The sequence below is a fragment of the Physella acuta genome, unplaced genomic scaffold (assembly GCF_028476545.2).
Source record: "Physella acuta isolate Inbredline_101_S28 unplaced genomic scaffold, ASM2847654v3 ptg000801l, whole genome shotgun sequence".
In the NCBI taxonomy this organism is placed as follows: Eukaryota; Metazoa; Mollusca; class Gastropoda; family Physidae; genus Physella; species Physella acuta.
The window spans coordinates 151,582-212,529 of NW_026732319.1; the positions used below are offsets into that span (position 1 = coordinate 151,582).

Below are 60,948 nucleotides of genomic sequence, written 5' to 3' on the forward strand. Positions count from 1 at the left end.
TCGTTACTGCTTCGATTACCACCTATAGACACCTGATTTATTACAGAGATATATAGAGAGAAAATACATTGTTTGTGTCATTCGTTTTTAATAATACAACAAAGTAAACAAAAATTGCATTTATTGTTTTTTATTTTTATTTTTATTTCCAAGCCATGTTATAGTTTAACAGAATGCTTTTTTACAGCTACCGATGTATTAATGTTGTAATTGCAAATGATATTTTGTTTCAGACAATACAGCAGATACGATAGATTTTTTAGTTGCCAGAAGTTGTTAAAGATGGAACACCAGCGCCTGGTACTTCATCGCGACAACAAGGTTCATCCATCGATTGACAAGTCTGGTAATCTGATATCTAAAGTTCGCCTTTCGCGGGACTATTCCGGTAGTCGGATATCTTTGACCTACCCGTCTGACGAAAATGGTTGTATGAAACCCATACCCCAACCATTACTTGACCATTCCGGTAGTCGGAAATCTAAAGATCGACTTTCACAGGACTATTCCGGTAGTCGGATATCTTTGACCTACCCGTCTGACGAAAATGGTTGTATGAAACCCATACCCCAATCATTACTTGACTATTCCAGTAGTCGGAAATCTAAAATTTGCCTTTCAAATGATAATTCCGGTAGTCGGATATCTTTGGCCTACCCGTCACAGGACAAAACTGGCAACATGAAACCTAAAGCCCACAATTCTGCTAATGAGAAATCTAGCACCGGTGTCCAGTCAAACAACAGGAAGTCTGAAGGCAACACCTCCCTCATGCGGGCAGTCCTGAAGGGCAAGGACCGCGAGGTCAAATCCATGTTGAAGAACGGCGCCCCAGTCAACCGGACAAACGGCCACGGTCAAACCCCTCTCATGGCGGCTGTGTCCGCCAAACGACTGGACACGGTCAAGCTGCTGCTGGCCACAGGAGCTGATGTCAACCTCCGCGATGACATCGGCCAGTCTGCTGTCATGTACGCAGCGTCCATTGGCGACGAGCCGATTGTCTACGTGTTGTGTGACGGTGAGGCGGATTTAGCGCTGAAGGACACACTCGGAAAAACGGCTCTTTTCCACGCTGTAGAATCCGGCTTTACCGACGTCATCAAACTATTGCTGAAATACGGCGCGGATATAAACGCGAAAACGCCGAACGGAATGAACGCCTTGCTCATCGCGGCGAGTACAGGAAATACAAATGTCATCCAGACTGTTTGCAAGTATAAGATTGATTTTAATTATGCTGATGGTAAAGGTCAGAATGCGTTAATGATTGCGGCGTTTTGTAACCACGTTGATGCGGTGGAGTTGATGTGTTCTTTGGGGTTTGGTGTCAATGCTGTAGACAAGGAAGGATGGAGTCCGCTGATGCTGGCGTCCTATGCCAATAATGATGATGTCATCAACCTGCTTTGTAAATATAAAGCTGATAAAAACGCCTCCAACAGAGAAGGGAGAACGGCGTTTATGTTAGCTGCGGAGCGGGGTCACCTCAACGCTTTGAGAACCCTCCATCGACTGGGTTGTGACGTGCACGCCGTAGACAGAGAAGGGTGGAACGCACTGATGTTAGCCACGCACGAAGGCAATGCTGAAGCGGTAGAGCTCTTGTGTAGCTACGGGGCGTACGTGGACTCATCCGACCACAGGGGGCGGACAAGTCTGATGATTGCTGCCAAAAAAGGTTACGTTAAAATTCTCCAGGCCTTGTTGTATCACGGAAGTGACGTCAACAAGTACGACAAGAAGAGATGGGACGCTATGATGTTTGCTGCTCAAGCCGGCAACACGGCCGTCGTGAAACTCCTCCTTCAGAATAAATCATCTCTGAAACACGTCAACGACAAGCAGTTCTCAAGCCTGATGCTCGCTGCGTGGTATGGTCATGGAGAAGTTGTTGAAGTTCTTAGCCAGAGCATCAGAAAACTCGAAACTTCCATACAAGAACGGTCCATGCATTCAAGACAGGACCTGATGAACGCTGCAAATGTTGATGGGTACACAGCTTTGATGATAGCATGCAAGAAAGGTTTTACTGACATAATCGACATTTTACATAAATACAATGCGAATTTACATGCCGTAAACAATGAAGGAAGAACAAGTTTAATGGTGGCTTGCAAGAACGGCCATCTCAACGTTGTGAAGCTGCTGAGTGATAAAGGTTGTGATATAAACGCGGTTGATAAAAAAAATATCAACGGTTTAATGCTCGCATCCCAGCATGGGTTTGTAGAAATTGTCAAGTTTTTATGCGGGCGTGGAGGTGACGTCAATAGCGTGGACAAAGATGGATGGAATGCTCTAATGCTGGCAACATGTGAAGGACATCTCGGCGTTGTTGAAGCTCTGTACAGTTGTGGATCCAAGGTCATATTCCAACACGAGGAACATCTCAACGCCCTGCATGTTGCTGCCATCAAGGGCCACAGGGAACTAGTCAGCTTCTTCCTCCGTAAATGTGTCATTGTTGATCAGACAAAGAAGGAGAAACTTCATAAGAAACTTTCTAGAAGTAAATCAAACAATACTGAAGAAACGCCGGAAAAATTATTCCAGATTGATATTGACAGCAAAGACAAGTACGGGAACACGTCTCTAGATTTGGCTACCAGAAAAGGACACGTTCTGATTGTGGAGATGTTGAAAGCCGCAGGGGCGACATGTGAGGGTGTGGCTGGGGACTCGGCCACCCCCACGCTGTTTAGGACCACCTCCGCCTATGATGTGGAGGTTGTGGTGGAGCCGGGGTACCACCACAAGACGGACAGGCGCCTGCTGGTACTGGACTGGGATTGTGGGGCCAATGAGACGGATGTTGACCTGTTGACCTTGAACTGTGATAACCTAAGCAGCCACCAAGGTGGGTACCAAATATTTAATTTAATGCTACTGACACAATCAATTACAGCCACATTTGACGATATTATAGAATAATATTTTAGCATTGACTTCTATATTGATAAATACGTGATACGTTGTTTCGACAACATCTGTAGATTTTGGGTCTCCAGTACCAGTTGACTGATATAATCTACTGATCACTGTTATATTCAAGACATTGACATTTTGATCAGTGATGCCTAAAACGACACATCTTCATTCTTTAAATACGCACAACTAAGACTTCCTTCTATAAAATGACATAAAGCAATGCACAGTACTTCATAGACTAAGCTAGTCCATTGTAGCTTCTGTTCATTATTTTTTTACTAGTATGATATGCTTATTTAGAATAATATTTTTGGGTTAAATATATAGTAGCTTTTCACTAACGCTCCAGTACGTCTATGGTATTTCTTCTTGTTTTTAATTTATTGTATTGTGGTTGTTTTTAGGACCCAAGTTCAACCACAACTCACGTGACTGTGATCGGTATCCACGTGACCTGCCCGTGACGTCAGAAGTCATCTACCAGACGGCGTATGACATACCTGGCAGTGTGAGATTTGACTAGAGCCGACACACTGAACTCAGGTGGGGATACTCTGTTTACTCTGTTCATGTATCTTTGTGTGGTAAATAAGGTTTAGAGGAAACTCAAACTGTTCCAGTGCAGCACGTCTATGAGGGAAAATGTGCTAAGTAATGTCCTAAGCTTATACTGGTAAGCTAGAAAAAAAAGCGAAATTTAGCATAACGACTACAGACTAATCATTAGCTGACCAAAAAAAAACGAGAAATATAGCATAATGATCACAGACTAATCACCAACTGGCCAAAAAGATAGAAAAACCCTCAAACTTTATCCCAATTACCACAGACTAAATACCGCAATCTGCCATTCGGATATTTTACGCCAAATTTAGTATGTTACCGCGATAACTAAACTACTTATTTATGAGTGTAGCGTGTGATCGTGTTATAGCTTGTTTACCGAGTAAACAAACTGCAAAGAGGGTCATTTAAACGTGTCGGTGTAAGAATGCGAAATACGATATGTCTGTTTCAGGTGTGTATGTTTAAGGTGTATGTGTGAGTATGTGTGTGTGTGTGTGGTGTGTCTGTGTGCGAGAGAGAGAGAGAGAGAGAGAGAGAGAGAGAGAGAGAGAGAGAGAGAGAGAGAGAGAGAGAGAAAAATGTAAATACGACGTCACTGTAACTTAGATATGTCACGCTTAAGCATTCACGTTTAATATTTACCTGTTTAAGCAATGCATGTACCTGTATTATATGTGTATGTAAGGTGTACCTGTCTTATGTTATTCTGCTAAACGTATGCATATTAGGCGTGCTAAACTCTTTCTTAAGCAGATGTTTTAAAAAATTAGATTTTTAAATAATACGTGCCCTTTGTTATGTGATCCGTCAAATCTACACTGAGTAGCTAGACTTGTTTAACAGAGAAAGTAAACAGCTCAGGGAAAGGGGGGGGGGGGGAAGTTGAGGTCAACTGAGTCTAGTGCTGGACTTCCTGTACAAATGTCTGACTTCCTGTTCCGGCCAACTCCCCCACCCCTACTCCCCCTCCCTCCTGACTTTCCAGGTCGTTAGCGTCCCATTCTGTAGCTTTACTTGATTATATAGCTACTCTCTTCTGAAGTCAAGCGTGTATTTTGTTCTACTTTATTTCATGAGCGCTTTTATCTGCGGTATTTACTAGTGGGGAATGTGCTATTTTCATTAAAAACACAACAACAAAGGCGTGTTCAAATAAAATTTATACTAGCGTGATAGCTAACAAGTTTAATCAATTCAATATTTAAGCACTGGTGTAAAAATTTAAATACATTTTACGATTTCTTCACGTTGAGTGATCTCCCTTTGCGCTAAAAATAGAATGCAATCAATTTTTATTCATAAGATCCCCACGCGTACATCTCATAATTCTATGTGTAAACACGAGTCTTCAAAGCAAACATACGTCTTTGTTGTACCATTTTACTCCTCAGTAGCGCCCCTCCCATGTGTGGCTGTACAAATATCACACACGTAAATTTTGAATGTAAGTGAAATTGTTTTTTTTTCTCTGACAGTGAATCGTGTGAGATAACAAGCCAGGATGGATTCAAAGTCACGTGACCGTGTGCAGAATTTTACCAAGGGGAGAAAATCAATGGAGAAAAGATTATATTTTTTGAGGACAGATTTTAAATAATGTGTTGTTTCCCTTGACGTCATCCAGTTGTTGCCCCTTAAACCTATTGTGTTCGGACACAAGGGAGACGATTTATAACAGCTGTCAAATAGGTTTAAGTTCAATCTATGTTGTCGTCAGAGTCGACATGAACGTGTTTCATACAAATATGAAACAATTTGATATTTGTGGGGGTTAGCCTACTTGCATTCTATCTAAACAATATAACTTGAAATAAATGAGAGGGATCCTATCCTTAAATGTATCTAAACATTATTACATGAAATATGCAAGGGTTACATGAATCATATCTGAACATTAATTTATGAAAACTGGAGGAGATTAATAATCCGCATCTGAAGATTGAAATGTGGATTTGCATTCATTTAAAAAAAAAAACAAATGAATATGAACTTAGCATACATAAGTTAATTATTAACTTTTCACTTAAAACTGTGTAGATATATTAATAGTTATCAAGCCATCATGGTGTAGACATTTTTTAGAGCTTAAACGTGTTGTACATGGCTAGACACACTACTAAAGATTTGATCATATGTGTGTAATGGCTAAACGGTATTCAATCAATGTTATTTGGCGGCATCGATACGAGAGAATGAGGAGGGGGGGGGGGTATTTCACACCGCTTGCAAAACATACTCACCTTGACAAAAAGGGCCAGTATAAGTCAGGATTAACATGGAAATATAATCATATGTAATCTAATTTTCAAAGGAGAATCGTTGTTAATATTACATTCCTACGCAATGTATTGGGTGTATAAGAAATTGATCATTACCTACATTAAAAAAAAAATCTAATTTGTAATAGTTTTATTTTTGATACATTTTGTTTTCTTATTTTTTCTGTTTTCCAATGCCTTTATTGTTTTCACCAATGTTTTTATACCGGTAATAAAGTGGTTTCTTTAACTTCTTTGAGTTATATATAATTCAAACAGTGATAATATATGATGATAAGATTAAAAAAAATATGATGATAAAATTTAAGACAATTTATGTTATGTTTTACTTGAGTGACTTCCACAATAATAAGTGTAGGGTACCTATTAGGTCTAGGTGGTATGATCATCATAATAATTCATGTAGCCCCCTTGCAGGGGGTTGGGGGGGTGGAAGGGTAAACAACACCCCTTTTTTGTCTTCGGTTTCTGGCGATTCATCCAAAATGGGCACACGATATTCGGGCTGCTTCTGCTGCATTGAAAAGTGATCTTTTTATTTGGTGTTATTTTTTCGGTTTTTTTGGGTAGGGGTGGGGGGTTTTAATTTACTTTATGCAACAACTATTTTTAAAATCACGTCACTGATAAAATCGAATAAAAAACAAACCCTAAAAGCTCTTTTAAAATGACGAGTTCGCGGCCAATTTTTAAGATCATAAAATGTGTTACTTTAAAGACATTTAAAAATAATTAGAAAAAAAAATTATCACACATGTATGCAAAATAAAACAGGAAAAATATCGACGCTGTAACAGGTGCTCAGCGACAAAAATCTTCACCAGATGGTTAGTAATAACAGAGGTAAAAAGGAAACAGGTGTGATTATTATAACTATTATATCCAAAACAATGTTTATACATCAAAATATACAGTAATTAAACTTGCTGTAAACCTTTAACAAGTGTGATTAATATAATTATTTTATTCAAAACAAGGTTTACAGAGCAAAATTTAAATTGATTAAACGTGCTTTTGAGCTTTAACACGTGTGATTAATATAATTAGTATATTAAAAACAATGTTTACAGAGCAAAATGTACAATGTTTAGACAAGCTGTTAAACTTTAACACGACTACGATGCAGGAGCGTGTATTAAAGAGACCATACATAACAGCAACAATGGGGCGGCAAATAATGAGTCAAATTAGCACATGGTGGAGTTGCATAAATATATATATATATATATATATATATATATATATATATATATATATATATATATATATATATATATACTTAGTGTAAGCGAAGGTCACAGAATGAGGTGTCTGTTGCCTGTATCCTGTCTTGTGTCATGGTTTATGTCATGTCTTTTGTTTTCTTCTGTGCCCTTCTTGTGAAATAATGTGTGCCCTGTCTTATGAAATGTCTTGTGAAATGTTTTATGCCCTGTCTTATGCTCTGTCTTGTTCTGTGCTACAGGTAACACGTGCAGGTTAGTATACAAACATCGCTCACAAGGTGGCGCTGTCTTAAACACTAATCAATATCTGGGGTCGAGGCTATCTGTCATCGATACAAATCAATGTCACCGGATCAGATTATATCTTGAGATTTAGTGTTGTTGTTTCGCCAATAGAAAGAGGCGGGGTAGGAGTGAGGATAATGATAAGGAAAGAAATTAAAACGCGTGTGTTAAACAGTGCAACACTACAACAGTAGCGCATGTTTCTTATGGTAATCAAATCACTGTTTGATAGTTTGATAATAGACGTGTATAGAGATATAACTGTAATGCTATATGGTGGTAAACCGTATCACATATATGGTACGTATAATTAGTTGAACATGATGTTATATTAAAATGAATTATTACAAAAGCTCTTCATTGTCTTATACATTCGATATGCTAATGTCATGATGTAAAAATTATACTTTGAAAGTACATTGTGACCACCCCGCAGTTACATAAACGTATATAGTGTTACTGCTAAGACACATTTTGTGGTGTAGATTGGGTTCGAACCCACGACTTCAGATCTGCACCATCTTCATTAACCACCAGTATAGGAGATACGTTAAACCGTATTAAAACGTTGCAATATCAGTAGAATAAAATGCATGTAAGTTTAAAAACAAAACTTACACTGTGTTTCTTAAACATGTACTTGAAAGTTACAGACCAGATCTATTTGTTATTCTACTTTTTACGCTCACTATTTTTGCTTTCCTACGTACTATTTGTTAATGATATGTAGCATGCCATCCCAAGTAGACTCAGGCAGGATAAAAAGAGATACAGTTCGTTAACATAGTCGTCTACTATCTCTAACATTCCTCAATGGAAGCCCCTATCGCTGATAGCAATATAGCCTACTCTCTACGATTTTCTATTCATCTCAGTCTCTCGCCACTAATCTCTATCGAATCAATGAACGGAATTAACCCCACGTATTAATAACAAATTATGCGAGTGGTGTATCAAAACACAGTGACAGCTTCGTGTAATCCTCAGCTGTTATACGTCGCGTTAGTGACAGGAAGAAATAGAGTCAATACAAAAATATGCCCCACCCCCCATACCCTTACTTAGTGTTTATAACTCTCACATCCACTAATAGTCAATTGCCCCCTTCCCCACCCTCAGACAAGTAGTCAATAGCTCCCCCACCCCCAGACAAATAGTCAATTGCCCCCCCCCCCCACCCCAGACAAATAGTCAATAACCCCTTTCTCAGACACAGAGAAACTGACCTCTTATGATAACGCTCCAAACAACCCACCCCCGCCCCTTTCGATAAACAGTCAATAACTTGATAAACTCCTCCCACCCCTACCTCTCAATCAAATAAAATAGCATACTAAAGGGACCCACCCCCTCAACCTCTACACAGTAGTCAATATCGATGTCTGTTCTCCCCTCAAGAAATAATCTCTAGACCTGACCCCCTTCCCCAACCTCAACACCAATATAACATTTCTCAATCTGTCCTGCACCCCACCCCCTCACTCCACCCCAGACAAATAATCAATACCTCGATGAGACCCCCCCCCCCCAGTCAGTAATTGATTTATTAAAAATATATCTGTCTCTCCCCTCCAGCTGCGAGTTGTATTATTGGACCCCCCCCCCCCCCCCCACTCCCCGCCCCTCGTCGCAATACTTTCTTTCCCGCGTCTTCTTCTGTCGACATCTTGAGATATATAAAGCCGAAAAAACATAGCTTAAACCTGCATGTTCTTATCAATGTGACGTCAATAATCGCCTCCCTGCAGAGGCGTAGCGACCCCTCCCGGCGCCCGGGGACAAACTTTTCGATTTGCACCCCCCCCCCCCCTCAAGATTTCGATTTGCACCCCCCCCCCTCAAACTTTCGATTTGCACCCCCCTGAACCTTTCAATTTATTTTTCCAACCCATTTTGGCGCCCCCTAAGGTCGGCGCCCGGGGACGTTTGTCCCCCGCCCCGCCCCGCCCCCCCTAGCTACGCTACTGCCTCCCTGTTTTTAATGTGATGTTACACATCCACTGCCTGTTCTTATTAATGTGATGTCACACATCACCTGCCTGTTCATATTAATGTGACATCACGCAAATCATCAACATCCCTGTCTTTGATGAAGATTAATGGCCCTGTTTATCTGCCTCAATGGCCTTAGCATATTTAGGAATGTGAGACTAGCATATTTTTGTCCATGTTGTTTTTATGTTGTGTTTTTCGTCTACCGTCCCTACCCAGAACGAAATAGAATTCATATAGAAAATGAATACTTTTACCAGTTTTTTCCCTTTTGGAAATTTAAGTCAGTCCCCCTTACGAAAATTGCCAGTGCCCCCACCCCCACCCTCACCCCTATCCCCGGTAAAAGAAACCTTAAAGAAACATTATTCTCATCCTACAAAATATATACTTTTTAAAATACAAATATATCTTTCAGATTGTTATATTATAAATCTTGTTGTTCTAAATATAAAATGTGAACACTATTCAACAAACAGCACGAAGCTTGTGTCTGTGTTCAAAATAAAAGTTGTTGTGAGGTAACAATTTACTTTATTATAGCTGTATTTTATAATTTGTACAAGTTTTTGTGACCTTGTTCGAACGGCTCTCCTAGGAGAAAATAGCATTTGTGCCGAGTAGATTTAATTTTTCGGATTTACTGCGGCCTTTAAGTTGTGTATACTTTTACATGAATGGAAATGACATGTTGTGAAATGTATGCGTATGTTTAAAAATATTACTTTAAAAACAGGTGTAAAAAAAATGGCAGCGGTGGGATGCGAACCCACGCCTCCGAGGAGACTGGTACCTTAATTCAGCACCTTAGTCCGCTCTGCCACGCTACCACCATCCTTCATTTGCTGATATTTAGCCCAATTTAAGACTGCTCTATCATAATCGACTGATGCGACCCCAGATACGAGACATGAAGGCCATACAGGCAAGATCGTATTTTGCTAGAAAGACATGAGGTTGCTTTTTAACACTAACCATCTTGCTTTAAGAAAAAAATATTGACAACTGGTGTAGCAATGGTGAAGGAATCAAGATCTGTATGGCAATGTAGGATTTGAAAAGCTATACATGAGTTTGATTTTTATTTTCATCATTTCTAATTTTCAGCACATTCTGATTGAGATCTCGCCTGTGTTGATCCTTTCAAACGAAACATTGAAATGACGAGAGAACTAAAAGTAAATCTAGATTGAACTGCTGCTTTCAATGTAAATCACTTAGAACTTAAAGCAAATGGCAGCGGTGGGATTCGAACCCACGCTTCCGAAGAGACTGGTGCCTAAAACCAGCGCCTTAGACTGCTCCTCCACGCTACCCCCGTTCCAAGGAATAGCAAGCAGTTTGACCCTTAGTCATCACTTAATTGTGTTTGTTCCATATTTGTACACACTTGTGCTGCTGGCTCAGAGGATGAAAAACCCAATGTCAAAGACGCGTAAAGTGGGTAACAATGCAGTTTCGATCGATGTTTACAGACGCCCATCTTTATCATAATACGCTATATATTATTGACTTGTGTTTTCTGAATGACGCCAGACTTGACGAGCGATTTGAGGTCTTGCTTTCGGACGTACAGTTGCGACATACACGCCTCACCTATACACATGTGCCGAAATAGCTCAGTTGGGAGAGCGTTAGACTGAAGATCTAAAGGTCCCTGGTTCGATCCCGGGTTTCGGAAGCTTTAGTTTTCTATTTCTTTTTAATTTTGTGTTTCAACTTAATTCGTATGTTATTGAAAAAAAAATACTTGTTTATCCTTGATAACAAAAAATACTTAAAAAAAACTTTTTAAAAAACCACGTTTTTCTTGTGGACTAAAAAGTAGAAAATAAATTTTTCTTTTGTGCTTCCTCGAGCTGTGCAGATTCTTGTGATGACTGACAAAAAACATGGGTACGTTCACCATCAAATTTCCCGAAACATCTGCCCGACCCACGTTTTTTGTCAGTCATCACAAGAATCTGCACAGCTCGAGGAAGCACAAAAGAAAAATTTATTTTCTACTTTTTAGTCCACAAGAAAAACGTGGTTTTTTTAAAAGTTTTTTTTAAGTATTTTATTTTCTCCTTTTTAGTCCGTTGCTACACATGAAAAACGTGGTTTTAAAAAAGTTTTTTATATAGTTTATTTTCTACTTTATTTAATGACTTGATTAAGTATGACTTGACTAAGTGTTTATAAATACACTGACTAAAAATCTTGAGCGACCAGGATTCGAACCTGGGTTGTCGCGGCCACAACGCGAAGTACTAACCACTATACGATCACGGCCAGCGCGCTCACATCGATTGGGGCCGAAGTAACTGTGTCAATAGGCCTCCAGTCTTGTCGGTATCTTTAGAAATCATGTCCTCAATTTTATGGTCCTTGGGGCGTAATTAAATTAAGCTAATTACGGTCTCTAATTGCTAGTTTTTATGATTGCATCTGAAATTGTTAGGCGAAAGTAGCCTACATGCCAAATTTCAGATATCTAGAGCAATCAGAAGTGGGCTAATTTTCGATATCAATTTTAACAACAAACAAATCCACAAACGCGAAGCTGAATTAAGAATAAAAAAAAAAATACTTAAAAAAAACTTTTTAAAAAACCACGTTTTTCTTGTGGACTAAAAAGTAGAAAATAATTTTTTCTTTTGTGCTTCCTCGAGCTGTGCAGATTCTTGTGATGACTGACAAAAAACGTGGGTACGTTCACCATCAAATTTCCCGACCCATCTGCCCGACCCACGTTTTTTGTCAGTCATCACAAGAATCTGCACAGCTCGAGGAAGCACAAAAGAAAAATTTATTTTCTACTTTTTAGTCCACAAGAAAAACGTGGTTTTTTTAAAAGTTTTTTTTAAGTATTTTATTTTCTCCTTTTTAGTCCGTTGCTACACATGAAAAACGTGGTTTTAAAAAAGTTTTTTATATAGTTTATTTTCTACTTTATTTAATGACTTGATTAAGTATGACTTGACTAAGTGTTTATAAATACACGGACTAAAAATCTTGAGCGACCAGGATTCGAACCTGGGTTGTCGCGGCCACAACGCGAAGTACTAACCACTATACGATCACGGCCAGCGCGCTCACATCGATTGGGGCCGAAGTAACTGTGTCAATAGGCCTCCAGTCTTGTCGGTATCTTTAGAAATCATGTCCTCAATTTTATGGTCCTTGGGGCGTAATTAAATTAAGCTAATTACGGTCTCTAATTGCTAGTTTTTATGATTGCATCTGAAATTGTTAGGCGAAAGTAGCCTACATGCCAAATTTCAGATATCTAGAGCAATCAGAAGTGGGCTAATTTTCGATATCAATTTTAACAACAAACAAATCCACAAACGCGAAGCTGAATTAAGAATAAAAAAAAAAATACTTAAAAAAAACTTTTTAAAAAACCACGTTTTTCTTGTGGACTAAAAAGTAGAAAATAATTTTTTCTTTTGTGCTTCCTCGAGCTGTGCAGATTCTTGTGATGACTGACAAAAAACGTGGGTACGTTCACCATCAAATTTCCCGACCCATCTGCCCGACCCACGTTTTTTGTCAGTCATCACAAGAATCTGCACAGCTCGAGGAAGCACAAAAGAAAAATTTATTTTCTACTTTTTAGTCCACAAGAAAAACGTGGTTTTTTTAAAAGTTTTTTTTAAGTATTTTATTTTCTCCTTTTTAGTCCGTTGCTACACATGAAAAACGTGGTTTTAAAAAAGTTTTTTATATAGTTTATTTTCTACTTTATCTAATGACTTGATTAAGTATGACTTGACTAAGTGTTTATAAATACACGGACTAAAAATCTTGAGCGACCAGGATTCGAACCTGGGTAGTCGCGGCCACAACGCGAAGTACTAACCACTATACGATCACGGCCAGCGCGCTCACATCGATTTTAAGTAAATTTTGTTTTATATGCAAGTCGATTACTCTTTCTCATTTTGAAATTCCTTTATATTCTTATAACTGAAATTAATGAGGTATTGTTATTTGTCATATGATAATATTTTGAATTTTGTCCCGTATTTAACCCGTTAAAGCTCCTTACATTTATCATTTAAAAAAATAAAAAATAAAATAAGAACTGACGTCAAAGTAGGAAGAAATTACGGAAAGAAAGGGGGGTAACTCGTGCTAAATTGAATCAAAACTAATTTATCGCCCTCGATGAAAGAAATTTTCCACAAGAGAGATGGACTGAAAAGTTTAATAAACAGCCACATTTAACATGAATCCGTTTTAGGTTAAATGGAAGCTTTAAAACCGATCTTTGCTGTTGTGTGCAATTTACATCTGCATGAAGGAATAGAACATTTATATTATTTTTCAATTGACCTATCTCAGTACATATTGACTGGCTTTCCCCTCTGTATGATTAAATTGTTCAACGACCAAGAATTAAAAAAAAAATGGCTGGAATTTCGAAAGAGAATAAAAAATACACCCCCACATCCGTGCTATTTATGGTTTTTAGGTCGGTTTAAAATAAATTAGATTTTTTTAAAAGTGTTACTTGCTTTCAATTGTTGAAGAAAAATTGTTCTATAAATAACATTGATTCTAAGACAACTTTCTCTGCTATTTTTCTTTTAGCGTTCAGTTAAGTAAATAGAGTCAGTGTTTCTTTCAGAATTTTTTTTTGCGGAGGGGGGGGGGGGCGGACTAAAATTTCCGGGGGGGGGGGGGGGGTGGGGGGGGGACACTGTTAAAAGTATATAATTTCTATATAAATTCCATTTCGTTAGGGGGGAGGGGGGGGGGGGGGGTGAAAGATGCCTGGAAGAAACTTTAAATGGAGTATGTTCAGTGTTTCTTTCAGAAAGACGTTCCCCGGGAGAAAAAAATGTCTGTAAGAAACCTACTATTTTAGTTAGGAACTGACGACGGTTATAGTGAATGACGTCATCTAGGGGTGTGTCGAGGCTCCCTGTGACGCGCATATTATTTTTCGCCTTAATCTCTAACTATGTTTCATTGAATTATTATAATTATTGAAGCATAATCATATCTATCTTTAGTCAATAAGCCTATTTATATAAATGGTGATGTATTCCTTTAAAAATGAGATTTCTCATCATATGAAAGCCAGTAAATTAATACAACCCTGTGTATGTATTTACATTCGATTTATCGCGCCTTTATTTTATTTCCTTTTGCATATATCATGCTCACAATTAACTATTGTAAATAAGCATACGCATGGCGTAGAGCACTAGTCAGTCCCCCATTTTGTCCTAAGGTGGCGCCAAAAGGGGTAGAAACAAATTAAAAAAAAATCTAATGTTAACTGAAGTATAAAATTATACACAGTCAGAGTTAAAAATAAACGTCTACAAGGCTTTACACACTGATTTAAAGGTTTTCTACAGCAATTGTGTGACATCACAATAAAAACTGTAATGGGATAGCGACTGGTAAAAAGCGCTACCAACCTTTCCAACTACTGAGAAACGGGGGGTGGGGGTGGGGGGTCTTTTTCACAAAACAAGAATAACTGGTTTATATATAATTAGCAGAGTGGGGCGCAAAACTGATAGTTAGCCCCGGGCGCCTGAATGAGTCGCTACGCCTTTGGCTTGTTGTTAAAAATATTTACTTCTATCCCCTATATAGACCTAGCTTAGTGGCGTGGGCAGAAATTTGTTACGGCGGGTGGTATAACCCCCCATCCCCATCCCAGCTTCCAATACACCACTCCCAAGGCAATTAGCTTAACAATAACATTAAAACGACTCTATAAACTAATTTTTCACTAAATAGTAATTAACTTTTTTTGCATCACATTTTCTTACCCTCTCCTAGATAACTCAAACCTTAACACTCCCCCCCCCCCCCTCCCAAATCTGGCGTTTGCTAGCATGTTTTATGGAAACCCTTTTGTCCTTTACTCTTCTTTTTTTTACTTTAATTCAAACACTTTTTTCCATGCACTAGTCTTGATCTCTGCCCACTAAACTCAATGACCAAAACACTATCCCTTCAACCACATACATGCACACACCAAATCGTTAACCAGCGCGCGTTAGCGTGTCACCAGCTGTTTCGGCTACACAGCGCGCCAGTGTGTGTTGTGTACGGGGACTGTCGAAAGCTAGTATGCTGTTATCAGCTTTAGTTTCGCATCCAAGCTGCCACAGCCTATTCCTCAGGTAATTCATCACACAGATCGAAGGATATTTTTTTAGCGGCTTGGAAGGTGAGTAACCAAGTCTTACAATTTGTCTTACGGTCTATGTTGTAATAAGTTTTTTTAGATAAGTCGTTTTGTGAATTCTTTATTAAGCAAGTAGGTATTGTTTATTTTCCGTTTATTTACTTTCTTATTTAACATAATTCCATTGCATGTTGTTGCATAATAAAAACGAAGTTTATCATTATTTACATGTTTAACACATGCTTGATACGTTAAAATAAGAATAGGGTCTAGAACGCAAGTTCGTGATTATTTTCTTGAGATATAAGTATATTAATGCTGTATAATGGCTTGACAACCTCGATCCCTTCTTTATATATATATAATCAGGGATTATATATATATATATATATATATATATATATATATATATATATATATATTATATATATATATATGTTTCTTAGTCTTGATGTATCACTGATGTTGTGCAGGTATCATTATAATTATGAAATATATTAGTTTCAGAGTTTATTCCGTGCATCTCTACTGCCCCCCCCCCCCTTCTCCCCCCCCCCAACCTTTAATTTCAATTACCCACCAGTGGAAGAAACACTGATTAGTTTCAAAACATAATGAATAGTAAAAATAAATTAATATACTTAATTTTAGTTTTTAACACACGACACTTGTTTAACGAATACATAAGAATGGATGTTAAAAACAAATAAACGATTAGTAATACTATTTTTTATATATAAATGTAATTCTAGAATAGATCATAATAGATGTTAAAATTGAATAAACAAATACTTTGGTATTTTTTAGTTTTTTTGTTTTTTATATCCTGCCGGTATTATAAAAGCATAGCTTTCTTCTCGTCTACGCTACTCAGGTTTGTCTTTCTAGCATCTCCTTTACGTGTCTTTGATGGCTAATTGATAATTAGGAGGACGAGCGTTAAAAAACTCACGTGAGTGCATCTGCAAATGTACACACACATTTCGTGTCGGTTATATAAAATCATGCTATTAGTCGTCGTGACGTAATTTTAGTTTTGCCAGAGGTACCAGGCAAAGGCTTGATGGGGGAGGGGGGGGGGGGGAGAAGATCAGGCAGTGGTGTTTTTAATCAGTCTGTTTGATAATAGAGATTTTGCTAATTAGTTAAGTTTTGTCTTCAGCATCAATCCAATTTCCTTTTAATTTAACTACTCAAAAATGTGAAGTCCCAATTGAATAATTACGTTATTTTTTTATTAATCAGACACTAATTAATAAACAGTACCCTAATTACAATTAGGGTTTATTTTAATAATCAGGCAGTAATTGTCAATTACGCTCTACTTTATAATAATTAACTTAGTTAATTAAATTAGGATTCTGATATGCTCATAGTGTGTCTGTAATTTTTTATAAAAAAAACAACCTAACAATGCATTGTTAGTGCAAAGTTCTTCTTTAGACCTAGCGAGCCGTTGTGCAGATGAAGTAGAGTTCTTGTTTCCTATCATCTGTATGTTACCGGTAAAGTGCGGCATGCGTTATTTTATTGAATAGCAAGCCATTAACTATGTCCACGTTTTCCTAAACTCAATTCTCCAAATCTGTTTCCCTTGACGACATTCCCGACGATATTATTCCCCATGTCTTTATTCCCCTTTCCCCTATTCCCTATTACTTTATTCCCCATAACGCCATTCTCGCAACTTTATTCTCGACGAACATATTCCAACATCCTTTTTCTCCCGTAATCCTTTTTTTTACAAAAATACTCCTCACGTCCTTATTCCATGTGATTCTCGAGCACTGTAGTGTCATTATAAAGACAGAAGTGCAATGTGTTTAGCATCACTATAAAGACAGAAGTACAATGTGTTTAGCGTCACTATAAAAACAGAAGTCAAATGTATTTACTGTAGTGTCACGATAAAAACAAAAGTGTAATGAGTTTACTGTAGCCTCACCATAAAGTATGAAGTGTGATGTGTTTACTGTAGCCTCACCATAAAGTTTGAAGTGCGATGTGTTTACTGTAGCCTCACCATAAAGTATGAAGTGCGATGTGTTTACTGTAGCCTCACCATAAAGTTTGAAGTGCGATGTGTTTACTGTAGCCTCACCATAAAGTTTGAAGTGCGATGTGTTTACTGTAGCCTCACCATAAAGTATGAAGTGCGATGTGTTTACTGTAGCCTCACCATAAAGTTTGAAGTGCGATGTGTTTACTGTAGCCTCACCATAAAGTATGAAGTGCGATGTGTTTACTGTAGCCTCACCATAAAGTATGAAGTGCGATGTGTTTACTGTAGCCTCAACATAAAGTATGAAGTGCGATGTGTTTACTGTAGCCTCACCATAAAGTTTGAAGTGCGATGTGTTTACTGTAGCCTCACCATAAAGTTTGAAGTGCGATGTGTTTACTGTAGCCTCACCATAAAGTATGAAGTGCGATGTGTTTACTGTAGCCTCACCATAAAGTATGAAGTGCGATGTGTTTACTGTAGCTTCACCATAAAGTATGAAGTGCGATGTGTTTACTGTAGCCTCACCATAAAGTATGAAGTGCGATGTGTTTACTGTAGCCTCACCATAAAGTTTGAAGTGCGATGTGTTTACTGTAGCCTCACCATAAAGTTTGAAGTGCGATGTGTTTACTGTAGCCTCACCATAAAGTTTGAAGTGCGATGTGTTTACTGTAGCCTCACCATAAAGTATGAAGTGCGATGTGTTTACTGTAGCCTCACCATAAAGTTTGAAGTGCGATGTGTTTACTGTAGCCTCACCATAAAGTATGAAGTGCGATGTGTTTACTGTAGCCTCACCATAAAGTATGAAGTGCGATGTGTTTACTGTAGCCTCAACATAAAGTATGAAGTGCGATGTGTTTACTGTAGCCTCACCATAAAGTTTGAAGTGCGATGTGTTTACTGTAGCCTCACCATAAAGTTTGAAGTGAGATGTGTTTACTGTAGCCTCAACATAAAGTATGAAGTGTTTACCCTTTACCTCACCATAAAGTTTGAAGTACGAAGTGTTTACCCTTTACCTCACCACTCACCCATCAAACCTCACATCGATATCTTGTTAGAGTTCACGTTTTTCTTTGTTCAATCAGTTTTCTCCCTGGGTGCTCACACCACAAGGTTATGACGGGAATGTGTGTGTGTGTGGAGGGGGAGGAGGGTTGGATAGTGTATTTAATTACTGACTAAAATCGAAGCAGACTATTCTTACCCCGCACTATAAGATCTATAGTACAGTGGAATTTTTGAAATCACTGTATACAAAGAAGTTGAGTTTGTTTGCAACGCTAGGCAGGTACCTACTTAGAACTGAGTGGACTCAATGACGTTATACGATTTGACAACGGGAATAGAATTCTAGACTTACAGTCTATGTAATGTGTGCTCTACTATGCGAACACGCTGTCCCATACTGATAATGCAATGAACACCCCACCCCAGAGGCCTAGCAATCCATTCCCAAAGCCCAGGGCGAACTATCATCTCCCCCCTCCCCAATTGCGATAAGTTGTGGCGCTGTTACTTCCCCTTTTTATTATGGTGTACAACGTTTTATGCTAAAAATTGGTTTAAAAAAATCCGTAAAGCTAAGTAGGTGCAACGTGGCCTAGCGGTAGAGAGCTAGAAAGTCTTTAGTTCGAATCCGCATTCGAATCAGTATAAGTTCCCTGAGTCCACCCAGCTCTGATGGGTACCTCACTCATGTTAGCGGGGAAAAAAGTTGATCACATTATCCCCTTGTAAGTAGTATATTAGGTCCCTTTTGGAGCGAATTCTTGGCGGAGGAGCTGGTGGGGATGCGCAAAGACATATAGTAAAATACTCGGGAGCAGGATGCGCGGGTGGCGCAATGACATATAGTAAAATACTCCACCAGCTGCCGCAGGGTGGTGGAGCAGGATGCGCGGGTGGCGCAATGACATATAGTAAAATACTACGCCAACTGGGGTTGGCGGAGGTGGAGGTGTGACGTAATCTCCGTTGACATTGTGACGTAATCAGCGATATTATGACGTAATTATTGACCTTGTGACGTCATCATTGACCTAGTTACGTAATTTTTATACATTTTTTAATGAGTTTTAATGAGTTTTTTAAATTTTTAATTAATTTTTTTATTCAAGAGTTACGTAATTTGATTATTTGTTTACTTTTTAATTAATTTTTATTGACTAGTTACGTAATGTGATTTTAATTACTTTGTTTATATTGTGTAATTTTTTATTGACCTAGTTACGTAATTGGATTTTAATGAGTTTGAATTTAATGTTGTAATTTTAATTAATTTTTATTAACGAGTTACGTAATTTGATTATTTGTTTGATTTTAAATTGTTTACTTTGTTTGTTTACTTGTTGTTTAATTTAATTACTTTGTTTATATTGTGTAATTTTTTATTAATGAGTTACGTAATTTGATTATTTGTTTACTTTTTAATTATTTTTATTGACGAGTTACGTAATTGGATTTTATTTATTTTTTATTTTGTTTATTTTTAATTTTATTTTATAATTAGTTTGAATTTAATTTTATTTCTTTGATTTTACATTTTTTAAATTTGTTTATTTCTTTTCTTTGTTGTTTAATTTGTTGGTTTGTTTATTTACTTGTATGTATGTTTAATAGTAAACGGATAGGGGTGTTGGTGGATGAGAGGGGGAGTAATGATGGGGTTTGAGGGTAGGGGTGCGTTAGCGTGTACTTTGTGAATAACATACATTAACAACACCTGTTACTCGCTAATGGCACCCGGCACGTATCGATTCACCAGCAAAGTTTTTCTTTTTGTGAGGGACCGTACACTGTCCGAGTTAATATTGGTAACACCCACTGGACCATCATCAACTTGATAGCCCGCCTAATTAAATTTTGACACCCGTCATTGATTAATGGCGTGTTCACTAAGTACCTCTCCGCGAAGCACTTAGGTCATTATACAACAGCTGTGTAATATTAATCGCACCCATGTATAGGGACCATTCAGCAACACAACGAACGGTTACCGAAAATAGAACATCCATTTAACCACACCTGTTACGTATCGACCGCCCGTGAACCTCCCCGCGCTGCGCGTTTTTAAATGGGTATTATATCGATCGCAGCTCCAGGCCCATCACACCTAATTAAAGTTGGTCACGCCTCGTGGGTTTATGCGTTGTTCGCCGACCCGATCACAGCAGGGTTCCGCGTTTAATCGAAAGAGCTAAGTGGTTAACCACAAAGCCCGCGTTAAGTGTGGGAACATCTGTTACCATGACACGCGCCTCGTAGTGATTAATGGGTTTTATATTGATCCCACCAACGGGCCATCACAGCATGATGTCCCACCTAATTAAATTTTTGTCATGCATCGTGGGTTTTTCCCCGCTCGGTTTGATAGGTCATGATAATTAACGCAAAGCCAGCGTTAAGTGTGGCGACAGATGTTACCAAGCGGGTGGTGGTAAGGTGGTGGTAAGGTGGTGGTAAGGTGGTGGTAAGGTGGTGGTAAGGTGGTGGTAAGGTGGTGGTAAGGTGGTGGTAAGGTGGTGGTAAGGTGGTGGTAAGGTAGTAGTGGTAAGGTGGTGGTAAGGTGGTGGTAAATTTGCTTAAGATTATAAACTTCAAGTTTTAAAAATCAACATTTTAATTTTTTAAATTTTTAAATTTTTTAAATTATTATTTTTAAATTTTATTTTTAATTGTTGTTTACTTGTTGTTTAATTTAATTACTTTGTATAATTTATTTGTTTGAAATTCATTTTAATTAGTTTGCTTTTTAATTTCTTTGTTGTACGCCGTTTAAAATAAAAGACTAACACTAGCGTGTACTAGAAAGTGTCATTGTGTATAACATCCATTTAACCACAGCTGTTACTTATTAGTGACAGCTTGTACTTATCGATCCGCCCGTGATCCTCCCCGGCGCTCCCCGTGGTTGCTTAATAGCGGGCTCACTGAAGCGATCACAACAGGTAATTAATCGAAGCCATTAAGTCCCTCTCCGCGTTAAGTGTGGCGACAGCTGGTGCTGTAATTAGTCACGGCTCTCGGCTTTTTTCATTAGACTACAGCTGTACATGAACTATGTTCACATATCGTACGCCAGGTCATTCTTTGATCAAATTAAAAAATTTTGTTTCCACATGTCCTGCGAACCGTCCCTTGGTATGTATGAAAGATTAATGGTTGTAACTATTCGCTTATAGCGAGGGTCAGCGAAAACAAAAATATATTTAAGGGTCGGAATTTTCTTTCAACCACCGTTAAGTCAGGTTTTGAGACGAAACGAAGTCTCGGTAGGTTCGTGTTTTTTAATGGGCGACAGGGCGACTTGGTGCGTTGGTACGTAGGTATGCGTGGGTAGACATGTTTTTTACAAGTCTGGAAAAGTAATTAAGTTTTTTATGACCGTTCCGATTTTCTTTTGATCTGACCACCATTTGACCACACTGAGCCAGATAAATTTAACAATTGTCGCAGCGGGGTTTATTTTAAGTGCACCCCGTGCACGCTTGTTTACATTTTAAAAGACGTGTCGCGTGTCTTCCCCTTACGGCTTCCCTAATAGAGAAACGAGAGGAAAGACAACTGTTCTAAAATTAGAACAGCCTTGTCTACAGACACGAGTGTCGTCCCTTGTGAAAAATATCGCGTCAGAATCCTTAACTAAACAGTCAATTTCTTTAAAAAGTTAAAAAATAATTTAGGAAGACAAGGGTTAACAAAATATATATCTTAGTCTTGCAGCAGATTACCTTCCCATGTTCGCTTTAGTATTACAGTTTTCATCAATCTTCTTTTTGACTTGAACTTCTTTAATTTTTAAGAAAGTTTACTTATACATAATACATTACGTCTAATGACAATTTTTTATTTTTACCACTCAATGTATTTTCTTTTTCTATATCTTACATTGTCATCTTAATTTTTTGATCACCTTAGGTGGTGGTAAGGTGGTAAGGTGGTGGTAAGGTGGTGGTAAGGTGGTGGTAAATTTGCTTAAGATTATAAACTTCAAGTTTTAAAAATCAACACATTACGTCTAAGGACAATTTTTTATTTTTACCACTCAATGTATTTTCTTTTTCTATATCTTACATTGTCATCTTAATTTTTGATCACCTTAGTAAAATTTTGCTTAAGATTATAAACTTCAAGTTTTAAAAAAACAACAACGTTATAGTACGTCGTGTCAAATGACACACCGTTTAAAATGTCTACATTTAAAGTTCACCAAAATAATGACGTAAAAACTAAATATGATATGACGTTAGCATACATATCATTCAATCTAATCACTCTAAAGTACAAATCAATAATTTTTATTGATTAAGGGGCTGGGTGAGTTATTTTTATTCGGGTGCCCAGGGAAGGTTTGGAGTTGGTTGGGACAGATTTTATACACGAGTCGGTGACGTTTTCACCGAGGCAGAGTTCGAATCTAGACCATGCATGTTTTGGAATTGTTAGGGAGAGTTAAACTAAGGTCGGTGAAGTTTTCACCGAGGTTGGTTTTGAACTCGGAACATGCATGTTTTGGAATCGGTAGGTGTAGAGTCCATACTAGGGTCGGGGAGTTTTGCTAACACTGAGCCAGGTTGCAAAGTTGGCACATGCATGTTTAGGAATTGATGGTAGCCGAGTTCATACTAGTGTCGGTGAAGGTTGGTTTTGATCTCGGAACATGTATGTTTTGAAATTGTTGGTAACCGAGTTCATACTAGGGTCAGGGGAGTTTTTGTTAACACCGAGGCAGGTTGCAAAGTTGGTACATGCATGTTTAGGAATTGTTGGTAGCCGAGTTCATACTAGTGTCGGTGAAGGTTGGTTTTGAACTCGGAGCATGCATGTTTTGAAATTGTTGGTAACCGAGTTCAGACTAGGGACGAGGGTGTTTTCACCGAGGCAGGTTACAAAGTTCGTATATGCATCATTGGAATTGTTAGGTAGAGTTAAACTAAGGTCGGTGAAGTTTTCACCGAGGTAGGTTACAAAGTTGGTACATGGATGTTTAGGAATTGATGGCAGTCGAGTTCTTACTAGGGTCGGGGAATTTTGTTAGCACTGAGGCAGGTTGGAAAGTTGTTACATGCATGTTTGGGAATTGTTGGTAGCCGAGTTCATACTAGTGTCGGTGAAGGTTGGTTTTGAACTCGGAACATGCATGTTTTGGAATTGTTGGTAGCCGATTTCATACTAGTGTAGGTGAAGGTTGGTTTTGAACTCGGAACATGCATGTTTTGGAATCGGTAGGTGTAGAGTCCATACTAAGGTCGGTGAAGTTTTCACCGATGGTGGTTTCAAAGTTAGTACAGGCATGTTTTGGAAGTGTTAGGGGCCGAGTTCATAGTAGTGTCGGTGAAGGTTGGTTTTGAACTCGGAACATGCATGTTTTGAAATTGTTGGTAACCGAGTTCATACTAGGGACGGGGGCGAGGGCGGCGGACAAAATTGTCGATGTAGGTAGGGTGCAAGAGATATTCAACGAGGAGTGGTGTCTACAAGTTATGTATCCCAGTCTGTTGGAGTGGTTTCTAGGGGGTTGTGATATTAGTTGAATAAATATTTGTCTGTAGGATTGTCATACAGCCTTTGTCTCTTAAATGGCATAGGTATAGTGCGGGTAGTAGAAGTAGTACGGTCTGTTTATCTAACGGTTGGTATTGAGGTTAGTGTGATGACGCAAGGTTGGATGGGAGAAGGGGAACGGGGTTGCGGACAAAGGGAAGGGGAAGGGCGAATAGTGATAAAAATAACTCACCCAGCCCCTTAATCAATAAAAATTATTGATTTGTACTTTAGAGTGATTAGATTGAATGATATGTATGCTAACGTCATATCATATTTAGTTTTTACGTCATTATTTTGGTGAACTTTAAATGTAGACATTTTAAACGGTGTGTCATTTGACACGACGTACTATAACGTTGTTGTTTTTTTAAAACTTGAAGTTTATAATCTTAAGCAAAATTTTACTAAGGTGATCAAAAATTAAGATGACAATGTAAGATATAGAAAAAGAAAATACATTGAGTGGTAAAAATAAAAAATTGTCCTTAGACGTAATGTGTTGATTTTTAAAACTTGAAGTTTATTATCTTAAGCAAATTTACCACCACCTTACCACCACCTTACCACCACCTTACCACCTTACCACCACCTAAGGTGATCAAAAAATTAAGATGACAATGTAAGATATAGAAAAAGAAAATACATTGAGTGGTAAAAATAAAAAATTGTCATTAGACGTAATGTATTATGTATAAGTAAACTTTCTTAAAAATTAAAGAAGTTCAAGTCAAAAAGAAGATTGATGAAAACTGTAATACTAAAGCGAACATGGGAAGGTAATCTGCTGCAAGACTAAGATATATATTTTGTTAACCCTTGTCTTCCTAAATTATTTTTTAACTTTTTAAAGAAATTGACTGTTTAGTTAAGGATTCTGACGCGAATTTTTTCACAAGGGACGATACTCGTGTCTGTAGACAAGGCTGTTCTAATTTTAGAACAGTTGTCTTTCCTCTCGTTTCTCTATTAGGGAAGCCGTAAGGGGAAGACACGCGACACGTCTTTTAAAATGTAAACAAGCGTGCACGGGGTGCACTTAAAATAAACCCCGCTGCGACAATTGTTAAATTTATCTGGCTCAGTGTGGTCAAATGGTGGTCAGATCAAAAGAAAATCGGAACGGTCATAAAAAACTTAATTACTTTTCCAGACTTGTAAAAAACATGTCTACCCACGCATACCTACGTACCAACGCACCAAGTCGCCCTGTCGCCCATTAAAAAACACGAACCTACCGAGACTTCGTTTCGTCTCAAAACCTGACTTAACGGTGGTTGAAAGAAAATTCCGACCCTTAAATATATTTTTGTTTTCGCTGACCCTCGCTATAAGCGAATAGTTACAACCATTAATCTTTCATACATACCAAGGGACGGTTCGCAGGACATGTGGAAACAAAATTTTTTAATTTGATCAAAGAATGACCTGGCGTACGATATGTGAACATAGTTCATGTACAGCTGTAGTCTAATGAAAAAAGCCGAGAGCCGTGACTAATTACAGCACCAGCTGTCGCCACACTTAACGCGGAGAGGGACTTAATGGCTTCGATTAATTACCTGTTGTGATCGCTTCAGTGAGCCCGCTATTAAGCAACCACGGGGAGCGCCGGGGAGGATCACGGGCGGATCGATAAGTACAAGCTGTCACTAATAAGTAACAGCTGTGGTTAAATGGATGTTATACACAATGACACTTTCTAGTACACGCTAGTGTTAGTCTTTTATTTTAAACGGCGTACAACAAAGAAATTAAAAAGCAAACTAATTAAAATGAATTTCAAACAAATAAATTATACAAAGTAATTAAATTAAACAACAAGTAAACAACAATTAAAAATAAAATTTAAAAATAATAATTTAAAAAATTTAAAAATTTAAAAAATTAAAATGTTGATTTTTAAAACTTGAAGTTTATAATCTTAAGCAAATTTACCACCACCTTACCACCACCTTACCACTACTACCTTACCACCACCTTACCACCACCTTACCACCACCTTACCACCACCTTACCACCACCTTACCACCACCTTACCACCACCTTACCACCACCTTACCACCACCTTACCACCACCCGCTTGGTAACATCTGTCGCCACACTTAACGCTGGCTTTGCGTTAATTATCATGACCTATCAAACCGAGCGGGGAAAAACCCACGATGCATGACAAAAATTTAATTAGGTGGGACATCATGCTGTGATGGCCCGTTGGTGGGATCAATATAAAACCCATTAATCACTACGAGGCGCGTGTCATGGTAACAGATGTTCCCACACTTAACGCGGGCTTTGTGGTTAACCACTTAGCTCTTTCGATTAAACGCGGAACCCTGCTGTGATCGGGTCGGCGAACAACGCATAAACCCACGAGGCGTGACCAACTTTAATTAGGTGTGATGGGCCTGGAGCTGCGATCGATATAATACCCATTTAAAAACGCGCAGCGCGGGGAGGTTCACGGGCGGTCGATACGTAACAGGTGTGGTTAAATGGATGTTCTATTTTCGGTAACCGTTCGTTGTGTTGCTGAATGGTCCCTATACATGGGTGCGATTAATATTACACAGCTGTTGTATAATGACCTAAGTGCTTCGCGGAGAGGTACTTAGTGAACACGCCATTAATCAATGACGGGTGTCAAAATTTAATTAGGCGGGCTATCAAGTTGATGATGGTCCAGTGGGTGTTACCAATATTAACTCGGACAGTGTACGGTCCCTCACAAAAAGAAAAACTTTGCTGGTGAATCGATACGTGCCGGGTGCCATTAGCGAGTAACAGGTGTTGTTAATGTATGTTATTCACAAAGTACACGCTAACGCACCCCTACCCTCAAACCCCATCATTACTCCCCCTCTCATCCACCAACACCCCTATCCGTTTACTATTAAACATACATACAAGTAAATAAACAAACCAACAAATTAAACAACAAAGAAAAGAAATAAACAAATTTAAAAAATGTAAAATCAAAGAAATAAAATTAAATTCAAACTAATTATAAAATAAAATTAAAAATAAACAAAATAAAAAATAAATAAAATCCAATTACGTAACTCGTCAATAAAAATAATTAAAAAGTAAACAAATAATCAAATTACGTAACTCATTAATAAAAAAATTACACAATATAAACAAAGTAATTAAATTAAACAACAAGTAAACAAACAAAGTAAACAATTTAAAATCAAACAAATAATCAAATTACGTAACTCGTTAATAAAAATTAATTAAAATTACAACATTAAATTCAAACTCATTAAAATCCAATTACGTAACTAGGTCAATAAAAAATTACACAATATAAACAAAGTAATTAAAATCACATTACGTAACTAGTCAATAAAAATTAATTAAAAAGTAAACAAATAATCAAATTACGTAACTCTTGAATAAAAAAATTAATTAAAAATTTAAAAAACTCATTAAAACTCATTAAAAAATGTATAAAAATTACGTAACTAGGTCAATGATGACGTCACAAGGTCAATAATTACGTCATAATATCGCTGATTACGTCACAATGTCAACGGAGATTACGTCACACCTCCACCTCCGCCAACCCCAGTTGGCGTAGTATTTTACTATATGTCATTGCGCCACCCGCGCATCCTGCTCCACCACCCTGCGGCAGCTGGTGGAGTATTTTACTATATGTCATTGCGCCACCCGCGCATCCTGCTCCCGAGTATTTTACTATATGTCTTTGCCCATCCCCACCAGCTCCTCCGCCAAGAATTCGCTCCAAAAGGGACCTAATATACTACTCTTGTATGCCTTGGTCATTGACTTAATCTGCCCCATGTGTATTGCGTACAAACGGGAAAAGATTATGAAAGCCAAGTGGCGTTTATTTTCTTAACCTTGACTGGATAATTCTGTAATGCAGCGTGGAACGAGCTTTTTATATATATTTTTAAAAGTCCCGTTTGATGCCCCTCTAGGGTCGGTGCTCGGGGCGGCAACCCAACCCACCCTCGCTACGCCTCTGCCCCCACCCCCACCCCCCTCTTAAATCAACAAAACTAGTTATACTGTTATAAATATATGGTTTGGTTTCTCTCTATTTTTAATCAATCTTATGGCATTTCTTGTTTGATTTCATAATAATTTAAGTTAGCAGCTAAAACATTAACTATTTTCATTGATTAACTTTACAAGAAAAGATGCATTGCGTTGTTGTGCATGATCTAAATGATTACAATCATTAGCATGAAACATCAAAAATCGTTAAATATAATGCCGTTTAAAAAAAGTGTATTTCATTATATGCAATCGTGTTATTTTGAATAAAATGTCAAATTTAGCTTGGCGTGCAATTTTTCAAACGTTCTATTTTTGTGGCTAAGATTTATTTCAGCAAAAATATTGATTAAATGATTAAAATAAACAGCGTCGTGGTTTTATATTTTATCTTCATCGATTGCTGTTGGGTGCTTGGTAAGTTTCGTTTGTCGCCGTGTAAAGATGTGTTAAAATGGGGAGCATTCGACGTTTAAAAAAAAGTATCTTAAAGATGAGCCTGTCATTATAACTGTTTGTGCTTCTGCCTTTGATGATACACTTTAATGTGAATGTATTCATTGTGTACACATGTACATATTAGGTGAATTTTGTTGTGTAAATCGTACACATTCGGTTGTTTACACAATACACTTTTATGTAGGCGTTTCATGTATTGTTTTTGTCATGTGTACACTATCCAAATTTGAATTTGTGTTTGTCATGTGTGTATTATGTGAGATTTCACGTACACATTTTGTAAAGTGTACTTTTAAATGAACGTATCATTACACCGTTCAGTTTTACTAGCTGTACTCTACGTGCTTTTATCATCTTTGCATTTTTGTGCCCAAGACACATGAACCGCCACAGAAAGCTCCCTCCATTTTCGTCGGCAGTCCCCCATGACAGTACCGCCTCTGCCAGCTGCTTCCCCACCGTGCGCCTCCACGTCTCCCTTGGCCTTCCCTGCTTCCATTTTCCTTGAGGCGTCCAGTTTAGCGCCATTCCTGCGATGTCTTCTGGATTCATTCTTAGGACGTGCCACATCCAGCGCCATCTTTTTTCCCCAATTATTTTAGAAACTGCTTCCATTTCCATCTCTCCTACGCTAATTTAATTCACTTGATGGACAGTGTGGCAGGTGAAGTAGAGTGTATCTTTTATTTGTGTAACTTACTGTTAAAAGAATTGACCGGCCTAGTGCAGCGATCAACTAAGCTGGACGGATAGTTCTCGCAAGCTCTACCACTTCCCCACACAAAATACCATCGATGATGCAGTATAACAACCTACACGTTGTTATTCAGAAACTTTATTTTGAATTATATAAAAAGCAAAAGTCTTTTCAACTTTTTAAATTAAAAAAAAAACAACACAAACACGTGGGTTCTTTCTGGATAATACATTCTTTAAATGAAGTTTTTTTTTAAACATTTGTAGTTATTATAGTTAGCAATTAGCAATAGGGTCAAGATTATGGTTGAGGTCTGATCTTGGTTTAGATCATAGTTCAAGTCGTGATTTAAGGAATAGCTTTGAGTATTTGTCTTTTTTTTTATATGAAGGCCAACTCAAATGAGATGCTGATACTATACAGCAGGGGTCTCCAAACTTTTCAGTCCGAGGGCCGCATTAAATTTCAAATTTCAGTTCGGGGGCCAGTTTCTTCCAGGCATGTCTTTGATTTTTCTGGGCAAAGTTTCTCAGCCATCACCAACAAACGTTTTTTTTTTGTGGACAAAAAGATCTCCGCGGGCCGGATAAGAGGACCTCGCGGGCCGTAGTTTGGAGACCCCTGCTATACAGCTATCACTATGTGGAACCTTAGACATCTGCACCACATATAATTAGCAATCCTTAGAAATGAACATCACATACTATTTGCAATTTTAAAAATTGATGTCACACACCATTTACAATATTAGAAATAGAAACCACACAATTTACAATGCTAAAACTTTACATCATAAAACGCATATAATGTTAAATATAAGAAGAACCATAACCTCTAAAATAGACCTATTTTAATTACGTTCTAACTTTCTCTCTCTCCAAAGATTAAACTCCTATTCGTATAACGTAAACAATTCTATACTCAAGTTCAAAAAACCTCACGGACAGTAATACAAAGTTAAAAATAGACAGATAATACAGTCGAGTCGACCACGTGTGTTGAGGTCGATGAATAGAGTGTGCAGATAAGTCCATGACTAGTGAACATCTGTTGCTGTACCGTGTTTAAAACTCCTGTTTTAACTGACACGGGAATGACAGATGCTTGTTTTCTCATTGTCATTAAGCTTTGGTCGGATTATAGCTAATTCTTAAAGCGTGTAATGAGAGTATGTTTTTTTTGTATAATTTTTTTTTTCTTTTTTTTTTTTTTTTTTTTTTTACGTTCTAGCTTTGGCATCCAATATACTGAAAAGGGTTAACCAGTTAAGTAAAAGTAGGACTGGGGTTAAGCAAGTCTTCTAAGTAAAACCACTCGAGTTAGGTTTGAAATAAATATGTAGGACTTATTAGTAGTGATCATTTAATTAAAACTGCACATTTTTTTTTCGAAACTGCCCACAGATTAAAACTGAAAAAAAAAAACACCCATAGTTTCTTATTCTTACGTGTTTTAAATAAGCTTATGAATTATTTAGTTGAGACTGAACATTTTTCATTGAATTTGTCTTTTGAAAAGGAGATCAGTATGTCCACCTTATTGTTTTGTTGACTCTACCTGATTCAAGGTATTTCTTCGGCGGTGCATTGCTCATAGAAGCGCGTCTACTCCCCCCCCCACCTCCACCGAGCACAGTATAATTTATATTCAATATATATTATACTTTAAAGAGTATCCACCCCCTCCCCCTAAAACTTTAAGTCCACCCGCCTCTCTCCTCCTCCCCAGGGGAAGAATGTCTGAAAGAAACACTGACTCTATCAGCAGTGGAATCATGCTACACTCTACTCCCCCCCCCACACACACATACACGCACAACTCATTTAGACATTACAAGCTATTCGTTTACCTGTTTTGTGTTAAACAAAAGAAAAAAAAAGCTCAAATTGATTGTAAAAAAAATTGCATCAAAGGAAAACAAATGATGGAGTCAATAAGTAGGAAATAATAAATTAAAAGACTTCAGAACCATTTACCCTATTCCATGCACAGCTGTTTAAGTGACGGGGGGGGGGGGGGGGTGACACTAAATCGATGTAACGCATCTGGCGATATGACTAAGGAATAAGGACAATAGGATGGTAGCCTTAACATATGCTGTAGATAAATGTGTTACTGAGGCTGGTCATTGTGGATGGGTTGTTGTTGAGGGGTTGTTGTGGATGGGTTGTTGTGGATGGGTTGTTGTGGATGGGTTGTTGTGGATGGATTGTTGTGGATGGGTTGTTGTGGATGGGTTGTTGTGGATGGATTGTTGTGGAGGGGGTTGTAGGGGAGCGGTTGTTGTGAAAGGGGTTGTTGTTAAGGGGTTGTTGTTAAGGGGTTGTTGTGGAGGGGTTGTTGTGGAAGGATTGTTGTGGATTTGTTGTTGTGGGTAGGTTGGTTTTGATAGCTTGTTTGGAGGGGAAGTTGTTGCTGGGTTGTTGTTGCTGGGTTGGTGTGGATGGGTTGTTGTGGGTGGGTTGTTGATAGGTTGTTGTGGAGGGGTTGTTGTGGATGGGTTGTTGTGGATGGGTTGTAGTGGGTTGGTTGTTGTGCATAGGTTGTTGCTGATGGGTTGTTGTGGATGGGTTGTTGTGGATGGGTTGTTTTGGATGGAGTGTTAGGGATGGGATTTTGGGGATGGGTTGTTTTGGATGGGGTATTTTGGGTGGGTTGGTTTGGAGGGGTTATCGTGGAGGGATTGTAGTGGATGGGTTGTTGTGGATGGGTTGTTGTGAATGGGTTGTTGTGGAGGGGTTGTTGTGGATGGGTTGTTGTGGTTGGGTTGTAGTGGGTTGGTTGTTGTGCATAGGTTGTTGTGGATGGGTTGTTGTGGATGGGTTGTTTTGGATGGGATGTTGGGCATGGGTTGTTGTGGATGGGTTATTGGGGATGGGTTGTTCTGGATGGGTTGATTTGGATGGGTTGTTGTGGCGAGTTTGTTGTTGAGGGGTTCTCGAGTTTCTACGTAATACTTGTTGATAAACAAGATTAAAAACTGAATTTTTAATACGAAACGCTCAATATAATGCTTTGGTCACACAGGATATTCACTCCAGCGGGAAGTTCTCATTTTGTCTAAAAGGGGAAGCAGGTTGGAAGTCAAATGTATCTCAGACCTAATTATCAATAGGAAAAGTGAATTTTAAAATAATGGTTTGGTCAGCACTAAACCCAATCGTCTTCACTTTCCCTATCGCAAGCCAGTTACCCATTATAGCTGAGTCAACTCAGGTTTGTCCTGTATATTCGATTCGGGTCCGATATCTGAACTCGAGACATTTAGGTTAGAAGTCCAACGCTCTCCTTCCCGACCATGCCGTTCAATAACGCAAGTTTAGAGACCTATTTGTTCTAACACACGTTCCACTTACTACCAACACTATGACTGGCACTAAACTATTCAGAACTGCATCAAATTTAACTACACCCTACAGTTTCAAAACACTGTAATCAGCCCACACAAAACACTGTAATCAGCCCACACAAAACATTGTAATCAGCCCACACAAAACACTGTAATCAGCCCACACAAAACACTGTAATCAGACCACACAAAAACATTGTAATCAGCCCACACAAAAGACTGTAATCAGCCCACACAAAATTTTGTAATCAGCCCACACAAAACACTGTAATCAGCCCACACAAAACACTGTAATCAGCCCACACAAAACACTGTAATCAGCCCACACAAAACACTGAGACAGACATGTGTATAACCTATGTACATTGCTGACTTAATTGTAAAACTTCACTGACCACGTCGAATTAAAATCACTTTAGCACTAAAGTAATTCTTACATGAACAGGTTGGCCTAGCCTATTTATCATTTCACGCCATTAAACCACACAAACCTGCTTTTCAGCTCCAAATGTCTTTTTCTATTATGAGTGGCGTGTATAACAATGAATATAATTACTGAATTTTATTCGTTACTTCCTGTATTAGAATTTTAATATTACCATGGGAGATAACCTACATAAATGTTCTCAAAAGTCATAAATGGACTCAAGAATCGTAATTTAAAAAAATAATAAGATATTTGGATATTATTTATTAGAATATAACTTTTGTTTAAAAAATGTTAGGACAGTATATTTAAATATTTTTAAAATTATTATTTGAATAAAAAATAAAAATAGAAAACGAATAGTTTTACTTAAATATTTTAGTATATAAATATTAAACATTTTTACTGATCAATGATTATTTTTGTTGCATAAGGAATATTTATGACATTGGTTTAAAAAAAAAAAAAATTGGCCTAACTCCGGAAACCTTATGAGACGAAAGAGCCAAAAGTTAGAATTTACAATATTTCCCAGTTATTAAGAGCCACTTTTTTTCAATATTTGGTATTTGATTAGGATTGTGTAAAAAATTTGATTTGCTATTTAACATGAATAGCTTTAAATATGAAATAATATTTATTCATATAAAAACATACACATTTATAACAGAGTAATAAAATTAGTAATAAAAAAATAAACTGTATGACTATACCAATCCACTTTAGATGCAGCCAACTTTTTTTCTTTCTTTACGGACATCACCGGCTCAGGGGGTGTCTCCCATTAGCCAGGCAGGCCTTGACACGGCAAACTTTGACTAACTGGTTTGGATATAGGTTTGATTACCGTGTATCGGTACCTTCTGTCCTTTGGTTCTCATCAGGCTTATCTTCCACCCCACAGAGCCCATGGTAATGCATTCTGAATAAAATAACATTCCCCATTTAACGATACTCGAAAAAGTAGGCACTTGGGCAGTGGCAAGCATGGAATTATTGCCACGGGGCTGTCAATAGCACGGCCTGGTTCCCAAGCGGCTGTCCGTATACTTTCTACTGCACCTATTCTCACTGTTCTCTGATGAGTGTGTTTATCCTGTTTAAAGTTGTGTTTCTTTACAGTGTAATTTTTGTTTTTGAATTTCTAAAATAAAATAATATAATTATTAATATTTGTGCAAGGAGTTGAAGAGTCGCATTTTGACATCAAAAGAGCCGCATGCGGCTCGCGAGCCGCAGGTTGCCGACCCTTGGGCTAAATTTTCATCACAAAGACCAACACATAGAATTTTTTTTTCAAATTGGCTGGGGACTTTGTACCTGAATCAGAGCTAAAAATTAGGATGGCAGAAGCATCTCAATAGCTACACTTTGAGAGGAAGATTCAATGGGGTTTCAGCAACATATGTGTCATCGTTGAAGGCTTTATACTGTACAAGTTGCTGAAGAAGAAACCTCAACTGGCAGATAACTACAGTGAGCAAAGTAATATTGTATGAGCATTAAAAGAATGGTAATACACATTTGAAACATAAAAAAAAATAAAGCGGGAGTGATCTCCCTTAAACTTTCTCGAATATTCTTATATAATTTGAAATATAGACATGATTTTTAATTATTTAAACTTTTAAAAATAGAATAGAATAGAATCTCATAGAAAAAAGAATTCCGCACCAAGCGAACGCCAAAACAAAATGTGCATAATAGTGCGCAATATTATTAGTACATTATAAATTTACATGCGTTTTTTGAGAAAACGAAAATAGCGTAAATTAGTACTCCCAGTCAACGGTAATTACTCAAAATTTGACAGAAGGTAGAGAATTAGATCTTTTACCTACATGTGAAATTTCATTTATCTATCTGAAATAGTACTCAAGGTATAGGCTTTTGAAAAATTCAAAGTAGAAAAAGTACCACTTCCGGTTATCGGGAATCTCTCAAAAGTTGATCAGTATCTACAATTTTGATAAAATACTTATATATGAAATTTCATCAACCTAGCTATAACGGTACTCAAGTTATCGTGTTTACACACAGACAGACAGACAGACAGACAGACAGACACAGACATACGGACAAGATTGCAAAATTATGTTTTTCCGTATCAGTGAGGTGTAAAACGTCGAGATTTGTAAAAATCTCGATTTTTTTTTTTTTTTTATTTTGCACGATTACAAGACTTTCTCTATACGAGAAAGTAAAAATGTCCGACTAACAAAATATTTGAAATCCAAGCAGACGGACGAGTTAACATCTGCACTGACACCCTTGCAGAATCAGAGATACGAGTAACCAGATAACCAGATTTGAGGGTTTGAGAGTCCGTGGAAATAAACATCCCGATAATGTTGCAACTGTGTACGTAAGAGATATTTAATAACACCAAACTAATTTCAGAAACGTTCTGAAAGGGAGAACAAGAATTTCACTGTACAGCTTCAGTGGCGTAGCCAGGAATTGGTCATGGGAGGGGTTCAAACATTTTTTCCATATGTATAAAATCCTATATATAGCCTATATATATATATATATATATATATATATATATATATATATATATATATATATATATATATATATATATATATATATATATGCTTGCCTGTTTACCTGCCTTCACACCTACCTACCCACCTACCGACATATCTCTTTAAATAAATAAATCCCCAAACAGGACCCTGCGTATACCACTGTTCCATAAAACAACTTGAAATCTAAACCGTACAGTGCCTGATAGCATTGAATGACCAAACGGTTCAGGAAATCGCCAAGAATGTATTGGCTGTTTACGTGATTCTGTTTTCACTGCGAGCTATTCTGGTCGACACAGCGGGAGGGAGTGAGTACACATGTTATGACAGCCCCTCCAGACAGCGAATTACGCGCTCACGCTCCGTGAAATTGGTGGACCGCCGTTATGAGAAAATGATGTTTGGTGGACATTCATGATGACAAAAGGGTTGACATTTATTGTCTGACTTGACTCGAGTGCAGAGTAGACCTACTCCATATATATATATATATATATATATATATATATATATATATATATATATATATATATATATATATATATATATATATATATATATATATATATATATATATATATATATATATATATATATATATATCAAATACAGATTTAACACGAGAATAATTCATAAGCCTTATGTCCACACCCCAAAGCTATCTATAATTCAACGTCTGGTGTCTGTTTAATTACAGAAATCTATATCGTCTAACAACTTCTCTCTTTCCAATTCTACTGCATCCCCTCCCCCCCCCCCCCACACACACACACCCACAACTCCAATCCCAAGCATCGTCTGTGATTCTATAAATAATAACCCAATTATATTTTTTTTTATTCCGGTTCACAATTGTAACGTTTTTCCTTGATTTTCGTGTCGGAAAATGTAATACGCTCTCATATTTTCCCCTCTACATCATTGTCGATCGTTCAGTAAACATACACATAATTCCTAATTTATATTAAAATCTGACATTTAAATTTGTACCAATTTAATAGCGTCGATGTGCGCCTTTAGTTGGCACGCCCTCAGAGTTCAATAACAAAAGCTCTGGATTTAAGATTCTTATAAAAAGTTCCATACTTCAATAGCGACTAACCATGAACGTACGAATTCGCCATAGTTCAACTTGCAAAATTCAGTTCTTGGGGATGCAAACATATTTATTATGTGTATAGTATAGCGAATGTGAACAGAAATCGATGCTTAAATAAACAACAGGTGAAGAATTCTGAATATTTTAGAGGTGCATCTACAAATCTCCAAAGTTTATAGGCTATATCAACACAAATATTGTGGTTGAACTCACCCCGGTTTGTATATTAACACAAACATTGAGGTAGAAGTCACCTAAGTTTGTATATTAACACAAAAACAATGAGGTATAACTCACCTAAGTTTGTATATCAACACATAAGTTTGTATATCAACACACATAAAATATGGTAGAACTCACCAACGTTTGTATATCAACACACAAACATTGTTGTAGAACTCACAAAAACCAAAGTTTGTATATCAACACACAAGTTTGTATATCAACACACAAGTTTGTATATCAACACACAAGTTTGTATATCAACACACAAGTTTGTATATCAACACACAAGTTTGTATATCAACACACAGACACTGCACGGAAAAGTCAATTAGTGCTTGGGAAAAAAAGTTTAAATAAATTATCGACTAATTAGTCGTCTAGCGATTGTGTTTTCGTTTCCTAGCCGTAGGCATAAGAAGACGGCTAGACATTTTTTGGAACTTTTTTTTCCATTTGAGCTCTTTGGCAAGTAAAAAAAATAATGCGCTTAACATGGGCATTAGAGGCGAGGTAATTGTTGCACACGTTGATAATGAGGAAGGGCGCGGTAACAGTTGGTGGATGAAAGTAATGGGATATGGGTGACCCGTGTGACGACAGCACAAGTTTGTTGGGGGTCACGTGTGAGAGAGGCGTCTGTGTGATTGGTTGGAGGCTGTGTTGGATGGAGAAAATTGTGGTGTGTGTTTGGCGAGTGGGGTTATAAATGTTTTGGTGGATGAGGGTGGCTAAGTATGTATTGGTGGAGTAGCTGGGTTGGATATCGGTGGTAAAGAGGGGCTGGAATGTATATGGATGTGTGTGGATGTGTGTGGATAAATGGGTGTATGTGGACATATATGGATATGTCTGAATGTGTGTGAATGTGTGTGGATGTTTGTGGATGAATGTAGATGGATGTGGATGTGTGTGGATGTATGTGAATGTGTGTGGATGTGTGTGGATGTGTGTGGATGTGTGTGGATGTGTGTGGATGAATGTAGATGGATGTGGATGTGTGTGGATGTATGTTCGTGCCCAAGACACATGGTGCGGATGAAGGAGAGTTCATCTGTTTAAGGGACCTCGGCATATGAAGAGATGGTGTGGTCGGCACTGTTCCCAGCCGACTTGGCTTTCCTTACCGTAAGTTAGGTACCCATCAGAGTTGGGTGGACTCAGGACTACTGTCTTGAATCCGGATTCCAACCCCGAGACTTCCTGGTTTGCAGCCTAGCGCTCTACCGTTAGACCACACCGTTTTAGAGAATGGTGTTTAGAAATGCTGACTATTGAAATTACATTTAAACCTGAAGTGGGTTAGATGGTGTCAATATCCGCATGTTATCGACTTTTTAAATATTTAAATTGGCTATTCTACAATATGTGTGATGACACACTTTTATAATAACCTTAGTGCACACATGTAATCACGAGACTGTAAGACACCAATTAAGAAATCAATCTTATCTACCGCTCTATAATTAACTCGCAAGACGTAGGGGAACACTGTGTAAACACAGACAGAAGCCGAGGTAATGACAGCTTCTTACGTGTAGCTGGCTTACAACAGGGTTGTTTTATTCACTACAAGAACATAATGTTTTAACGATAATCTATGGGTTAAAGTAGGCTTACAACAGGGTTGTCTTATTCACATGATCGTTGTTGGGTCAAATTAGGCTCACAATAGGGCTGTCGCATATACTAGAACAGGGGTCTCCAAACTACGGCCCGCGGGCCGGATGCGGCCCGCGAGGTCCTCTTATCCGGCCCGCGGCGATCTTTTTGTCCACGGAAAAAACGTTTGTTGGTGATAGCTGAGGAACTTTGCCAAGAAAAAATCAGACATTTTTGGAATTAACTAGCCCCTAAACTGAAATTTGATAGTTAATGCGGCCCTCGGACTGCAAAGTTTGGAGACCCCTGTACTAGAAGAACATAATGTTTGAACGATAATCTTTGGATCAAAGTAGGCTTACAACAGGGCTGTCTTAATCACTAGAAGAACATTATGCTTGAACGGTAATCGCTGGGTCAAGGTAGGATTACAACAGTTATGTCTCAGTCACGGGAGAAAGAGAATGTTGGAACGATAATCGTTAATGTCAAATCAGGCTTACTAAAGGTCTGCATTGTTCACCACTGAAAAAAATATGTTCGAACGATAATCCTTGAGTCTTGTGTGCAGAAATTGAAGTTTTAATATTTCACTCTAACAATTTTTTTTTTGTAACACAAAACTACAAACTATCTGTAATTTCACAGCAGCACATTTGTTTAACGCAAACACATTTTCAATTGAAAGATATTCTAGGCCTATTAATGCGTATGTTTTTATGGGAATTCGCACACGTATTTTATGTGTATTTTGATTGTAGCCTATATCATTACCACCATCGTTTTATGATAGTACCCAAGAACATTAGGGGTAGATGAAGTAGAGCTCACCTGTTTCAATTAACGCTGCATATAAAGGGATGGTGGTGTCAAAACTACTATTCCCAGTCGACTTAGTTCAACTTAACGTGAGTCGGGCACTTAAAAAAGCTGGGTACACTCAGGGAAATCTAACTCAGCACCGGGATTCGAAATCACGACGTCCGAGTTAGTAGGCATACGCTCTATCCCCCAACCATGCCGTCCATAATGAGGCATACAGTTCTTTAATTGCTTTCTGTCATGTATTCTTTGTTTACACGTGTTGGTTATCTTTTAGTTATTTTGTTACAGTGTTTGTTGTTGGTCTCCTGTTGCCTGCAAGATAAGCACTCAGTACATGCACTGTGATAGGTATAATTTTAAAAAATCATTGCCTGAACCTAGCATAATCAGGTCAATTAACTTACAAAGTAATTAAAGACTTGACACGCAACCTTCTCCACAGGTGAACTAACTTGAGATAAGCAACAAGCCGTTCATTAACTTTAATTGTTAAAAAACAATTATTATAATTTTTTTTTTACTTGCACTGCACTTCGTATTTGTTTCGAAGGTTAAATGTCTATTGATAAATAGAAGGGTAAATATCTATTGATAAATAGAAGGTTAAATATCTATTGATAAATAGAAGGTTAAATATCTATTGATAAATAGAAGGTTAAATATCTATTGATAAATAGAAGGTTAAATATCTATTGATAAATAGAAGGTTAAATATCTATTGATAAATAGAAGGTTAAATATCTATTGATAAATAGAAGGTTAAATATCTATTGATAAATAGAAGGTTAAATATCTATTGATAAATAGAAGGTTAAATATCTATTGATAAATAGAAGGTTAAATATCTATTGATAAATAGAAGGTTAAATGTCTATTGATAAATAGAAGGTGAAATATATAGTGATAAATAGAAGGTTAAATGTCTATTGCGAAATACAAGGTTAAATATATATTGATAAATAGAAGGTTAAATGTCTATTGATAAATAGAAGGTTAAACGTCTATTGAGAAATAGAAGGTTAAATGTCTATTGAGAAATACAAGGTTAAATATATATATTGATAAATAGGTTTATAAATAACTATTTATATAAATTGAAAAAAATATATATTGATAAATAGAACTATATTTTAAAATAGTTATACTAATTAGATTAAAATATCAGTTGATTATTTACTTGCAATATAATTTGTCATTATGCTTTTCAAAACAGACTCTTTTTTACAACTGACTTCCTTTTATAATTGAAAAAAAAAACCATAATAATGATTGTTATCATTTGACTTTTTACTTTTTCTCCACGTGCTTACAGAATGGGCCAAGAAATGGCCCTGATCCAGCTCTAGTGGTGGGCCACCATGTCGAGCGAGCCAACCATCGACCTGGACGAATGGGACAAGTTGATGATCGTGTTCGCTGCGGCCCTCTTCCTCATGCTCGTGCTGGTCCTGCTCGTCTGCTCGCTCAACCCCCTGTGCTGGCTCCACAGGTTCTGTCCCTGCAAGTATGAGGACAGTGGTAGGTAGCACTCAGAGCTGGTCTCGCTGTGTGTCTCATGGGGCGTTTAATGGTTCATTTCATAGTTCGTCTCATGGTTCATTTCATTCATGTCATTCTTCGTCTCATCGTTTGTCTTAAAGTTAATTTCGTTTGCCTCATTGTTCGTCTAAAAGTTCGTCTAATTCGTTTCCACGTTCGTCTAATAGTTCGTTTTAACGTTCTTCTAATAGTAAGTTTCATTTGCCTAATCGTTCGTCTAATTGTTCGTCTAATTCGTTTTATCGTTCGTCTTATATTTTGCTTCATCCTTCCTCTAATAGGTAATTTCAACGTTCGTATCCAATTTCGTATAATTCTACTTCTCATCGTTTTTCTTCATGCTCGTCTACTCATTCGTGTTATTGTTCGTATAATCTGTCATTGAATTGTTCGTATAATCATTCTTCTTATAATTCGTAATAATTTTCATTCAATATTTCGTCTCATCGTTCGTCTACTCATCATCGTCCCAACGTTCGTCTTGCAGTTTGTATCATCGTTAGTCTTATCGTTCATATCACTGGTCGAATGATACTACGTCTCAACATCCCTCTACTGCTTTGTATAAATTATCTAAAAGCTCGTAAAACATTTGGAATCGTCTTATGTATAACAGCTCGTACTATCGATAGACTAAGGTTGATTGTTCGTGTCATTATAATTCGTAGTATATTTATTTAATACTTTGTATCATTATTCGTCAAAGTGTTCGTATCTTCATCTAATAGCTAATCGTACATTTCGTCTAATCATTCATCTACCAATCCTTTAGTTAAATAGTTCGTCTGAGTCTTAGTCGTTTTATTCTTCCCACAATTCGTCTCATTTTTCGTTCGATAATTTGTTCAACACAGTATTTTATATTTCTACAACTGTCTGAAAAAATGGAAAATTTAAAAATATTTCAAGTCCATAATCGCTGGAAACTAAAATTAACATAGTTATCAAATGTTAGTATGTAATGTGATAACATCATTTCTAAAGAGCTTAAGTAATAGTCATAATTATCAATGTAGCGCCTGCCCACCCTATTCAACGTTAGTCATGCACTATTTGGTAACACCCGCCCCAAACATAGCCCCATTCAACAAAGCCGCGCCAATCCAGTTTACTGAATTATAGTCTACTAGACGTAGGAGTTAATCAGACGTCACGCAGGCGACCAGCATCGTGCTTAGACTAATTACCGCAATATGGTGCTGTGCCTCCCTCCCCCCACCCGCATCACGTGACTTCCCACGCCGTATGTGAGCACCATTTACACGTCATTATTTCATACCATAGTGGCTGACTTTTCGTCTCGTGGCGTGCCCGTGTTCTATTTATAGTAATGCAGTCACGTGTTAAAGACACTTGTTTTTATTTTATGGTTTTGTTGTGAGCGAACAGATGTTATACAATTAGCATAGCCGGGATGGTCCTGATGTCTATAATTTAGATAAAGTCACGTGGGTTGAGTATATGCTCCTAAACAATAGTCGAACATAAAGCTTAAACACTTCAATGTGTATACTGTTATTTAAAAGCGTAACTAGTAATTGTAATGAGAAACTAAAATTAATAACAGCTAGGCATATTTGGTCACGTAACTATGTTTGGAGCTGGATTCTGTCAAATGGTTTGTTTATCATATTTAAAAAAAAATTAAAGTCATTTTTTATTTAATCGGCGTGAGTCTTTTTGTCGAAAAATGGTATATTATTATGTTATTCATATATATATATATATATATATATATATATATATATATATATATATATATATATATATATATACACTTGTATATACTTATATATACATATATTTATATATATTATATATTTATATCTATATATATATAATTCTCTTCTGGGAGACGCTGGTGAGCTGTGGTTCACTCTAAATGTTTACAAACAGAGCCGGGTTTAGTGACGACTATTAGGGGCAGATAATTTAGTTTGAAACGATTTTAAACGTAGGGGGAAGGGGGGGGGTAACTAAGTGGAGTTTACTTTAACGGAGGGGCGGGGGGAAGGAAGGGGGGGGGGTTATCGTCCTTAACGAGCTACTTATAGTGTTTTAAAGAAATATTTTCGGTGGCATCGTTGGTAGTGTCGAATTCACAAATTATGAATAACTCAAAAGTAGAAAATAAAACAACTAAATAGCGGCGTATGATATGTCGCGGGTCGGCTCGTATATTATATAATTATATGTATATTATTATATATTAATAGACACGTTTATTTGTGAGTGACTTGGGAACATTCTAGCCTCTATGTCACACTTCAAACATTTTGGAAGCGGATTAAGCCACCACCACCACCTTGCTACCCTGGACCATCTTTGAACATGATTGACATGATTAGCAGCATTTACAATTGTTTTTTTCTCTTTTTCCCAGAGAAAACCCCACTACGACCAGTGTATGGGGCGGTGTATGACCCTGGGGTCGCCCCAGGCAGGAATGGATACGGGATCAAAGGTCAACAGGGGCCGCTGTGGCATCCCATGGTGCCTCTGCGCGAGTCTGAGCTCTCTGATTGGTCAGATATTAGCATGCCAGAGATCATTGAGATGAAACAGGTACACGTTTTTGAGGTTTGGCTAAAGTTTAAATTGCGTGGTTAAAGTTTGGCATTGGTTTAGGTTATGATTTGTGGTAGTTAGAGTTTGGTTTAGGTTTAAGTTATGTTTTGTATTTTTAGGGTTTGGTTTAGGTGTAAGTTACGGAAAGTGGTTAGTTTGGCTTAGGCATAAATTACGTTTTGTGGTTACATTTTGGCGTTGCTTTAGGTTACGGTTTATGGTAGTTAGAATGTTGCTAAAGTTTAAGCTAAGTTTGTGGTTGTTTGGGCTTAAGTTACCTTTTCTAGTTAGAGTTTTGTTTAGGTTTAAGTTACGTTTTGTGATTAGTGTTTGGCTTAGGCTTGAGTCTCATTTTGTGGTATTAGGATTTGGTTTAGGTTTAAGTTACGGAATGTGGTCAGAGTTTGGTTAGGTTTAAGCACCGTTTCGTGTTTAGAGTTTGACTTGGGCTAAAGTTACGTTTTGTGATTGGCATTTTGGTTTAAGTCTATGTTTACATAACATCACAGAAATAAGAGCAGTAAAAATGTAGTGTAGATGAGACGTTGAGAGAAACGCTTTGACAGAATGACAAAAATAATTACTCGTACGTGTGAGAGATATGTAGCGATAGTGTGACACAAAAGTGACATGCATGTGTGAGGACTGTGTGACATACGTGTTACATGCAAGTGTGACGACTGTGTGACACACGTGTTACATGCAAGTGTGACGACTGTGTGACACACGTGTTACATGCAAGTGTGACGACTGTGTGACACACGTGTTACATGCAAGTGTGACGACTGTGAGACACACGTGTTACATGCAAGTGTGACGACTGTGTGACACACGTGTTACATGCAAGTGTGACGACTGTGTGACACACGTGTTACATGCAAGTGTGACGACTGTGTGACACACGTGTTACATGCAAGTGTGACGACTGTGAGACACACGTGTTACATGCAAGTGTGACGACTGTGTGACACACGTGTTACATGCAAGTGTGACGACTGTGTGACACACGTGTTACATGCAAGTGTGACGACTGTGTGACACACGTGTTACATGCAAGTGTGACGACTGTGTGACACACGTGTTACATGCAAGTGTGACGACTGTGTGACACACGTGTTACATGCAAGTGTGACGACTGTGTGACACACGTGTTACATGCAAGTGTAACGACTGTGAGACACACGTGTTACATGCAAGTGTGACGACTGTGTGACACACGTGTTACATGCAAGTGTGACGACTGTGTGACACACGTGTTACATGCAAGTGTGACGACTGTGAGACACACGTGTTACATGCAAGTGTGAGGACTGTGTGACATACGTGTTACATGCAAGTGTGACGACGGTGTGACACACGTGTTACATGCAAGTGTGACGACTGTGTGACACACGTGTTACATGCAAGTGTCACGACTGTGTGACACACGTGTTACATGCAAGTGTGAGGACTGTGTCTCACGTTATACGTGCAAGTGTGACGACTGTGTGACACACGTGTTAAATGCAAGTGTGACGACTACGTGAAACACGTGTTACATGCAAGTGTGACGACTGTGTGAAAAACGTGTTACATGCAAGTGTGACGACTGTGTGACACACGTGTTACATGCAAGTGTGACGACTGTGTGACACACGTGTAACATGCGAGTGTGACGACTGTGTGACACACGTGTTACATGCAAGTGTGACGACTGTGTGACACACGTGTTACATGCAAGTGTGACGACTGTGTGACACACGTGTTACATGCAAGTGTGACGACTGTGTCTCACGTTTTACATGCAAGTGTGACGACTGTGTGACACACGTGTTACATGCAAGTGTGACGACTACGTGAAACACGTGTTACATGCAAGTGTGACGACTGTGTGAAAAACGTGTTACATGCAAGTGTGACGACTGTGTGACACACGTGTAACATGCAAGTGTGACGACTGTGTCTCACGTTTTACATGCAAGTGTCACGACTGTGTGACACACGTGTTACATGCAAGTGTGACGACTGTGTGACACACATGTTACATGCAAGTGTGACGACTGTGACACACGTGTTACATGCACGTGTGACGACTGTGTGACACACGTGTTACATGCAAGTGTGACGACTGTGTGACACACGTGTTACATGCACGTGTGACGACTGTGTGACACACGTGTTACATGCAAGTGTGACGACTGTGAGACACACGTGTTACATGCAAGTGTGACGACTGTGTGACACACGTGTTACATGCAAGTGTGACGACTGTGTGTCTCACGTTTTACGTGCAAGTGTGACGACTGTGTGACACACGTGTTAAATGCAAGTGTGACGACTACGTGAAACACGTGTTACATGCAAGTGTGACGACTGTGTGAAAAACGTGTTACATGCAAGTGTGACGACTGTGTGACACACGTGTTACATGCAAGTGTGACGACTGTGAGACACACGTGTTACATGCAAGTGTGAGGACTGTGTGACACACGTGTTACATGCAAGTGTGACGACTGTGTGACACACGTGTTACATGCAAGTGTGACGACTGTGTGACACACGTGTTACATGCAAGTGTGACGACTGTGTGACACACGTGTTACATGCAAGTGTGAGGACTGTGTCTCACGTTATACGTGCAAGTGTGACGACTGTGTGACACACGTGTTAAATGCAAGTGTGACGACTGTGTGACACACGTGTTACATGCAAGTGTGACAACTGTGTGACACACATGTTACATGCAAGTGTGACGACTGTGAGACACACGTGTTACATGCAAGTGTGACGACTGTGTGACACACGTGTTACATGCAAGTGTGACGACTGTGTGTCTCTCGTTTTACGTGCAAGTGTGACGACTGTGTGACACACGTGTTAAATGCAAGTGTGACGACTACGTGAAACACGTGTTACATGCAAGTGTGACGACTGTGTGAAAAACGTGTTACATGCAAGTGTGACGACTGTGTGACACACGTGTTACATGCAAGTGTGACGACTGTGTGACACACGTGTAACATGCAAGTGTGACGACTGTGTGACACACGTGTTACATGCAAGTGTGACGACTGTGTGACACACGTGTTACATGCAAGTGTGACGACTGTGTGACACACGTGTTACATGCAAGTGTGACGACTGTGTCTCACGTTTTACATGCAAGTGTGACGACTGTGTGACACACGTGTTACATGCAAGTGTGACGACTACGTGAAACACGTGTTACATGCAAGTGTGACGACTGTGTGAAAAACGTGTTACATGCAAGTGTGACGACTGTGTGACACACGTGTAACATGCAAGTGTGACGACTGTGTCTCACGTTTTACATGCAAGTGTCACGACTGTGTGACACACGTGTTACATGCAAGTGTGACGACTGTGTGACACACGTGTTACATGCAAGTGTGACGACTGTGACACACGTGTTACATGCACGTGTGACGACTGTGTGACACACGTGTTACATGCAAGTGTGACGACTGTGTGACACACGTGTTACATGCACGTGTGACGACTGTGTGACACACGTGTTACATGCAAGTGCGACGACTGTGTGACACACGTGTTACATGCAAGTGTGACGACTGTGTGACACACGTGTTACATGCAAGTGTGACGACTGTGTGACACACGTGTTACATGCAAGTGTGACGACTGTGTGACACACGTGTTACATGCAAGTGTGACGACTGTGAGACACATGTGTTACATGCAAGTGTGACGACTGTGTGACACACGTGTTACATGCAAGTGTGACGACTGTGTGACACACGTGTTACATGCAAGTGTGACGACTGTGTGACACACGTGTTACATGCAAGGGTGACGACTGTGTGACACACGTGTTACATGCAAGTGTGACGACTGTGTGACACACGTGTTACATGCAAGTGTGACGACTGTGTGACACACGTGTTACATGCAAGTGTGACGACTGTGTGACACACGTGTTACATGCAAGTGTGACGACTGTGTGACACACGTGTTACATGCAAGTGTGACGACTGTGTGACACACGTGTTACATGCACGTGTGACGACTGTGTAACACACGTGTTACATGCAAGTGTGACGACTGTGTGACACACGTGTTAGATGCAAGTGTGACGACTGTGTGACACACGTGTTACATGCAAGTGTGACGACTGTGTGTGACATACGTGTTACACGTCAGAAGGACACGAAAACAGTGAGACGTGAGTGTGACAATGGTGTGACACATTTACACCTGCGAGTAATACTCGTGTGACAACAGCGTGACACTTTAACACTGTGACACCAGTGTGATATAAAGTGTGACACGTTTGTGACATGGCTGCGACCTGTGGCTATTTAAGCCACAGTATGGACCCTAGTGTTGTGATCGGGTCTGGACATTAACCCACCATTTCCCCCCCCCCCCTCCCCGGTACACTAAAATTGTTAAAGCGCCTTACCAAGAGATCCACTCCTATATATTTCCTCTTAATATATCGGACTATGACAGACCATTACTAGGGGAAATAACACAATAATAGTTAACTACATCTAGCGATTGAAAGTAGTTGTCTCGGTTGATGATGAATGATCTTCGGATATTTGGTTGTGACCCCTGCGTGAAGTTAGGGTTTAGGTAAATTAAATTAGATTTCAACATTTAAAGTGCAACTGGGACAACAATGTGAGTAATTGTGTTGTTTTTTTTAAAAACAGTTTCATAATTATCAAAGACAATAACGACATACCAGAAATACAAACGTTTTTTTTTTAATTTTTTATAATTTATTAATTATCAAATGAGTTTACGATATTTATATAATTAATTAATAATATCATAGAGGCATCACGTGAATTTAGGATTAAGGCCAAGGTTAGGAGAAAGGTACCAAAACGCACAATTATCATCTTTTCTCGTTTGTCCACGACATGGGACAGATGAAGTAGAATTCATTTTTTCATGACATCGGCATACAAGAGACCAATGTGGTCAGCACTATGCCCAGCAGAGTTTGTTTCCCTAACGTGAGTTTAGTACCCATCAGAGCTAGGTGGCCACAGGGACGTCATATACCCTATCACCCACGAAAGCATCAAAGTCTTTAACTGGGCACTCCCCAGGAGAACAACAACCGCCAGAGAAAGTCCTCCAGGACCAGCGACTACAGCAGCAGCGCCAGCGCCGTGGTGTCCCCTGTCCAGGCAGAGAGTCGACTGGCGTACGGCGTCAACTTCGACAAGATGCAGGGCGTCTTGTATGTCCGCGTTATACAGCTCGGCAACTTCAGGGTCATCGAACCGGAGGGTGCTACCATGCCGTACGTCAAGGTTCGAGTCTACCGGGCACCAAAGCAGTTCTTTACATTTAAGGCAAAGTAAGTGAAGTTGATTATAATATGGGAGTTTAAAATGCAAAAGGTATTATATTGATTAGTATTATCAGTACTTAAAGTAAACTAAATAATCCTCTTTTAAACCTAGCAAACCATTGTACAGATGAAGTAGAGTTTGTGTTTCTTGACCTCTGCATATAAAGGGAAGTTGTGGTCAGCACTTTGCCCAGCCGCCTTTATTTTCCCTATCATGAGTTAGCTACCCGTTAGAGCTAGGTGGGTTCAGTGGCGTTCTACTGACTTGGATCCGGATTCGAACTCGATACATTCGATTAAGCAGCCTTACACTCTACCGTTTTGGTAACGCCGTCCAATCATATCAGTATTTATATCTAATACATGATACAAGGTTCGTAAATTTCTATAAAATGTTTTTTTTTTTGTTCAAAAACCGATGCTGTTTATTTTGTCATGATTAGCTTAATTTTAAGCTTATGATCTTTACACAAACGAATTTCTTATCTTGAAACCATGTACCAGTTGCACCCAAAATGGGTGCAAATTTAAAGTTTGAGGGGGGGGGGGTACAAGTTGAAAAATTGCTCCCCAGAGGGGCGCCAAATTGAAAGTTTGTCGCCGGGAAGGGTCGCTACGCCTCTGACCAGTTGTTCAATTGAGATGATTCAAATAGCACACATAATTAATAAAATATGACACTTTATTTCATGAGAAACTGAAAATTGACAGTAAAACATATTGTTAGCAGGACATTACAGCTGCTCCAAATCAGTTTAGAAAGCATTTAATATACCAGTAGAACAATTAAAAGGGTACGGCTAAACATACATACCTTATTTAAATTTACTTCCCATCCTTGAGCAGGCCTAAGTAGTTTCCCCTGATCAATGTCGAAAGCCTGTCAAAATACCCTCGGTAAGATTTATGGTTAAAGATTATACATGTATTAAAACAAACGTAATATTGAGAGCAGACCTAAGGAGCTTCCCTGATAGTCTTGAGATCTGTCAAAATACCCTTGGTAAGATTAACGCCTAAAGATAACACATGTATTTCAACAAACTTCCAATTGCGAGCAAGCCTAAGGAGCTGTCCCTAAACAGTCTTGAAAGTTGTCCAAAACACCATCGATAAGATTAACGCCTAAAGATAAAACTTGTATTACAACAAACTTCCTATTGTGAACAGGCCCAAAGAGCTGCCCCTCAGCAGTCTAGAGAGCGAGGTACAGACGAGGATCTTGAGACGAACAGACAACCCGTTGTTCAATGAGACATTCAAGTTCCCTATAATGGACCAGGACATTTCACATTACGTGCTGAGGTTCTTAGTCTGTGATCTGGATCAGTTCTCTAGGCACGTCATTGTAGGTGAGTTGTGGGTGTGGGTGTATCATGGAAGCGGGTGAGCAGTGGGTGCAAGTTTATTGCTAGTGTAGGTGGGTTGTAGTGTAGGTGTATAATTGGCTTATGTCAGTAGTGGATGGCGTGGTTGATGGGAAGAGCATTCAGTTCTGGGTCTGGATTGCGGGCTGCTGGACATCTTTGAGTACAACCAGCTCTGATGAGTGCCTGACTAACGATGGGGAAAGTAGGGACGGCTGGGAATTGTGTTGACCACACGATTCCTTCATATGCCGTGGTCAAGAAAAAAATGAACTCAACTTCAAGTGACCTATGCATCTTTTGGTTTGAAAGGAAAACTTTACTTGTGCTTATTTTTTTTTGTTTCTAGAGAGCGTGGGTGTGTAGTGGGCTTTGGTGTGTAGTAGGCGTGTATGTAGTAGGTGTGTGTGTTAAGTGGGCGTGGGTGTGTAGTAGGCGTGGGTGTGTAGTAGGCGTGGGTGTTAAGTGGGCGTGGGTGTGTAGTAGGCGTGGGTGTGTAGTAGGTGTGTGTGTGTAGTAGGCGTGGGTGTGTAGTAGGCGTGGGTGTTAAGTGGGCATGGGTGTGTAGTAGGCGTGGGTGTTAAGTGGGCGTGGGTGTGTAGTAGGCGTGGGTGTGTAGTAGGTGTGTGTGTGTAGTAGGCGTGGGTGTGTAGTAGGCGTGGGTGTTAAGTGGGCGTGAGTGTGTAGTAGGCGTGGGTGTTAAGTGGGCGTGGGTGTGTAGTAGGTGTGGGTGTGTAGTAGGTGTGTGTGTTAAGTGGGCGTGGGTGTGTAGTAGGTGTGGGTGTTAAGTGGGCGTGGGTGTGTAGTAGGCGTGGGTGTGTAGTAGGTGTGTGTGTGTAGTAGGCGTGGGTGTGTAGTAGGCGTGGGTGTTAAGTGGGCGTGGGTGTGTAGTAGGCGTGGGTGTTAAGTGGGCGTGGGTGTGTAGTAGGCGTGGGTGTGTAGTAGGTGTGTGTGTGTTAAATGGGCGTGGGTGTGTAGTAGGCGTGGGTGTGTAGTAGGCGTGGGTGTCATGTGGGCGTGTAGTAGGTGTGGGCGTGTAGTAGGTGTGTGTGTTAAGGGGGCGTGGGTGTGTAGTAGGCGTGGGTGTGTAGTAGGCGTGGGTGTCATGTGGGCGTGTAGTAGGTGTGGGCGTGTAGTATGTGTGTGTGTTAAATGGGCGTGTAGTAGGTGTGGGTGTGTAGTAGGCGTGGGTGTTAAGTGGGCGTGGGTGTGTAGTAGGCGCGGGTGTGTAGTAGGCGTGGGTGTTAAGTGGGCGTGGGTGTGTAGTAGGCGTGGGTGTCATGTGGGCGTGTAGTAGGTGTGGGCGTGTAGTATGTGTGTGTGTTAAGTGGGCGTGTAGTAGGTGTGGGTGTGTAGTAGGCGTGGGTGTTAAGTGGGCGTGGGTGTTAAGTGGGCGTGGGTGTGTAGTAGGCGTGGGTGTGTAGTAGGCGTGGGTGTCATGTGGGCGTGTAGTAGGTGTGGGCGTGTAGTAGGTGTGTGTTAAGTGGGCGTGGGTGTGTAGTAGGCGTGGGTGTGAAGTAGGCGTAGGGGTGTAGTGGGTATCTAGAAGGCTCAGTTGTATTGTTGGTGTATGCGAGTTGTGGGGTAATAGGGCTGGTAAGTAGGTCACCAACCAGTGCTATGGTTCAATAAAACTTGCATGAGCCGTAGAACTGGTTGGTGAACTTCTTACCAGCACTATAGGTACAGATGTGTTGCTGTTTGTACGTGGACGATAGTGCAGATGCACGATGAGTGCAGATGTGTTATGGGCAGTTGTGTGTAGGTAGGTAGTTGGCGCTAAGTGTGTAATGAGAGCAGATGAGTAGACAGCGTGTTTTAATAGTTGAGAAATAGCCATCAACAGCATACAGTCTACAGATAGTAAAGGATAGTAAACTCGTGTCATATTACGAGAAGTAGCCTTACTTGACAGTTAAAGTAAATAATCTGGGAGCTATCTCATTTAAATCAGTCACAATGAACAGCTATGTTATTGCTAAGTAATTATTCAATGCTTTGTACATATTGTAAAGTAGCATATTGTAAAATGATAAATTAATATAGTATTACGAGATTCCGAGAAGTAACCTAACTTGAAATGTAAAGTGAATAATATGGGAGATAACTCTTTAAATCATCAACATCTAAAAAACTAGGTTATTTCTCAATGCTTCTGACCAAGCTTGTAAATAACATTATAAACTTAAATTCAAATTAATAAACATTTTCTAATTTTTCTAAACTTTTATTCTACTTCTCTTTTTTAACAAGGTGAGACAGTTCGTGACCTCGCTAAAGAGGAGATACCTGTAGGGGAGGAAGTTTTATTCAATGATCTTCTGTTGGTTCCACAAGAGGTAGACACTAATGGAATGTTTACTTGCATTTTCAAATTCAGTAGAACATAACTGAGTCCACTCAGCTCTGATGTGTACCTAACTATTGTTAGGGAAAGCAAAGACGACTGGGCATAGTACTGGTCACATTATCCCTTCATATACCGAGGTCCCTGAAACAGATGGACTCTACTTCATCTGCCCCATGAGCCTTGGCACAAAAGGGAAAAGATGATGACATTGTAACACTACTCTCATTTCGGTTCAATTAAGCATCACTTTTTCTGATAATACATAATCCTTTTGCACAATAATAAGCCAACCTAAATAACAGTTAGATTTTATTTTTAATTTAAAGTGTCTTTTATTTATATAGTAATATATGGAATAGCTTAGTTTTTTTTAAAAAAAACCTAAGTAGATTGTGATGGAACATGTTTTTCTCCCCAGGAAAATCTGGGAGAGATCCATGTGGCTCTGATGTACCTGCCAACTGCCGAGAAACTCAGCGTCATGATACTCAACGCTAAAAATCTTCGAGTGGTTGATGGCGTAAAAAATCATATGGGTAGGAATTCTATTTCAATACAGTAAATTTGATAATTATCAAATAGGATCAGCGGGATTGTTATGATAATCTGCCACAGAGATTTGGATTAGCAGGATTAGAATAATACCTTGTTAAAAAGTTTGCATTAAAATGTTATTGAGTAATGTCTATTGCTTAAGATTTTACCACAAAGGATAGCTCATAAATATTTTTGATTTTGAGAGTAATATAAATTATTATAAAATCACTGAACTGATCCCATATATTCTATATATATATATATATATATATATATATATATATATATATATATATATATATATATATATATATATATATATATATTCCTAAATTTCAAAATTTGTCTACATTTAGTATTTTTTTAAAATAAAATATGCAACTAACTTTGTAAGACATTTTTGTTTACAGAACTCTACATTAAAGTCACACTTATGTTTGATGGGCGGCCACTTAAGAAAAGTAAAACAACTGGCAAACTGCATGACATGAACCCTGTGTTTAATGAAACTTTTGTCTTTGATGTTCCTGCCTACCAGCTGGATAAGATCTACTTCAGTATTGCTGTTATAGGAGTGGACAAGGTAAGTCGGTTCATGTAGATCATATAGGACTTGGTAAAGCAGGTTAGTGCAAATAGTTCACATACAAGTGGATCAGGTAAGTCAGTGCAACTAGTTCGTAGAGTCGTGGACATTTTGAGTTGTTGCAACCTGTACCTAAAGAAGGCAAGGAAGAGCAGTGCAGCAAGTTCATATTACTCTGCAACGATAAAACAGCATACAATGTTTCAATAGAACATGTCAGGAGTATAGTTGTATAATTATTAAATTAACAGCCAAACACACTAAACTTTTACAATAAGTTCAAAAAAAAAAATCTCGTTTACATAAATTTTCTCGATCTATCACACATTTGAATTACAGAAAATCTTCAGTTACTGGACAAAGAGAGACAACTCAGAAAAAAAACTCTTATTCTGTTGATTAAATAATTACCTCCCCTAAAACAAAAATACCAAATCATACCAATCTTGTTAAAAGGCAACAATAGAGATGTTTTTTAATGTGGATAAGAATTTAAATTTAGTAATTATCTCTACTTAATTAATATTACTACTGCTTAGTTTCGGAAATGCAAGCTATGTTCTTAAAAATCTGCCGTAGGTCCTAGTAGATGATTTGAGGTTTTGAAAACAAAATATTTTTTTACAGATTTGACTTTCATTTAGCTAAAATAATTTTAAATTATAATTCATATTTAGAAAAAAGCTTTTATTTACATTAATTTGATTTTAACATATATTTAAATTAATTAGTCAAAAGCATAATTTAGTATTTGTACTCTACAACAAAACAATATTTATGTTTGAAGTCAAAGATTGCTTAAGTTTATTGAAAATGCTCATTTTTCTTCTACTGGAACATTGTTCAGTCAAGGAATCTTGAGTTGTGTAAATGTAAAATGTTCCCTTTCATAGCCCGACTACATAATTTCATTCATTTTTACAGCATTGAGTAAGACAAAATATTCCAATACCAAATAAATTTTCAAAGCTTGCATAACTTGCACTTTATTTTAAGGATTAAAAAAAAAATATATTAAGGAAAATTTTATTTGTAGAAAATGTCTCGTAAAATATTTATGTCAACTAAAATTATTTATGGTTTCCCTAAAGGACAAAGAAGATGGCCGCCACTTACTTGGCCGGCTATACATTGGTGTGAACTTTGACTCCGACGCCAGAGCCCAGTGGCTGGAGATGGTTAACAATGCCAGAAAACAGGTCGCATGCTGGCACAAACTTCAGAGTTGAATGTCCAACAAACTTTGTTGGGTCTGTTTCAAATGTTAATAAATGTGGGTTTTTTTTAAACAGCTGTTAACAGTAATTAACTAAAAATAAAGTAATTTAATCTACTTAATAAAGAAAATTTTGAATAAAAACCATTAACATCATTGTTAGCTGATCTAAATTTTTTGGAAGAAGTTTTATCTTTTACTAATTTCATAATTATCAAAATTCTAGATTTAATGTTCAGTTTAAAAATGGAAATGAAATCACAAACTTCAATATGAAACACAAGAAATAAAATCTTTCAAAGAAAGGAAACTGTTGTGAATTGTTTTGAAAAATGTAAATGTTTAATATTGTCTTCTTTTTATACAACATTTCAGACACTGTTATTCAGTAAATCTTGATAATGTGTAAGAAATGTTAATGTTATTGTTATGTTAGGCCTGAATACAAGTTGTAAATATAATCTGAATTGATTTAACCTGATAATTTTATATACTTAACTTGGTGGTTATAAAGCTGTGGTTGTGCTAGCTTTACTTTGTAAATATAGATCTAGAATAGAAATTGGGTTTCAAACCAATAATTATGGGTAATAGACTTTGTTCCATTGTTTATCATGTTCAAATGGCCAGTGCTTGATGAAAAAAAAATCTTTTTTTTTGGCTTTAAAAAAACATAAATTGTATTGTTTTTTTTCATAATTTTTACTGAAATATACATTAAAAAAAAAAACTTTAATTAGGAATAATTATACAGATTAATTTATACAAGTCAAAAGCGAAAGAAATAAAAGTAATTTTATTGATATTGTAGTTTTTTTAAAATTATCTCTTTAGTTGATGAATTATATATGTCATTTAAAAAGCAAATTTTATACACCCACCATATAAGTCTTAAACCAAATGCATGCTTATAGTTTAGCTGCTACACCCACTTCAATAAGAACCACATTATGAAGGATATATAATTTTAGGTTTAATTCATTCAAATTTTAAAATTCCATTGTTTATAGTTTTTGTATTTAAATTTTATGCTTTTCATTCAATCCGGATTTAGTTGATTAAAAGACTTATCTCTTCTTTTTAGCTAACAGTGAATTTCAACCTAATTTTAACATGTAAAAGGCTAATTCATTTATTGTATTAATGCTAATGTCTACATTTTCTTCATAATCCTTGAACAGAGTAATGGCTTCACAGCCAACTATTATGCAAATAGATTTAGATTTTTCATAATTGAGTAAACTTGAAATATTTTAAAATATAATTTCTCCCAATCCATAAAACTCAAGCAGTCTGTTGCATTCTACTTGTTGATAATTCAAGATCACTAAAGCATTTTAAAAAGCCATAACTAAATTATTTAGAGTGAGTTAATGTATTATCATTTCTGTTAAATTCTTTGTTACATTGGTGTATGTAGCCTAATTAATGAAAAGATATACAAAAATCAATGAGTCGTTATACTTTCCTGCATGCTCTGAAACTCTCAACTAAATAATTTAACTGCTGAACTGTGAAAAATTAAATTTTATGATTTCAAAATATTTTGTCTTGTTGGGAATATTAAGGACTCAAAAAAAAAAACTAGTTAAGTTGAAAAAAATCCATGCTGAATTATAGAATATTATTTAAAGATTGTTATTGCTTTTAAATCACAATACATTGTTCATTAAAAAATAATTAATTTCTAAATAATGAACTCTTTAAAAATAAATAAAATCATTTTCTCCTGGTAATAAATATATCAAAGATGAAGTGAAAATTGTAAACAAGCAAGGTTAGGCGATTCATGAACAGAAAATCTTACTATTCTCATTTCTTTGTATAACTAGGTACCAGCAACAGTAAAAAAAAAACTGTTATGTAAATAAACATAAAGCTTGCCTATAAATTTATGTGAAAAACATAAAGCTCGGGAATCGGTTCTGTGATATCTTTGTAAAATAAAAAAATTTCTTTTCCTCTTCCGTACACATTATCACATATGGTACCTGTTAAGCACTTATAAATCTCACTTAATTCATATTTTGATTACAATTTTTTTAATCTAATCATTTTTAATTTGTCAAACTTTCATATTGGCAATTTTAAAAATTAACCTGTTTGTTCATGCATATGTTATCACTGTTGATCATGCAAAATGTTAGCTAGTTCACCAGGTAAATTTGGATGGTTGGATCCAAAAATAAAGTTGAAATGGATCTTAAATGTTGAATTGATAATGTATAAAAGTTGAAATGCAGCTAATGTGTTCATAAAATTTCACTTGTTTTTTTTTTAAAGAAAAGTTGTAATTAATTGGGCATTTTTTTTTGGAAAAAATTTAATTATATCTTATTATGTTGTGTTTAATGTGCATTAAATAATAATTCAATTTTTTCACTTAATGTCACTATACTAAACTAGTTGCATTAGAATCTAAAGTTTTTTTCTATGATTAATTAATTTTATTGTTAATTATCTTTTTTATATAGGGCTAGTTACATTTAAATAGCTCTACAACTAATGTATTTGTTAATTTGGTTAAGGTATTTGAATAATTATTTAATTAAATAACTTGTCATTAGTGTTAGTATGAGTTCAATGTGTTCAACTTCATAATAAAGTGTAACAAAACATGTGTATTGAAGAGAAATTACCCATAAAAACTTTTTCACATTTTAATGATCAACAAGTCAGGTACAATTGAATGTTCAGCACATACTTCACTGCAGCATTATATTTAATCAGAATTTTAGGGTAGGAGCAGAGAACTGTAATGTGGAACTGGAGGTATAACAACTGGTTACTTCCCTTCATTTAGCTGACACAAAAAGTCAGTTTTACAGTGTTGGGATTCGCTTTGGTTAGAATATATATATATATATATATATATATATATATATATATATATATATATATATATATATATATATATATATATATATACATTACTAATTATTTAATTTATAAAGTAAAGCCACTTAGGTGAGTGGGTAGCTTGTTTTGATAAAAAAAAGTAACTTTTCAGTGCATGTTAGGGAATTTGTGATCAAATATTTTAATTGATATTATGACAAGTCCACAGACAAAATCTGAAAACTAATTTTTCTCATCGAAGCAAAATGTTTATTAATGCTGAAATTGTACTTTTTTTTGTAAACTAACCAACATTGCAATAACCAGTGTTATTTTCTTGCACACTTAGGTGCGTGGGTAGCTTGTTTTGATAAAAAAAAGTAACTTTTCAGTGCATGTTAGGGAATTTGTGATCAAATATTTTAATTGATATTATGACAAGTCCACAGACAAAATCTGAAAACTAATTTTTCTCATCGAAGCAAAATGTTTATTAATGCTGAAATTGTACTTTTTTTTGTAAACTAACCAACATTGCAATAACCAGTGTTATTTTCTTGCACACTTAGCTCATGTATTTACTGTCATTAACATTTTAAGATATGATATGTTTAGAACTGGTAAAATGGGATGTAGAGATGCATATTAAAACTATGTAAACAAGAAAAGAGTTTTGGTTTTATTTGCATAAGCTAGTGTTAGATTTTTTTTTTTTTTTTTTTTTTTTTTTTTTTTTTTTTTTAACTATATCTACATTACTTCCCTTTATAAGAAAAATAAATATGGACACCACTCCAACAACAAAAATTCATACCTACCTACACAGCTGTGTATATTCTCCTACCTATATATATAAATAAATAAATTAAAAAAAAAAAAATAAATATATATATATATATATATATATATATATATATATATATATATATATATATATATATATATATATATATATATATATATATATATATATATATAGGCCTATATATATATATACAGGCTTAAAACCAATATTTGGGGGGAAAATACAATTGTTCTATATCTCTGGGCAGATGGCTTTGAAATATATTTTTGATTAATTCGAGTGCTAAATAGTCATTTAAGAGGTGCAAATTGAAAGTTTGAGGTGGGGGGAGGGTGCAAATCGAAAGTTTGAGGGGGGGGGGGGATGTGAATCGAAAGTTTGAGGGTGAGGTGCACATCGAAAATTGAAATTTTGTCCCCGAGAAAGGTCGCTACGCCTCTGGGGGGTGACACCATTAAGTGCCGCACCGGGTGACACCCGACCTCGCTACGCCACTGGTAGAGGGTTGGGGGTGTGATCTACAAGGAATGGGAGAAGTGACCGGAATTATTGTAGCGAAAATTTTGAAGAGAAGCTAGGGGAGGTTTGATTGTTATGGTTAGAGGTTACAGCCGAAAATATTAGCGAAGCGTTGCCTTTGTTTGTTATTTTTTTTTGTGTTCCTCAGACATGTAATTTACAGCGCCAGTTTGCCTTTAGTATTGCAGTTTTCGTCATCGGCTTGTGAGTACTGAAACAGATTTACAAAAGTAATATTTATTTCTGACATGTACTTTCATTCATTTAAGATGGTTTAATTATACAATTTTATTTTTAAACCTGAAAAATGCAAATGTGTAACTAAACGGCGAATGAACGAGCTGTAAAAAGAAAAAAAAATATGACATCAAGCCTCATCTCTATATTCCTTATATAAACCCAGACAATAACACGCCCTCTCATCTCTTTCAACTAACCCACCCCATAACAAACGATGATGGAAGGCTCTTGCCTCCCTAGCAGCACCCCCCCCCCCCCCCCCCCCACTACAGTAGCTTCACACAACCAAGTCAAAACACACGTACCACTGCCCCCGACCGGTCCACAGCGACCTCCCCCCTCCTCCATAACACTTTCGTCCCGTTGGTCGCACAACTTCGTTCATATGACCCCCCCCCCCCCCCACTCTTTTTTTTTAAACTGACCCCTTTTTTTTCCTTTCCCTTGCTTCAATTCAGGTTACAAACTCCCCGTTTTGCAAATAATTCTGTAAATGTTAGATCTAGATGTCTTATACAATGATGTGTAACCTTTATGTAAATTTTATGTAAATTGGTTTGCTGTAAAACCTTTATGTGAGTTACTACAGACATATGCACTCAAACATGTTGATGCTTCTTATTTTAATTGCAAATGCACATTTTTTTTTTCAAAATATTAAAATGAAAATAATTTACGAATAACAGATGATAAAATTAAAGTGCCCTGTTATTTTATTTTATTAGTACAAAGTCTGAATTAAAACTGATTAAGATTTTTACGGAATAACTAAAATTGTCAGATAATATTTTCTAAACAATTGACTAACACACTTATTTTTAAATAACAATCAAAATGAAATAATACTTTTTAGAAAGTAGTTTTCTTTTTTTTTAATACTAATGAATTTCTGTGTATTTAAACTTCGATTGAACCAACAGATAATGGTTTTTAATCTTTGCAATTTTGAATGTTAAATGGGAAGTAAGCAGGACAGTTCATTTTTTATTTTAAGCAACTGTAAGTAATTTTTTACTTCGCAATTTTTCTAAACAATGATATTCTATTTAAATTAAATTTATTTGGTCATCTTTATTTGGTCATCATCAAGTGGTTAGTGTGGATTTTATTTCAGACTACCGCCGTAACGAATCCATTTAACTTATCAATATAATGTTACTTGCTTTTGCATAGCTTTCTTTATAAATGTGTGCTGAACTCATAAGGAAAGCCTACTGATTTGTGCATAAAGTTGTTTTACATATGAAAGCTATACGTACATGATATTGATACTATCTGTTGCATAGTTTTGTTTGACATATTTATACTTAAATGTTGAAATTTTCATTCAGTAATTGACGACGAATTTCAGTAACCTACTGGTTATTATGTAGCAGCTTTTATTTTTATAACAGCGATTTCTTTGTAAAATGTTTCTGACCTTTGTTACCGTATTATTACGGATATTGTTATATTTTAATTACAATGTATACATACGTCTGGGAAAAAACACGAAATAACCGCTTAGTTACTGGTTTAAAAAGAAAACATTATCTGAGAAACTGTGAGGTCACATTTTCTGTATACGCTACCTAATCCCACTCAATAAGTCCAACCCTCCCCCCCCCACCCCTTAGCCGTGTAACGTGATTTTAGGGGCGTCCACTTAAGTACAGTTTACAATTTTATATAAACAAAAATCATCCACCTTTTTTGTACTTGTTTTTTTCTACCTGGTTTATACATTTTGTAATTTTTATACAAATATTCTGTATTAATATTTTTTCTAGATCTAACATTTAAAGCAAGCTGTATTTGGAAAAAAAATTTCAGTTATAGCTGTAGGGACCAGAAAC

The 60,948-nt window shown here is 37.5% G+C and overlaps 2 protein-coding genes across 2 annotated transcripts; both read left to right on the forward strand.

Moving 5' to 3' along the window:
• The first annotated feature begins 585 nt into the window (after nucleotides 1–585).
• On the forward strand, nucleotides 586–5,237 carry LOC131951123 (ankyrin repeat domain-containing protein 50-like). Its single transcript, XM_059313414.1, has 3 exons — nucleotides 586–2,860; nucleotides 3,336–3,474; nucleotides 4,974–5,237. The coding sequence occupies exons 1-2, from the start codon at nucleotides 682–684 to the stop codon at nucleotides 3,452–3,454; spliced, it is 2,298 nt and encodes a 765-aa protein (XP_059169397.1). The 5' UTR covers nucleotides 586–681; the 3' UTR covers nucleotides 3,455–3,474; nucleotides 4,974–5,237.
• Nucleotides 5,238–7,568: 2,331 nt separating this feature from the next.
• On the forward strand, nucleotides 7,569–58,209 carry LOC131951144 (synaptotagmin-5-like). Its single transcript, XM_059313433.1, has 9 exons — nucleotides 7,569–7,588; nucleotides 40,532–40,737; nucleotides 43,142–43,323; nucleotides 48,408–48,661; nucleotides 49,826–50,007; nucleotides 52,276–52,361; nucleotides 52,791–52,908; nucleotides 53,320–53,492; nucleotides 54,587–58,209. Exons 2-9 carry the CDS (start codon nucleotides 40,578–40,580, stop codon nucleotides 54,722–54,724), a joined length of 1,293 nt encoding a protein of 430 aa, XP_059169416.1. The 5' UTR covers nucleotides 7,569–7,588; nucleotides 40,532–40,577; the 3' UTR covers nucleotides 54,725–58,209.
• Nucleotides 58,210–60,948: the final 2,739 nt, after the last annotated feature.

Excerpts from the sequence above, each read along its gene's own strand:
- LOC131951123 (XM_059313414.1), top strand. The coding sequence starts at position 682 with ATGAAACCTAAAGCCCACAATTCTGCTAATGAGAAATCTAGCACCGGT. Across the intron at positions 2,861-3,335 it reads TAACCTAAGCAGCCACCAAG|GACCCAAGTTCAACCACAAC; the intron begins GTGGGTACCAAA and ends GGTTGTTTTTAG.
- LOC131951144 (XM_059313433.1), top strand. The coding sequence starts at position 40,578 with ATGTCGAGCGAGCCAACCATCGACCTGGACGAATGGGACAAGTTGATG. Across the intron at positions 50,008-52,275 it reads CTCTAGGCACGTCATTGTAG|GTGAGACAGTTCGTGACCTC; the intron begins GTGAGTTGTGGG and ends TTTTTTAACAAG. Across the intron at positions 52,362-52,790 it reads TTCTGTTGGTTCCACAAGAG|GAAAATCTGGGAGAGATCCA; the intron begins GTAGACACTAAT and ends TTTTCTCCCCAG.